This window comes from Peromyscus leucopus, chromosome X, assembly GCF_004664715.2.
Source record: "Peromyscus leucopus breed LL Stock chromosome X, UCI_PerLeu_2.1, whole genome shotgun sequence".
NCBI classification, from domain to species: domain Eukaryota; kingdom Metazoa; phylum Chordata; class Mammalia; order Rodentia; family Cricetidae; genus Peromyscus; species Peromyscus leucopus.
Genome location: NC_051083.1, coordinates 87,916,094 through 87,988,182, shown reverse-complemented (window position 1 = coordinate 87,988,182; position 72,089 = coordinate 87,916,094). Strand labels below are relative to the sequence as shown.

Below are 72,089 nucleotides of genomic sequence, written 5' to 3'. Positions count from 1 at the left end.
TCTTGTGGTCCTTATAGAACCCTTCATAATGGACCCATAATGTGGTAGAAGGAGGGGCCCCTAGAGGGCTGCGAGAAAGAAAAACAAGAAACAGCCATGTGGTCTGGTCAATGTCCAGCACGGGCATATGTGCAAGCTGTCACGTACTCGACTAACCATGTATCTCCCCTGCAGCCCCCTGCCTTTTCCCACCCTTCTCATTCTAGCAATCACTGCCTCCCAGTCTGAAATACCCAAATCACAGTGTATTTAACTAGAAGACAAAGAAACAAAAAATGTATAAAAGTCACAGTCTTTGGATACTGAAGGGTTCGGTCTTTTGGAACTGATATCCCTGGGCCTTGTTTATATACATACAATAAAACTGTTAGCCAGAACACAGCTTGGATGTCTTTTCCCTTGGTTTCCCACAGCAATAGCATTATTGTGAGCATAATGGCATCTCCTACCTACTTCAATTTATGTGCCATCCTAGACCCATTTGACTCTACATCTAATCTAGAGCGTGATTAACTGCTTTATATTCTGACTAGAAGAAAGAAAACAAAGGTTTATCCTGCTTGTACATTCCTAGGGTGCAAGGCATTGCCACCCTGCTTCCAGCTACAACCTGAGTAGTCACGTGACGTAGTGTCACCTAACTGATAACGGAGGCACAAAACTAGCACGAACGCACCCATGGACATACGAGAGAAAATGTCCTGTAAGGCAGATTTTGACCAAGAGAGCAGCTGCTTGTGGAAGCTGACAGAGGGTTAGGAACGTGACTCAATGGCAGAGTGCTTGTCTGCCATATCAAAAGCCCTGGGTTTGGTCTCTAGGACCACATATAATAAACACACAGCAGTTTCACATTCCTTCTACTGACACTGTTCTTGGAAACCACAATCGAATCAACTGTTTCCAAAGATTATGTCTAGATGGTGACTAACTCTTGGGTTTGCTTTTCATCTACCTTAGTGCCCCTTTTTCTTACTCATGTTTCCTCATATTACATATCCCACCAAAGTGTCATCAGGTAAGGGTTTGTTCCTGGCTCTGTTTTCTAGTCCTGAGCTAAGAAACCACCAGACTTTTCATTTTTAATGAAATGAGCTCTGTGGTATAAGGTAGAACTTCACTGTCCCTCCAAGGTAGCAAACATAAAAATAATGTTTCTATTATAGAATAGAGTAACATGTCATAAATAGCCAAAGCCTGATGAAATATAAAAAATATAAAATATAAAAAACCCTTCCATAAAGTAAGCCCTTTGTCTGAGAAATTGTATTGAAAACAGATGTTTATTTTGTAATATACATGTTTGGATATTACCAAGATTTTATTTTTTTACATTTATTTATTTTATGTGTATGAATAGTTTACCTACATGCATGTCTGTGCATCATGGGTGTGCCTGGTGTCCCTGGAGGCCAGAAGAGGGTATTGGGTCCCCTGAGACTGAAGTTACAGATGGTTGTAAGCCACCATATGGATATTGGGAATCAAACCTGTGTCCTCTGGAAGAAAAGCCAGTGTTTCTAATCACTGAGCTTTCTCTCCAGCCTCATAACAAGTATTTTAACTAAAAATATTAAATTTATGAAAATTATATATAAAATTATATATTTTTATTAAAAGTATAAATAATTTATTTATAGATTATAAATAATATTTCAATAATTTATTTATAAATTATAAAATAACATTTTAATAATTTATGAAATATTTTATCAGATGATAAAATTTATAATAATAATAATATATTTTATGGGAATCTATAGTACGACCAAAACCCAGAAGCCATAAAGAGAAAGTAAGGAAACGTCAATCACTAAACACTTTTTCAGAAAAAAAAAAAAGACAACACTAAATGAAGCAGATCTCCACCAAGCCTCTTGCTTTGATGGGAGCAATATCTATCCAAATTGCCCAAATTCCAGATAGTTAAATAAACAACCCTCTATGAAGACCTTGATTGCAATCTACATTGATATTAGGGAGAAAATGTTCTAAGCAGGAAACATTAAGAATCTGTTGTGTTTATTAATTCTATTTCTCACAGTAATAAATTATCATTCTGGATTTTGTTTTCAAAAGGAAGTCCCACTTTATTTGATAACATGTTATATGGTCTGCAAGCTCAGCAAGGCTCAGTAAATGAGGAGCTGCAAGCTCAGACAAAGCTACCTTTATTAGAGCTCCTCTTTGACCTTTCAGGATGTCACTGGTCAGCCCACTCTCCATAGGGGATCAACTTACATTTGCATGAACCTATGCAGACAAAGTTCCCCCTCCAGCAGGGCTTCCATCCCTTGCCTTCCCTCCCAGTCCTCCCACAGCCCTCTTCAAGTACACACATGGCCCAGGCTCTCAACACAGCCTGACAAGGCCCCAATGGAGAGGGTGAAACACTCTCAGTTGTAAATACCCCTTCCCTGCCCCCACCTTGCCCTCAGCCTGAGCACACAGGAGACCTAACAACAGAGCTGACACTGCTCTGGGTTAAAGGCAAGGAAGAGCCATAACTTAGAAAGACAAAGCAGGGACAAACTTCAGCCTGGGATGTGGTGTAAACATAATGTAAATAGCCAGCATGGAAAAATAGTCTTATGTTAGCGCTATGTTCAAAGCCACTCTCAAGAGAACCTAGCAAAACCAGAGTCAAGAACATGAAATGTATGTTACCTACATCAGCTGCCTACCCCACGCTGGAGTTTCTTTTGAAACAAGGCAGAAGAAATATGAATTGAAGAAAGAAAGCCTGTTTCCTGAGCCTTGAAAAGTTATGCTTTGTGGGGGGTGGAGACGATTTAACCAACTGAGACCCATTATTAGAAAATTATCTTTGAGCACATTGAGATTGACACAGATCCTAAAACTGTTTGATGGGAAAAATCAAAATAGCAGGATATCCTCTGCGTCTCTAACATCCTCCCTAAAAGAGAAGAAGCTAACTTCTCCCTGACCTGACCCCTGAGCTCTGCAAACTGTCACAGGCCAGGATGCTGCTCTTCTGAAAATGATTGAGAGCTGCATCCTTCCAGGGAAACACTGGGACCCCAGGAGGTGGCCTGGCCATGCCCCACACTAGTCTCACCGAGCACTTGTTGGATCCAGCTTATCCTATCATCAACCTAAATAAAAAAAAAATCAAAACAAACGGAAGAATACTGATATATATATATATATATGTCTCTCCAAATAGATCATGAACCCAAGGACAAAATCAGTGTCTTTTTCTACTGCTTAAACATAACTTTATTGATAAAGCACAACTCTTAGATGAACAAATTTAAATCAATACAAAAGTATAGCTTATTTATGACATATAGTTACTTCACTGTCAGTTTAGGTAAACAAAAATATCTCCACCTAGGTAGAAAGTTGAATGAATAAATGTTTTCTATATGCAAGCTCTAATATGTATTTGGCATATTTAAAAAGGCTCAGTCTAAAGCCAGCATCAATGGCCATTGATAATCTGTGATTCATTTTTCCTAAATAGCAGCCCAAAAGATCTCTTTGCCACACAAGCGCAATGAAAACCAAAGAAGTTATGAAACACATTGTTCCCACATGCAAACTTAAGAAACATTACTTAAGCATTGTTTGGAACAGATCTCAAGTTACAGTTTTGTTAATACTTTCAGAACTTTCACTTTGACCACCAGATCCTTATGATTCGCTAATGCTCTGATCTTCTTAACACATACTCCAGATTCTTTGAATAAAAAAAACAGTGAGCTCCTGCTGAATTCTCTCCTGGATGAGGCAAGCCCTTCACTTTTTATGTTGTCATTTATATTTTCAAAAAGAGTAAGGATGTTAAGAAGAATCTCTCTATCCCATTCTTTATTAAAGAGGGAAATCAGTTCTGATGGTACTTTACAACTGACCAGCTCTCTTGTCATGGCTGGATTTTCAGTAAAGTTTATAATTAGTTTCATAGTCTGTATCTTGGTGAAGTGATTTCCCAGGAATAACAAAGCAAAAAAGTCTGGAAAAGAATAAGAAAGCAAATGTTGGTAATGATTAGTCACGGTCATGTTGGTTAAGAGCCTTAATCCAGCCATCTGCACGGCTGAGTCCAAGCGACAAATCATGGTATCGTCACACACTTGACTAATGTAAGTCTTAATCTTGCCCTGATTTTCAGAATTAACACTCAAGTTATTAAGGGCATTGTAAGTCTTTTCCCTAATAATGGGGTCTCTCGTTTTTATCAGTTTTGCAATAATTGGGACACCACCCAATTCACGTATGGCATTTTGATTAAATGAATATGCTGCATTGTTACCCAGTGTGACCAAGGCTACCTCCTGAGTAAAAGGGTCATTTGTTCTCTCCAAGATGTTAAGGACCTTTTGAAGGTCAGGGGCACTCAGAATATCATCAATTTTATAGGGAAAGCTGAACTTGCCCCTGCGTACAGGCCATGCTGTGGCTGGAGCCTTGGTGCTCTTACTTCGATTCTTTCTCTTGACCTTGCCGCTTGCCCTGCTCCTAGTCCTAGAGCCACGCCTGCCGCCGGGGTGGCAGCCTCCCCCCCTGCCTCCTGGGCAGGGCAAACTCGATGTCAGGGTCCTGCTCCCAGATATGTTAGCAAACCTGATCCCTCTGCCTGCCTTTGCGCTTGCCTGTTCCTTTAGGATCTTGAAAAGGGCCTTAGCCTTAGCTTCTAGGCCACCTCCACCCTGGGACTCTGGCTGCCCTTCCGTCTTTACACCTGGACCATTCTCAGGTCCCACCTTTACATCAGCCTTGGCCTTTGAATCGTCTTGAGGTTTGGCTCCTGCCCCCACCCCAACATTAGTCTTCACTCCTTTCTCAGTTTTCCCCCCAATTTCTGGTTTGTCACTACAAGACTCTTCCCCCACTTCCTCCTCCTCCTCTTCCTCCTCTTCTTCATCATCCCAGAGTTTCTCATCTTTTCCCCAGGTCAGTCTGTATACACAGTAGCAGGCACCAGCCCCGATGACCATGCCTGCGCCACACATCCAGCTTCCCGGGTGCGGCCCATGATGCAGCTGGGGTGAATCCCGTAACCAGGACACAAAGCTGGCTTGCTCTGGTCCAGAACACTCCCAGGTCAGGGGTAAATTCTTCAGACTTTGCAGATAGGAGCAGCTACAACAGCAGATGCAGTGAGACCTAGAGGGAAAAAAAAAGATTTTAAACTTTTGACTTCTCCAATTGTGTCTTCGTACATAAGTAGACTGAATCACTTGCCTACAAGCATACAAACATACAGAGACATTGGCTAGCACTTGGGACTTGGTATCCTTATCGTTATTCCTTTCCTTTATCTGGAAGCAACTTCAGAAGTTTTCCAAACACCCAGATTCTCCAACCTTATGTTCTGCCCCCCATCCCTAGAATGTTAAATTGAATGAATTTATATGTTGCCTATGATCTTTACCCTTCCAGACGTCCTGAGTCAGGGTCACCCTCACATACACCCTCAGAGAGGCAAGTAGTCCTTCCTCCTTTCCAGCCTCTTGCAGATCTGCAAACAAAAGAATACAGAGGTTTGATCTGAGAGTTCAAGAACCAGATAAATCACACCCAACACAGGCTATATACCCATCTTCTGAATTTCCAGGCCCTTGTCCTTCACTCCAGTGTTTCTGACCTTCTGTTAGCTTCCTCACTGCACAAGGATGAGGCATTATCTCCCTTCCCCTCTGCCTTGGATGATCAGTCTCCTGGCGCCCCCACAACTCTATCTGTCACTTCTTCCAAAGATGACACTACACACCCTTTCTTGTAAAGAAATGGACAGAGGTCCCTAGAAATCAGGTAGAATTTAAGTGCATCTGCACTTGCTTCTGCCACCCGAGTGTCTTAAAGACAGCCTCTCAACTCTATTGAACAGTTAGATAGATTTCCACGGCTCTGTGAGATTTCTTTCCTCCCTCCTCTCAGTTCCTAACTTCACCAAACTTCAGGACTACCAAACTGGGTGCCTATTAGACTAACACCAAGGACACTACACCATACAGTATTTTAAAATAATGTCATCCCATCTCCAACCCAGCACTCTCTACAGCTACCTCCACCTAACTATCTCCTTCTTGGTTTCTCATCTGCAAAATGCTTCCTTTTGTAAGCTCAGGATCAAAGAAAGAGACAGGAAAGGGAGATGGAGAGAGAAAGTCTATGAGTCCACTCGAGTTCATTGTCACCATTACCGTCTACTCCAGTGACACCCCCATCCCCACCCCAAACAGTGTCATCACACTTTTTCTGACCTACTTGATTCTGGATTCTTGTTTCTCCCTCTCCTGCTCTTCGGTTTGGACTCGTCTTCAGGAGCAAGATTCACAGATGCAGCACCTAAGCAGAGACAGAACACAAAACATAGATCGTCTAAATGCCAGTTTCCCAAATCTGGGGAGCTAGTTGGTCATACGGATTTCATGTTTTTATTTCTCACCCTATCCCCAGTTCTCTGGGCTCCATTGACACCTCCCTGGTGCTATATTACTACATCCTGGCACTCCTTTCTGCAGTGGTCGGCCATTTTCCCAGCAAAAACCACACCCCTTTGGAAGTGCAGGGTTGGAGGCTGGCCTAGCGAGTACGGAAAACTGGAGCTGTGGAAGATAACAGATCTCTTCTGTTCTCCCCAGCCCAGCCCACCCCCAAAGATAGCCATTTTTTTTTTCTGTAGAACTATGTGAATTGTCCTTTTTTCCTGAGACGGGGACAGGGGAGAACAGACACATAGATTGCTAAAGAGTCAATAATGGTCCCGAGTTATGATAAAGCCCTAAACCATCACCACCTATTTGCGGTCCTCTGGCAGTCTCAGCTTTGGACTGACATGCAGAAATTCGATGTCGATTACTCCTTTGCTTGAAAAGGTACTGCGCCCTCCTGAATGACAGAGGATAACAGTCTCACTACTTCAAAATTCTGCCTTCGAAGATGCATCCATGCACCAATCCATAATACTTGCCCCTCTGGATTCAGGACATGCCAAAGACTCCCCGCCCCCAAACCCTAATCTGGGGTCTCCCCTGGAATCTCTCTCTGCAATGTCCATCGGTTTTTTTTTTGGTTTTTTTTGTTTGGTTGGTTTGGTTTTTGTTCTAAGAGGGTCCGAAGACATTGCGAGTGCGGGAAGAGAGCAGACTGTATGGCTGGCATCTCCGCTAACCGCTACTCATAAGACAACAATCCCCAGGCATGCCCCACCCACAACACAGACCTGCGGGGGTCCAAGCAATTACCTTCTCCTCCTCCTTCCGCAGCAGGCCTGCCGCTCTCAGCAATAACACAGAGAGAGCAAACACCAAATGTAGACCCGAATCGAACGACGCCTGCACACGTCGGCTTCAGCTCACGTGAGGGTCACGTCACTAGTGAGATCAGGACTCCGACTACACGCTGCGACAGGAGGCAGCCTTTCCCTGTCCTTCCCCGCTACACCAGGTCCTGCCGCTATCCATTTCCTCTTTGTTAGTCCCCAAACCAGAAGGAGCTTCTTTTGTGGTTGGAATTTGCCTTTCTATGCTTATCACAGAGCCTGCATGGACCTTTTCTTCCTCTTCTAGGACTAATCCTGGCGTTTCTTTATTCCCTCCCCAGATGGTTTTCCCTTCTTCCCTTCCCCTTTCAGCTGGGGAAATCCAGCACTTCCCCTGCACTCCTCCACCAAACAGCATTTCAGAAAAGGAGACACGGAGTGGAATTACGTTTCTTAAAATGTTCTGCCCACTTGTTAAAAAATCAGCTTTACTTTTACACTGAGGACATAAAATTATGTTTTCATTTGTGTGGAGAAAATTTTAAGTAGAAGAGGAAAACCCAGTGGACCTTTATCATTTTTGCATTTATCACACAAAAATATTTCTACTGGTTGCAGACAAACAGTTGCTTTCAAAATACGCTAACTTGTTTTTAAAATTGAAAACTGGAATTTGTGCATGAATACGCTAAGAAAAGATGGTCCGTTGTCTGATTTGGACCATTTTATACAAACTGCTCGTTTATTTTTTTTTTTTCTACTTTTGCCTCAACTTGCAATTTGGTAAAATAAAAGCAACACAATCAGTCCTAACTTATTTAATTAAAGTAAGACATGTAGTTAAGTACCCAGAGTCTTTACTGATTGCTACAGGAAAGATTTGATGGCTGCTCTAAACACCTGTTGCTGGATTAGATTCCAGCCTACTAAAGCTGAGACAGCTGAGAGCGAGAAGATGGAATGGTCCCATTCTCCTTGCCCTACCAAGAAGTGAGGAATGTGCTGCCCTCCTACATTCCAGAGCCCTCCTTTCATTCCCTGTAGTCAGGCACCTGTTTGTTGCTCAGTCCAAACACACACGCACGCACGCACGCACGCACGCACGCACGCATATGGGTAACCACAATAATATATGCCCACTTTATTCAGATAACAAACCTAAGTAAATATCTTTGGTTCCTTTATGCCTTTCCCCAAATTCCCAAGAAGTATCTACGCATTGCTTAGAAGAGCTTACTAGTTCCACCTCCCTCTCTGCCCTTGTTCATGGCACTCTTGATCCTGTTGCTATCAGTACCCCGAGAAGAGCTTGCCAGGCCTCTCTGGCCTCCTGAACTCCAGGACATCCAGGAAGAACCTAAGCTTATTTCAGGGTCACTGCCAACAAGTTCACACTCACATTGATGACCCCTCAGTCAAGAGTGCTCTCAGGCCTACTGACAACCCTGACCACACTTAACCTAGGGCAGGCATTTTCACCTGGCCAAGTGTTGCCTGAAACTGTGTTCAGACTGTGTGCATACACATGTTCATTTTAACAGAGAAAAGAATCAGAACTCTTACCAGACACTTACAGAATTATAGACAACTGAAAAAGCCCTAAACCCAATCACTCAGAAAAATATAGATCTATACCCCTCATAGACTTGTTCATTCTATGTACAAAAAATATAGAGAAGTGCCTGTGATGCCTTTGCGATCATCATCCACTTCTAACAATTTCGTTCCTTGTGCAAATACAAAAAAAATTGAACGGCCTGCAGATAAAAAGCTTTAACGCTCTACAACCTTTCGATGACGAAATACTTCCAATAAACCTGCATTTTAATTCGAGAACTGATATCTTTCCGTAAGAGATTAATATCAAGGAAACATAAGGAACTCAAACAATTCAGCAATAGGGCGGAATAAAACAAATAATGCAATTGTTTAAATGGACAAAGGATCTGAACAGACATTTTTATTAAAAAAAAAAAAAGATTGAACTACCAACAGATTATATGAAAAATGCTCAATATCAAGCTGAGACATCACCTCATTTTAAGTATGAATGGCTATCATCAAAAAGACAAAAACAACTGTTGGCGAGGATGTTGAGAAACTGAAACCCCGGTACAACGCTCTACTGAGAGAACATAAAACAGGGCAACAGTTATGGAGACACTCAAATGCAATTAGACATTGTCCTAGTTATGTTTCTACTGCTGTGATAAGACACTGACTAAAGCCCACTTGAGGAAGAAAGGGGTTATTTTGTTTTACAGTTTTCAGGGAATCGAGGAAAGCTAAGACAGGAGCTCAAGACAGGAACCTGGAGGCAAGAACCGACGGAAGCGGAGAACACGGAGGAGTGCTGCTTTCTGGCTTGCTCTCCATGGTGGTGTGGATCCTTCCACATCAACCAGTAATCAAGAAAATATCCTCACAGAGACTTGTCTATAACACAGGCTGATGGACACAGTTCTCAGTTGAGGTCCCCTCTTTCCAAATATGTCTAATTTGTGTCAAGTTGACAAAAATGACTAGCCAGCACACATATGCTCTAGTGGTTTCATACATCATGCATGTATATGCACACACACACACACACACACACACACACACACACACACACACGGGGAGAGAGATAAATTCCAAAGAGATACCTGCACTCTGGTGTTCACTTGGAGCGTCATTCACATTAGCCAAAATACAGAAACAACTAACAGATGAATGAGAAAAGAAAATGTCGAATATACATGATAGAATGGTATTCAGCCTTAGAGAAAGAAGGACCCCTTGCCATATGTGATGCTATGAAGCTCTTTCAAAGATCATGTTAGGTGAAACAAGCTCCCTACAGGACAGACCAATAATGTGAAATTCCACTCCTAGGCAGTATCTACAATCGTCAAACTCACAGGCTCCAACATAAGGAGTTGTTCTTGAATAGGTAAAAAGTTTCAGTTACACAATGTGAACAAGTTTTAGAGATCTACTGAACAACATTGTGCCTAAAAAGAACAAAACTAAAAATCATGGACAGTACATCATGGATAATGACTTATTCAAGAAACTGTGAGAAGCTGACCAGAAGACTTACAATCAAAGGAAATACATTCATCTTATATCACATTTGGCAAAATAAATGTGAATTTTATACATCACAAGTTAAACTAAAATGACCAACATGGATTTTGTAATTTTCTCCCAAGCTTTGTTTATTTTTACATTAGCTGATTAGCTACTAGTCTAAATGGCTGTAATCTGCTGCATTCCCAAGGACTATTATATGTACACTTCAATGTTATGCTACTTAGCAAAGTTTCCTGTTATATATTCTTATTGAGTCATAATATTTTAAAATATAAAATATTTGTACTATTTAATGCATTTTGCTTAATTTATCTAAAATTAATCATAACAATCCTAACTATTTAAATTCTCATGTTTTTTATCTTTTCCCATTTCTTCATTTTCAGTCTTTCTACGTCTATTTGTTATATGTGTTTTATAAAGCATAGTTTAGTTTTTTATAAAGTCAAGCTGAAAGTCCTTGTATTTTAATTCAGCCATCCATATTAATTATAATTGCATATTTGAGGCCTTGTCCCTGACATCCTATGTTGTGTTTCTATATGTTTCCTACTTTGTGTAATTTTTTTGTTGTTGCATCTTTTGGGGGTCTTCCTGACATGTTTTTCTCTTTTGCCACTGGAAAATTCTACAGTACAGTGCAATTTTACTGGTAGCTACAATTATATACATGTGTGTGTATGTGAGATGTATATATCTATATTTATATGTGTATATATATACTTTGGGAGTTCTTTTTTAAATATTTATTTATTTATTTATTATACAGTGTTCTGCCTGCATGTATGCTTGGACACCAGAAGAGGGCACCAGATCTCATTATAGATGATTGTGAGCTGCCACATGACTGGGAATTGAACTCAGGACTTCTGGAAGAACAGTCAAGTGTTCTTAACCTCTGAGTCATCTCTCCAGACTGTTTTTGGGGAGTTTTCAAGCCAGGATTTCTCTGTATAGCCTTGGCTGTTCTGGAAATCGATCTGTTGACCAGGCTGGCCTCAAACTCACAAAGATCCTTCTTCCTCTACCTCCTGAGTGCTGGGATTAAAGGCATGTGCCACTGCCACCCAGCAACAATTATATTTTCATCAAGCATCTAAACATATTTTCTTCCAATATCACAATTTAATCACTCTCAATAACCACCCCAACCTCCACCAATATATGATTTTTCAAAGATTTGTTTTTATTATTTTTAAGTGTGTGAGTGTGTGTGTGTGTGTGTGTGTGTGTGTGTGTGTGTGTGTGTGTGACTGCAGGTGCCCTCAGAGGTCAGAGGTCTCTGATATCCCTGGAGCTAGAGTTACAAATGATCGTGACTGCCAGGCAGTGGTGGTGCACACCTTTCATCCCAGTGCTCGGGAGGCAGAGGCAGGCAGATCTCTATGAGTTTGAGGCCAGCCTTAGCTACAGAGTGAGTTTCAGGAAAGGCACAAAGCTACAGAGAATCCCTGTCTCAAAAAAAACAAACAAACAAATTACAAATGATTGTGAGTGGCCAGATACGGTTCTGGGAACTGAACTCAGGTATCTGCAAGAGCAGTAGGTATTCTTGATTGCTGAGCCATCTCTCCAGTACAGATATCTTTTATTATGCTTTCATTTGCATCCTAATTCCAATTCCAAATGTGTTTCTATCATCTTGGTTATAGAGGTATAATAATATTACTATATTATTGCAGTATATCACTATAATTTTAGAAGTTCTTTCTCAGCAATTGCATCAAGCTTCATAGAATATTGCTGTACTGGCTGGTTTTGTGGGCCAACTTGACACAAGTTAGAATCATCAGAGAGGAAGGAGCTTCAGTTGAGGTAATGCCTCCATGAGATTCAGCTCTAAGGCATTTTCTCCAATACTGATCAACTGGGGAAGGCCCAGCCTATTATGGGTAGTTTCACCCCTGGGCTGGTGGTCCTGGCTTCTATAAGAAAGCAGGCTGAGCAAGCTATGATGAGCAAACCAGTAAGCAGCACTCTTCCATGGCCTCTGCATCAGCTCCTGCCTCCAGGTTCCTGCCCTACTTGAGTTCCTGCCCTCACTGCTTTTGGTGATGGAGCTCTTGTTGTTGTTGGATTTTACTCTTTTGAGGGGCCTGCCACCCAGCTCCCAAATAAATCACACACAGAGGCTTATTCTTAATTATAAATGTCTGGTTGTTTCTAGCCAATTTTTCTTAAATTGTCCTGTCTCCTTTTTGCCTCTGGGCTTTTTCCTTTTCTGACTTCTGTAATCTTACTTTCACTCCTACTCCATGGCTGGCTGACTGGCTGGGTGACTGGCCCCTTCTTTTCTCGATCCTTGATCTCTCTTGCTCCTTCTTCTTCTCCTCCCAGATTTCTCCTTCTATTTATTCTCTTTGTCTGCCATCCCTGCCTATCCTTTCTCCTGCCTCACTATTGGCTGTTCAGCTCTTTATTAGACCATCAGGTGTTTTAGACAGGCGCAGTAACACAGCTTCACAGAGCTAAACAAATGCAGCATTAAGGAATGCAACCCATTTTTGCATATTGAACAAAGGTTCCACAGCATAAACAAATGTAACACACCTTAAAATAATATTCTACAACAAACTGTGAGTGAAATAAACCCTTTCTTCCCCAACTTGCTTTTGGTCATATGTTTCATCAAGGCAATAGAAACCCTAAGACAATTGCTACTAAACATAATTGATTGACTGTTTACAATATTGGTAGTTCACTATCATTTTTTTCTTTAGAACTGTAAGAGAAATTGCTCTGTTGCATTTCAACATAAATTTTTTTGTGTAAGAAACCCAGTTACAATCTACTTGCTATTTTTTGTTTTTGTTTTTGTTTTTTGAGACAGGGTTTCTCTGTGTAGTTTTGGTGCCTGTCCTGCTGGATCTCGCTCTGTAGACCAGGCTGGCCTTGAACTCACAGATATCTGCCTGGCTCTGCCTCCCAAGTGCTGGGATTAAAGGCATGCGCCACCACCAACCGGCCTACTTGCTATTTTTTTTTTTAAGTTGCACTTTTTCTCTCTTTGGAATCTTACGGGTGTTTTATATTTTGGGGAACCTAAGGAATTTCAATAGGATGTGTCTAATCAACCTTTTTATTTGTGCTTTTGAAATTTCCTTATTTGGCATTTGGTAGTTGGTTTAGATCTAGGGGTACAATTCTTAAGAAGAATTCTTTAGGACTGTCTCTTCAAAGTCTTACAAGCTTTGGACAGATATTGAATTGCCTGGAACTAAGACCCGTGTCATTCAACTTTTCTAACTTTTATCCTTACAATTTAGGAAGAATTCTGTGATTAAATGTCCCAAGTAACTAAGTTTATTTTCAGTCATGTACAGGGGATGGAGGTTAGCCTTTTTAGTGAAGTTTTTATCAGATCATATTTTAAATAGATGAAACAATTTTAAATGTCCAGTTTCTTATTTTAGAACAGTCTGTTGTTGCTCTGTTTCCTCTTAAGCCTCTCAGAAAACAGAAATTAGAAGCTTCTGGATTAATGAGTTGGCTTAGAAGGTACAGGCCTTGCTTCACAAGCCCGGTGACCTGAGTTCAATCCCAGAACAAATTAATGTAAAGGTGGAAGGGGAGACCTGACTCTATAGAGTTGTCCTCTGACCTCTACATGTGTGCCGTGGCATGTGCACACCTGAGTCACACATAATACACACACAATGATAACAATAATTGTAATAAGCATTATTATTTTAAAAGAAATTACCAGTTTCTTAAAATTCTCTTACATTTTCTGAAAGAGGACAACTATGCCATCTAGTACCTTCAAACACAATCAATGACATCAAGACTCTGTACAGTTTCACCTACAGCTGAGATGAATATGTATTCACAAATGGAATAAAGCTTTAATCTCCAACAACCTTCAATGGTAACTCTTTTCTAAAAACTTAAGTATGAAAGGCATTCTAATATAGTATTTGTATTAATCCTCTGGGTGTTTATGCATGCATAAATATACATTCACAACCCCCACGCCTTCATCACTCCTTCTAGAACTTCCCCCTCCCAACCTCATGTCCTCTTTTATTTTCTATAAATAACCCATTCAGTCCAAATTTTGCTGCCCATATTCCCTTGGGTATGGCTACATCCTCTAGAGCATGGTCACCTGAGAAGAGGCCACACCCTTAAAGGAAAAGGACTCTACTTCCTAACAGTTGTCAACTGTTAGGTCGGTCCTCTGCTAGTAGTGGGGATGTATGAGCGCCTCCCCCCTCCACGCTAGAATGTTGAGTGGCTGGAGCTTGCACACTTTTTATGTAGTCAACCACAGCTGCTGTGAATTCATGAACGCAGTACTCCTGTCATGTCCAGAAGACATTGCTTCACTCCAGTCCTACCCAATCTCTAGGTCGTACAATCTTTTCATCCCTCTTCTATGATAGTCCCTGAATCTCAGAGGAAGGAGGTGTAATATAGATATCCCAAGTGTGGCTGACCATTCCACGGATACATATTCTTTGCACTTAGGCCAGTAGTGAGTTTCTGTGATAATCACTATCCACCACACAAAGAAACTTCTCTGATGGGATCTGAGAGATTCTATAGCCTATGGGCATAGAGATACAAATTGAGAAGACAGTTTGATAGTATGTCCATTTAGCAAAATAACGGTAGTAGGTTCACTCTGGGGGTTGGTGACCATGGGTTCCTGGCCAGGCTTACCCTGCCAGACATGAGTTTTCTCCTATAGAGCAGGCCTTAAATCCAATCAGAAAGCAGTTGGTTATCCTCATAACATTCATGCCACGATTGAACCCATGGGCATATCTTGTCATACTGGTTATTACTGTAGCGGAAGTGATTTACAGCTGGTAAAACTAATGATGATGGTTTTCTCCCAGCAGCTTGTTCAGCACCTTCACGTACTATGAAAACTAACCAACAGGGAAGAAGCTTCCTAGTCAGTACCAACTTGATTTTTCCAGGTCCCTTGATCAAAGTATGTGCTGTCTTTGTAATAGGGCTTTACCATCAAGTTCTTGTTGGCATTCAGGAACAATTTAAATAGCCTGTGTTGTTTGGGGGCTCTCTGAGACACTCTTAACTAAAACTGGAGGGGTAACAACCCACACTTAGGCACTGAGCTTTTTATTTGGCATCCTGTAACTTCTGGGAGAAGCATTATCCCCTCCGTGTAGGGTGATTCCAATCAAACTCATATCTATGAAAGAATATATGGGGAGCTGGAGAGATGACTCAGAGGTTAAGAGCACTGGCTGTTCTTCCAGAGGTCCTGAGTTGAATTCCCAGCAACCACATGGTGGCTCACAACCATCTGTAATGAGATCTGGTGCCCTCTTCTGGTGTGCAGGTATACATGCAGGCAGAACACTGTATACATAATAAATAGATAGATAGATAGAAAGATAGATAGATAGATAGATAGATAGATAGATAAATCTATCTTTAAAAAAAGAATATATGAAACTTATAAAATAGTAGGATTTCATCGTGTGGAAGAGAAAGTAGGGAGACGGATAGATAACTCTATGGATGTTTAAAGAAGCAACAAATATTTTAAAAATACTGAAGCCAGGCTGGGCGGCAGTGGCACATGCCTTTAATCCCAGCACTTGGGAGGCAGAGGCAGGTGGATCTCTGTGAGTTCGAGGCCAGCCTGGTCTACAGAGCGAGATCCAGGAAAGGTGACACAACTACACAGAGAAACCCTGTCTTGAAAAAACCAAAAAACAAACAACAACAACATAATAAATAAATATTAGAAGGAGGAGGATAAGAAGAAGAAGTGGCATTTGCATGTGAGGGACTGAATAACAAATTCAAGAGCTTTCCATCTTGGCAAAATTTCTAGTGATCCAGTGATACATACCATATTAAAGTAGCTCTTTTACAGCAAATAATAGGCTGTTGAACATGGCCACTCCTACAACCAAAAAAAAAAGAGGCATAGCATCCAATGTTTTAATATTTTTTATTCTTGAGGTAGCATATTCCTTATATGGATGTGTTACTTTATCACATCAGTTGAGTAACTGAAAAGGCTGTTAATGTTGAGTGGGACCCACAAAAGAAAAATGGACAACAGGTCCACACTGCCATGCAAGCTACTCTGATACCTGAATTTTACAATCCAGCAGGTCGAGTGGTGCTCCAAATTTCAGTGACAGATACAGGGTTTGAGTTTTGGTTTGGTCTGTTTTTTGTTTGTTGTTGTTGTTATCTCATCGATGCACAACAGTTCAAACACATGCAGCTTTGGGGCAGAACCCTGTCACCTTCTGCAGATGGAACTTTCCTTTAAAGAAATGGATTCTGGGGACTGGAGAGATGGCTCAGAGGTTAAGAGCACTGGCTGCTCTTCCAGAGGTCCTGAGTTCAATTCCCAGCAACCACATGGTGGCTCACAACCATCTGTAATGAGATCTGGCGCCCTCTTCTGGCCTGCAGGCATGCAGGCAGGCAGAACACTCTGTGTACATAATAAATAAATAAATTTTAAAAAAAAAAGAGAGAGAGAGAGAAATGGATTCTGACCTGTCACTGGGCCTTAATGGAAACTGAATACCAAATCACGGTCCACCAAGTTATAGTACAACCTGAATTGCCCATTGTGAACTGAATGTTGTCTGACCTACAATACTGAGGTGATATCTTTCAAGATTTGGCTCCAAGAGGCCCTGAAAGTAAAAGTTATATGAGAAGGTTATTCGAATATTCACAGTTCTCACTTCTAGTGCATTCATTGTCCTGTCTCTCCTAGCCTGTACCTGGCCTCGTGGAAATTCCCCTACAGTTCATTGGCTGAGGAAGAATAAAGTCTTGTCTAGTTTACAGATGGGTCTGCATCATATTCAAGAGCCACCCACAGCTATAAGACCTGCACATTATGGTCCTGTGACTGTTAGTGTTAATTGTCAGCTTGACAGACTCTAGACTCTCCTGGAAAGGCGGCATCTCAGTGAAGGATTGTCTGGATCCAGTTGTCCTGTGGGCATGTCTGGGGGGGTGGATATCTTGATTATGCTAATCAAAGTGAGAAGACCTGCCTACTGTAGGTGGTAACATTCCCTAATCAAGGGCTTCCTGAACTGAATAAAAAAGAGAAAGCTAGGTCAACACTGATGTGCATTAATTCATTGTTCTGAAGTCTTGACTGTAATGTGATGTAACCAGTTCTCTCAAGTTCCTGCTGTTGTCATTTCCCTGATATGACAAACTGCAACCTGGAACTGTGATCCAAATAAAGCCTTTCTCCCATAGGTTGAGTATGTCAGAGTATTTTTTTATGACTGCAATAGGAAAGGAAAATAAGACAGGTCCATTTTTTTAAGTTTTTATTTATTTATTATGTACACAATGTTCTGCCTGCATGTATGTGTGGTTGCTGGGAATTGAACTCAGGACCTCTGGAGAGCAGCCAGTGCTCTTAACCCCTGAGCCATCTCTCCAGCCCCAAAAGGTCCATTCTTAAACAATCTCTGAAGGGCAGTTGTGAAGTTAAATTGTGGGTAGAACTTAAGCAGTTCTTGTGGTTGTTTATTTTTCTCAGAAAGAAAAATGGCAGTCAATACAAGCTATTACCAACGCTGTTGTGGAATATTAGTTAAAGATGTGTTACATTCACTTATGCTGTGGGATATTTGTTTAATGACACTAAGATGTGTTGCATTCTTTTATGTTGCATTTGTTTAACTCTGTGAAGCTGTGTTACTGTGCCTGCCTAAAACACCTGATTGGTCTAATAAAGGCAAGGCAGGAGAAAGGATAGGTGGGGCTGGCACGAAAAAAAATAAATAGGAAGAGAAGATGAGTAGAAGGAGAGGTGGATGCTGGGGGCTAGCCACACAGCCATTCAGTCAGACATGGAATAAAAAGGACAGAAAAGATACACAGAAATAGAGAAAGGTAAAAGCCCAGAAGTAAAAGGTAGGTGGGTTAATTTAAGTTAAGAAAAGCTAGCTTGGGCGGGTGCGCACGCTAATCCAGCATCGGAGGCAGAGGCAGGCGGATCTGTGAGTTCGAGGCAGCTGGCTACAATGAGCTCAGAAAGCGCAAAGCTACAAGAAAATGTTGAAAAAAAAAAAAAAAAAAAAAAAAAAAAAGAAAAAAAGAAAAGCTAGCTAGAAATAAGCCAAGCTAAGGCCTGGCATTCATAAGAAAGAATAAGTCTCTGTGTGATTATTTGGGAGATGGGTGGCAGGCTCCCCCAAAGAGCAAAGAGTAAAAAACAACCAACTACACAATAATCTCTGTTACCCTCCAGAATTTGAGAATAAGTCTTTATTGCTGAAGATACTTGAGTCATGAACAGAAATCATCTGATACTCAACTGAAGGCTTCATCACTACTTACTACCTTGCATAGTGCTGGTAGATGCTGTGCACACTACCAGAGGAGAAAAAAGCAATTATCAGATGTGAATCCTGTGACCTACAATAATGACTGGCCCTACACACAATATCCCCATTATTGAGCTTGAATGTTATGGAAGTTAACCAACCACTTTCTGATGAATCCAAGATTTGCTCCACGAAATGAAACCCATTCTTGGCATTAATGGGGCAAGAACTTGTGGCTACACCTAGGAGAGAACTGAATATTGTTATTCTGCTAAATGGATATAGTATTAAAACAACTCCTAATAACGTATTGCTATACCCATAAATTAGAGCATCTCTCAATCCTCATCAGAGAAAGTTCTTCTTGCAGTAGATGGCAACTAACATAAAAACCCTCAACTGGTCAACATGCCAAGAATAAGAGACTGTGGCATGCTCATCCCTAAATGGAACAACTATATAACACTCCTCACCCTAAGGCTCATGGATCATTGCAGAAGATAGATTATAAAAGCCAGAGGTGTTGAATAACTTCGAGGAAAGAGTTCTTTCATCATATAAGACAGTGCACTTGTGAACTCATAATGGCTGTGATAACATGTATAATACCTATGCAAGCTCAAGGAAGACCAATCCCAGCATGAGGGTAGCATGACCGTGAAATCCCACCACTAAGTGGGGAGCTATTGACATTTGATAGCTCCTGGGAGAAGGAGAGTCACTTTTCTTCAGTGTGACCAAAACAAAAAGGTCAATAAAATCCAGGGCAAGCCCCAATTCCCAAAAATAATTTGGCAATACAAACTGTACTTCCTAGGTTTAAAAAAGAAGAAAACCTCAAGTTGTGTAGATATGGAGGTAAGGATAAAGAGAGTGGATCTGGAAGGAGATGGACAAGAGGGGGTGACTATTATCAAGATATGATGTCTGACATTCTCAAAGAATTAAATAAAAATATTTTAAATATGTAATAAAATGTTTTTTTTAAATAGAAAAGAAAAATGTCCTTGTTATTTATTGTGTTACAGTTTATGGGCTTCCGATGATTTTGCTGAGTGGTAGGAACTTCAAAGAAACACAATTGGGAAATCAGTAGCTAACAATTTCAGGGACATGAGCTGGGCAGTGGTGGCACACACCTTTAATCTCAGCACTCAGGAGGCAGAGGCAGGCAGATCTTTGTGAGTTCGAGGCCACCCTGGTCTGCAAAGTGAGTTCCAGGACAGCCAGGACTATTTCACAGAGAAACTCTGTCTCAAAAAAAAAATAAAAGAATTGGGGATATGTATGCATATAGTCCTTTCTCAGTGGTCTAGAGATATGAAGATATTTGTGACCCATCTGAACATTCACAAAAGGGTGACCTTAGTAGAGAAAGGCCATTCTAACCTGTTCAGTTGGTACCAATCAGCCTCTTTCTGCGGCTACTCTATGTGTTTTGCAATAGGCTTATTCACAAAGCTGCCACTTAGGAAAAGATGGGCTCATAGGATTCTGTTCACAAAGACTGACCTGGCTATAGCCAATACTGATTGCCCAATCCTTATGTACCAACAATGAGTCCAATGTATGGCTCCTTCCCTCAGAATAATCAATCAGATACCAGGTGATAGGTTTATTACATTGGACTATATCCATCACTATGAAAGAATATGTAATTTTATTCTTACTGAAGCAGATGCTCACTCTGCATATGAATGTGTCCTCCCTGGTTTCAATGCTTCTGCAAAGCAATCATCTACAGATTTACAAAATACCTCATGCACCATTATAGTATCCAACATAATATTACTTCTAATCAGGAAATTCAGTTTACAGCAGATGAGTAATGGCAATAGGCTCATGCTCATGGAATTCACTAGTCTTATGCCAAGGTGGAATGGCTTTTTTAGGATTCAGTTACAGTACGAACTGGGTGGCATTACCTTACAGGTAATTCCATGTGAGAGTAATATTATCCAAGAGCTCAATGTGCTGTGAATCAGTATCAAATTTATGGTGCTGCTTTTCTAATAACTGGAATTCATGGGTCCTGGAATTAAGGAATGCCAACTCTATCATAGCTATTGATCTTCTAGTAAATTTTTGCTTTTTTGTTTGTTTGTTTGAGACAGAGTTTCTCTATGTCGTTTTGGTGCCTGTGCTGGATCTCACTGTGTAGACCAGGCTGGCCTCAAACTCACAGAGGTCTGCCTGCCTTTGCCTCCAAAGTGATGGGATTAAAGGCGCGTGCTATCACCGCCCGGCTAAATTTTTGCTCTTTAAATGTTATATTCTGCTGATCTAGAAGTCTTGATCACAGATGGAAGAATGCTTCCAGCAGCAAACTTAACAGTAATTCCAGTGAACTGGAATTACACCTGCCACCTACAACTTTGACATCCTGATGATTCTGAATCAACAGGACTTGTGATATTAGCTTGTGTTGTTGATCCTTATTCACAAGGAAATTGATGGAAAACTATAGGCCATCTAATTCACGTAGGACTAATAAAGGCCCTTACCTATCAGGAATGAATAGCCGGGCGGTGGTGGCGCACGCCTTTAATCCCAAAACTCAGAGGCGGAGCCAGGCGGATCTCTGTGAGTTCAAGGCCAGCCTGGGCTACAAAGTGAGCTCCAGGAAAGGCGCAAAGCTACGCAGAGAAACCCTGTCTCGAAAAACCAAAAAAAAAAAAAAAAAAAAAAAAAAAAGAAAAAAAGAAAATTTTAGGTCACCTGACCACACCAAGAACCATAGCCAGCTGAGGTAGTTATCAAGGGCATGGCCGGCCCTTCGGCCCCTCGGCCGCTCATGATCTCACAACAGTTGTGGTTACCTGCAGATCACTGGGCCAATCAGCATCCCATCTTGGATAGGGAAGGAGCTCATGAATCCTTCCCACCTTGAGAAGCTGTTGGTAATTAATGCTGCTGGGAAAAAAGAAATTATTTTTTTCAGTAATTATTTTTCTCAGTCATGTAGCCACTGGTAGGTTGCTCGCCCTCCAGTAAATAATACAGCCACAACAAGATATATTTATTTATGAATAGATATTTTTTCTGTCTAAATCTAAAATAGATTTACTGCTCACCAGATTCTGGCAAAGGCACTATGATGGAGTATGTACTGTACTGAGTCATTTATGAGAGTCTTAGAAATATAATACCTCAATGTTAAAACGTATACTTTTGAGGGCCAGAGAAATGACTCCTCAGGTATAGGTGCTTGACACCAAGCTGGTGACCTGAGTTAGATCCCTTAGACCCACATGGTGGAGAAAACCAATTCCCACGTTGTCTTCTTACCTCCACATGCATGCCATCATACACACACACACACACACACACACACACACACACACACACTTTTTAAACTTGTATTTTTGAATGCCTGGTAATAAATAAATAATTCTTTCATAGAAATGCTAACATTTTAAAGCTAAAAGCCACTTAGCATAAAAGGTAATGGGTTTTGTTGTGGACTTGTCATAGATAAGTTTCCTATTCCCTTCCTCCACCAGCCTCCGTACACTTTCCCAAAACTAGTATTCTTGTTTTCACTTTACATTATGTATTTGTTTCCTTATTTCCTTAGCTGTGAGTTGGCGTGAGATGGCTTGTGCACACCACAGCACTTGTGTGGAAATCACAGGACCAGTTTTGTGGAGTCACTTTTCTCCTTCCACCTTTACATGGCTCCCAGGGACTGACCCCAGATAGTGTTCATCCCAAAGAAGGGAGGAAAAAGACCAACAACTCAAATCACCATAGCCAAATTAACAAGAGCAAGTTTTTTTTATTTGTGTACACGGGCTGCCACCCCCTAAGGTGGAGTTTGAAAGGTCAGCACTGGGCGTGAGGAAGACCAGGCTTTTCTAGCTCAGGGATAGGAGGTTTCCAAATGGGAGGTTGGCAAGCAAAACAGGTGAGGTTAGAGGAGCAGAACATTAGGTCTAAGGACCTCTTGAAACAAAGACATGATTGCAAGCACGAATAGCAAGGTAGTCGAAACAAGATAGTCATAAACCTTTTGAAACAAAGGTAGAGTTACAACTTCTATAAACAACTTTTTATAAAATCAAACAAACAAAAACAACTTTTATAAACAACTTTTGAAACAAAGACACCAATGCCATTCCTAGAACAGGTAGTACAGAACCATTTGTAGTTAAGGTTACAGTGGGCATAACCAATCTTGAAAACAGAGGTTTACTATAAAATGGCTTTTAAGCTCAAGATGGAGGCAGGCTGGTTTCGTCAATGGCCCTTGTGTTCTTCTAAGAGAAGACACCTAAGAGCGAGCAATCTCTCTCTCTCTCTCTCTCTCTCTCTCTCTCTCTCTCTCTCTCTCTCTCTCTCTCTCTCCTCTCTCCTTCTCTCCCTCTCTCCCTCCCTCCCCCTTCCTCTCTCTCTCTCTCTCTCTCTCTCTCTCTCTCTCTCTCTCTCTCTCTCTCTCTCCTTTCTCTCTCTCTCTCCCCTCCCTCCTCTTTAGTCTCCTGCCTTTCCCAAGTGCATCCAGGAACGGTCATGTAAGAGTACAGTGAGAAGACAGCCTTGAAGAAAGCCCTTACTAGAAACTGCTGACAACTTGATTTCAGACTTCCCAGCCTCCAGAAAATTAATTTCTGTTGCTTAAACCACCAGTTCATTATATTTTGTTTTAATAACCTGAGCAGATAAATGCAAAAAACATTATACTAGGTGAAATAAGCTGATCACAGGACACATGTATGACTCCACTTATATGAAGTTCCCGGAGTAGTCAAATTCATAGAAATAGAAAAGAGAACTGTTCATATCCTTCCCTGTCATCTACAACTCCAGATTATCCAGCCCTTCCCAATGCACTAGACTTCCTCTGAGGGAAAAATCAGTTCCTGTGATTCCCTTAAAGGGACCTTTTTGTCCGGAAAGGAGGATTGCATTTTCATCTTCATAAGTGATAGTAAATGTTTCCCCACATGTGCATAGTCCAGCAAGCGCCAATAAATGAAACTTTGCGCTAACCCCTGAACCTGAGACTGTTACTGAAACATTGAAGTAAAACCTAGGGATCTAAGACCATTATTGAATACAGAATAGTCTATGAGACCACTTAACTCTCATGGACTGTTGTGCTGTGGATATCACTCTATATAAATAAAACACTGATGGCCAGTGACCAGGCAGGAAGTATAGGTGGGACAAAGAGAGAGGAGAATTGGGGAAACAGGAAGAAGGAGGAGGGACACTGCAGTCACCGCGAGGACAAGCAACATGTGAAGACGCTGGGAAGCCACCAGCCATGTGGCAAGGTATAGATTTATAAAAATGGGTTAATTTAAGATAAAAGAACAATTAGCAAGAAGCCTGCCACGGCCATACAGTTTATAAGTGATATAAGCGTCTGAGTGATTATTTTATACGTGGATTGTGGGACTGTGGGGCTTGGGGGACCTGGAGAGAAGCCCTCCAGCTACAAATGGCGCCCAACGGCTCGAGTTTCCACCTTAAACCTGAGAATATTTAATAACCAATTCTAAACAGAGCCAAAACCAGGTTCCTGCTTCTTGTCTCATACGGGCAGCTAGACGCCGCAAAACACAGGTTTGAACACTGGCAGGTTCCTGGCGTGTGTGTTTGACCGGCAGTATGGCGGAAATGAGGCGTCTGCCAGCGGCACATTACGCTGTGTGGTAGATTTAGTCTTTACTAGTATTTAAAAAAAAAAAAAGGTTTCTGGGCTACACGCTGCTTTGATAAAAGCTTAGACCCACTATTTCTGAGACTTGATGACTCCCAGAGCTGGCGGAAAACGTACCACTGCCATGTTGGGAAGCTGAAGTGGGCGGAGCCAGCAGCCACAGCGCCGTTTCCGGGCTTACAATGGTACAGTTTAAAGCAATAGGCTCAAGGCTCAAGGTAATATAAAACATAAGCCACATAAAGATGGCTACCACACAGAGAATCTGGATTATGTTCTCTTTGATATTCGTAACTAAAGAAAAACATTTGATTACAAAAGCTGTTGAGTTATGCCAAAATGTATATTTTAAAGGTACCTTGACTTCAAAATTTGGATATAAGGATATGTTACTTTGGAAAAGAGGTTCTGCTTTTGTTTCCACAGAAAGCCAGAGGCTGTGGATTTGTTCCAGATTAAGATACATCAGGTTTCACCAGCCAAGACCCCCTGAAAGGTCTCCGATGACACCATGGCCCAGATGATCCAACATCCAGAACGGCTTCAAGGCAACTGGCTCCCACAATACAGCCTCACGGACTACCCCATAGGTCTAAAATTTTCTTTGCGTCCCCATAAGATACAGCGCCCCCCCTCCAGCAGGAAGTAGTAAGAGATACTACGCCCAAATTCCCAAATATACCAAGCTGGCTTTGGAGGTGGAATTGGCTCACTCCCCCTCTAAACCCAGACATATTGCTTTAAAAAACAATGGTTAAGAGATTCTTGTGTCCCAAATCAGAAGAGCCCTCTGGTGTGGGACAGAAAAAAACCAATATTTTTATTTAAAACAGGTTGATTATAAATGTGATCTCTTTCTAAAAAAGAAAAGGGGATATGATATGGATATATAGTATATAGAGATGATAAGATAAAAGGGTAGATTAATGAACCTACTTTTAAAGAACAACTTGTTTAAAATGTTTTACATTGGTATAGATTTTAGTTTATGTTTAAAATGTTTTACATTGGTATAAATTTTAGTTTATTGAAACAAACTTGAAGTTAATTTTATTATACTGTATATATATATATATATATATATATATATATATATTCTTGTTTGAGGTATTATGTTTATGTAACTCATTTAAAATTGTAATGGATAATTAAAAATAGATTAATAATTAGTCATCTATGATAATCATATTTGTAGCCATGTTAGTTAAGTCTTCTAGGTATACATAGATATATTTCAGATAGATAGGTAATCTTCAAACACTTCATAGACCTAGAGAATATGGCATTTTAAATAACTTAAAATTCTGTTGACGTGAGACACAATTGCTCCTGGCTGCACCAACTGATCCCGAGAAAATGTTGGGCTTCTAAGACATTTCCATTTGGAAGTTTGTCTTTTTGGCACAAAATGGCCTACTGGGCAAAGAACTGCCCTTGCCTTGATGGCTAACAGTATGAATGCAATGCTGTCCTTTCTGGACAAGCGGGACACAAGGAAAGCGACCACTGTACTCTGCCAAGACAGGGTAAGATGGTCTTTAAGAATTCCTGCTTCTAAAAATGGTCTGTCATATACTCTAGGCCTGTAGCCAATTTGAATGCACCAACAATGCTGAGAAACATTATTAGGTGACTGTCCAGGCTGCCAGCTGTCTTGGTCTACTCTTACAAGATTCCCGAAAGTTGCTTGCATCCGTCTACCATTTCTCAGGTACCATTATGTTCCTTCTCAGGTCTTTGATGTGGTTGAAGACTAGATAGTTGTAATTTCCTCAGTTATGATAAAAGATAAGTTAGCTATAAAACCTTAAACTCACAAATATAAGATAGATAGGACATCTTCTTTAATATTGTAACTATAATTCTTGCTCGGTAATTGTTTTGTTATATGTAATTTTACCATGTTAAAGTTAAAACCTTCCTTTTTAAAAAAAGAAGAAAGGGGAAGTGCTGTGGATATCACTCTATATAAATAAAACACTGATGGCCAGTGACCAGGCAGGAAGTATAGGCGGGACAAAGAGAGAGGAGAATTGGGGAAACAGGAAGAAGGAGGAGGGACACTGCAGTCACCGCGAGGACAAGCAACATGTGAAGACGCTGGGAAGCCACCAGCCATGTGGCAAGGTATAGATTTATAAAAATGGGTTAATTTAAGATAAAAGAACAATTAGCAAGAAGCCTGCCACGGCCATACAGTTTATAAGTGATATAAGCGTCTGAGTGATTATTTTATACGTGGATTGTGGGACTGTGGGGCTTGGGGGACCTGGAGAGAAGCCCTCCAGCTACACTGTTGTCCACTAATGCCCAAGCCCCTCACTATTACACTTAAAACCCTTAGGATTGGTCATGGAAGCCTTAATAAGTCCCATGCTTTGTACAACTATTAAGGAACACATGGATGCCTGTGCCATGTGGATTCTGATGCTCATTGCTGGCACAGTGCAATTGGTAACTTTAAACATTTACACTTTGACACACTGTTCAGGCTCTAGGGAAATGCCTCTTCTTATCTAAACAAAAGACAACTATGTCCAAATGGCATGAAGATTTGTGAATTTCGTCAGTCCTCATATAAAAGACAAGCATTATTTCATAGTGCAGGAAAGGAAAATTCAAAGGGTAAAAAGATTTAAGTAAAAGAAAATACTAGCTAAGTTGCCAAAGCCTCAAATATATGAGCATGATGTATTTTTGCTTAACAAACTATCATTCCCTAGTAGGTAACATTCAGTGTCCATTTTATTGCTTCTCTGCATTTTCTGGCTTTTGTTGCACAAATTAGTGCAATATTTGCAACAGATGCATATGGAGGGAGGCTGAAGAACATTTTGCAATATTAAACAACCCATGTAACTCCTGAATTTAGGAGAGAGACATAAATGAACAGACAGATAGATAACATCTGTAAAATGTTGTCAAATTGTACTCCCCAGGAAGCAGATTGTGAGATGATATTTTGAGGGAATACTCCTGAAACCAACCATTATGAGAGGAAGGAAATGGGAACAAACTATCAGAGAAATCAAATTTCAGTGCAGAGGTAGTGGAATTTCTTAGCATACCCTGTTAAGAATTCTGAAGAATGGGGGCTGGAGAGATGGCTCAAAGGTTAAGAGTACTGACTACTCTTCCAGAGGACCCAGGTTTAATTCCCAGCATCCACACGGCAGCTCACAACTGTCTGTAACTCCAGTTCAAGGGGACCTGACACCCACAGCAAAACACCAATGCACATAAAATATAAATAAATAAATAAATAAATAAATAAATAAATAAATAAATAAATAAATAAATAAATTTGAAGAATGGAATGAAACTTCAGAGATGCTTCAAGAGTCCTGGGGCCTTTATGACAACATCAGTGGGTCACTGGACATGTGCCACCCAGGAAATGGGATCTAATCGTAAATAAGGAAACACTCTTCAACTGAGACAACCCCAGAAGAGTGCTGACAGCTAAGTTCTCTTTGGTGGCAACATTCCCAACAAATGAAGCAATAAGTCATTTATTGCTAAAGGGAATTTCAAGTGGTTCCACACTTTTCTTGTCCATTCTAGATCCACTTCATGTCAGTTCTGGAATCAGTTCCTCAAGGACCAGGTGAAACTAAGGATGAAGTACACCCTCTATCTCTCCATTATCTCAAAGCTACCGAGAGCTTTCCTGCTATCAATTGCAGATCAACATCATTCTTAGACTCTTGGTTGTGTGACCAGATTCTCACTTCTGAACACATAGCCGTGTCAAGCTAAAGTTCTTACATTGTCTGCTGCCTATATAATAAGCTTACCAATCTGTGAACAGCACTTGTTTTTGTTTTTTTGTTTTGTTTTGTTTTGTTTTTCCTTTCTTGGAAAGTTGTCTTAAGGGATGTCAATGAGGCCGTAGGTAATGAGGTGAAAGAAGAGTATTAGAATAACAGTAATAGATGTTGGGGAAGACCTGAGCCTATTCAACCTTCTACATTCATGGGTCTGACATGGCACAGCTCATAATGGGATATGGTTACATGGCCATTTAGTTTCTTATAATCAGTCACGTGTTCCATCTCTACCAGCATGCAGTAGCATGTCAGGCACTGTTTGTAAAAGGTCCACACTCCTCCCCTGTATGTGAGAGGGCTCTGCTCCGGAAACTCAGCTAGATTGTAACTGCCCCACTGAGGCTTACTTTTATCAACACAAATCAACAAATACCACAGGGTCTATCTTTTGTATGGGCCAAGTGTCTGGACGGCTTGAAACTTTATTTGGGATCATAGAACCTTCTTCTACTATAGACTCCACTTAAGGTTGGAAGTTTCTTTTGTTCCTCAATGTGCAGACTGAAACAGGGTGAAATGTGCTACTTCTAGAACCTAAGAGGCCAATCAAAAGTTGAGCTCCTTTCTTTGTGAAGAACTCTGAAAATGCCCTAATTTGTTCCTTATGTAGAAGGATCTCACATTCCCCAGATCATTCAACCACTAAAAGTTACACTTAATGAGGCCAGCCTCTGGTCCTTTCTAGAGTTTGGCTCTTTTCTTCTATAGTGCATGGGTCTTACCAAGGCAACCAATGTGCTACCCCTTCTGAAGCATTGTCCAGACTCCTTTAGACGATATTAAAACAGAAGACATGAGAGCAGTAGAGCCTTGAGGAAAGATGAGAAATGGAGTGTTGTCCACTCTGTAGAGTGAGTACAAACGCTTTTTTGATGTTCAGTCTAATAAGGAGAGGAGGACAAGCACATTTTTCTCAAGAGATGAATACTACATGCAAAGGCCATGATAATCTCCTCTAACGAAAATACTACATATATCTGCCATGGGCTTGGGATCCCCTTACTACTCGGTTGAGTTGACAGTAATTTCCTGTCATCTTCCAGACACTGTCCACATTTGCAGGCCACAAAACTGGTAATTAAAAGAAAGCATAATGGAGACCACATCTATAATTTCTAGGTCTTTAAAAGAGGCACTAATCTGTGCCACACCCTCCCTCCGGTATGCTATAAATACTCAGTTTCCTAGGGAAAGCACATACAATTTCAGAAGTAGTCACTTGGCCTTTTCCTCTACTAATAGCACTGCTTCCACAGGCCAAAGAACAATGGGGCTGGGACCAATGAAATCTTCAGAGATCATGAAAGTAACCACTGGGTCAAGCTCAGAACTCAGTGGACCTACTGTGGGCTGGACCTGGGACTTGACCTCATTTAATACCTAGCTTCCATATTCTCACGGGACCCTGGGGGCTATAATGACATTTTGGGTCCTCTGGGTATCCATGGCAGGCAATTGAAAACCAATGTTTGTCCTCAAGATATTTGGTCATTCATCTTTCCTTAGCATATAGTTACCTGAGACGGTGGAAAGACTGAGGAAGCATTCCTATGAATTCCTATGAAGGACATCAAGAGATAGTCCTTCAAATAGTGTAATCTAGAGCAAAAGCTCTCAATGACTTTAGGACCTCATGCTGGACAGGGACTAACTTCCTTCAGACTCACAACCACCTTTGATTTCTTTGGAGTGGTGTATTAGCTGCTTTTTGACTGTCTATGTCTCGTTAACCATGCCTTAACCCGCCATCCATCTGTAGCACTGCTAATCATCCCCATGGGTCTCTGCAAGTTACGGCACTGGCCCCCCTACTCTGCTCTTACATCCACTTGACCTCTCATAGTTAAGGATATCCCTGAATGATCTATTGTCTCGGAGTCATCAGCACTTCTACTGTTACTCTTCCACCCACAGCACACTCTTGTGCTCTGAGCCCAGGCCTCCAGAGAGGAACACCACTGAAATTAGTGGTGATGGTACCCCTCTCACCAGCAGAATCCTCATAGCTTTACTAACTAGCATGCATGCACTTGGAACTTTCCAGTGCCATATAGTTCTTGGGAAATTTCCCCTACATTATATAATACAGTTCTATCATTCTCACTTATTTCATGGTTTTAAATTTTTTTATTTTATGTATATGGGTGATTTGTCTGCGTGTATGTCTGTATACCATGTGCATGTAGTGCTGGGGAGGCCAGAAAATGGTGTCAGATCCCCTGGAACTGGAGCTACAGATGGTTGTGAGCCACCAAGTAGGTGCTGTTAATTGGACTTGGGACCTCTGGAAGAGCAGCCAATGCTCCTAACCACTGAGCCATCTGTGCAGCCTCTTATCTGAGTCTTTAATCCCTTCTTCCAGCATTCTTGATGGCATTTATGTCTCAATATGGGCTTTTGTTTTCCCATACTTTAAGGAACCATTTTAATTAATTCACATCATTTCCTGGATGTTTGCTAGGGTTTCAAATCTTGGAAAGACTCTCAAATTGATTTATTCTCCTCTATTCCATTTTGTGCTCTAGACCCACTAATCATGCTCCTGAGATTTCACTCCTATGCATACTCTCTCAGTACCTACTGGTACTGATAGCCAGTCAGATCTTGCAGATACTTACTTGTATATTCCCTTTCCTTTCTTATTACATTCAGTACAGCCCAGAGAGGTTAGTACTGTGGTCTAGACTCAGTTATAGGTTTAGTAGCCAAGATGAGAAGAGCAGATTCCAGGGTCAATCCATGTCATCGTAAAGAGGAAAGTCATGCTTAAATCTTCAGGAAAGGTGGAGTTCCACCCTTAATAGTCAAAAGTGAGACAGTTTTGAATAATTAAAGGATGCAGAGAGATGTAGGAGATACAAATACTTATGGACAACCATCAAGAGGTTCCATCCTACTGGTCACAAGGTCACGTATCTTTCTAACCAAGGCTTGGGTCTAACAGAAGATTTGGTTATGATTTTAACTTTCTTTGAAGCTTACTTTTTTCAATAATTCCTGTACCTACTCTTCATATTTCTCTTCCTGTACATTAAAGCTGTACATAATCTGTGAGGGAAGCTCTCTTACTTTTGAATATAGCTCTTAGGATTTAATTTATTTAAGTTACTTTTTCAGTTTTTAAAATGTCAATTAAATTTAATAACCTTCCCTATATATAAATTTATACCATGTGTGTCAAAGTATTTAAGATTTTTTTAGATTTATATATTTTATTTATTGAGTGTTGAGTGTTTTGAATGTATGTATGTGCACCATGTACACGCTGGTGCCCACAGAGGTCAGAAGAGGGCACTGAATCCCCAGGAATGGGACTTGCGGGTGGTTGTACACTACCACGTGGGTGCTGGAAATCAAATTTGGATCCTCTGCAAGAACAGCAAGTGCTCTCAATGCACCTTGTCTCCAGCCCCATTTTTCAAGTTTTGCCATATGGTGCCAGACAATGCTTTCCCTTTCGTTAGCAAATACTCTCCAGCCATCCTTGTGCCACCTCATCCCATATTTGGATCAATGCAATCTTCCACCCATGATGGAAGAGTGTTCCACTAGTTCCAACACTGACAACTTGTTGGCAAGAAATCTGCCTAGAATCTGTCATCCCAGGGTTGGCTTTCTTGAGCAGCTTCTTGTGTTGATTCCTGAGGTTTGTTCTCCAGGGAGCAAAGACAGAGTATAGCATGGAGGGCTTTATTAGGGAATTCCATGGGATCAACACCCACTGAAGGGAAGAGAGGGGAGCTGGAATGGAGAGAGGGAGCCAATAAACTGTCTCAAGCCATGTCCATCAGTCACTGGACACAAAATGCCCCCAAGAAGGTGGTATGATCTTGGGGAGATGGCTGTCTTCAGTTGATGCATTTCTGGAAGTGTGATGACAGCTGACAGCTATCCACTAACATCACTCCTAACAAATGAAATAAGCACTTTATTCCTGTAGGGGGACCAGGCAGCAGATGGTAGAATTCATTACAATGTGATACTATTTTTTTTGTTTTGTTTTGTTTTGTTTTGTTTTTAAGACAGGGTCTCTCTACATAGACCTGGCTGTCCTGGCACTTACTATGTAAACCAGGCTGGCCTCAAACCTACAGAAGCCCTCCTGCTTCTACTTCTGAGTGCTAGAGTTAAAGGTGTGGACCACCATGCCGAGTATGGGATACCATTTCTTTACAGTGAAATGTTGGCGGTTCTCAAACAGTAGACTTGAGAGCTCTTCTGTTTTGCATCTCTTTTTTTGATGCCTCACTATTTTGTCCACCCTTTCAAATTCAGTCCTCTGACTAGCTTGGACAATAAGTGTGTGCCATTGAATATGGATCAATAATACTTACATTTTACAGAATAGTTTAAGAGAATAAAAATTTTAAACACTTACAGTTTTATTTAAATACTCATTTGAGCCTTTAAGTTATACCTTCCAAATATTTAGATATAACATGTGAACCTTTATTTAGATTTTTTGCTCTAAGGTTTTCAAATGTGACTGGGAGTCCTGCCCATCCAAAATGCATTCTTTGATCTTGGGCTAAACTATACAAGAAAAGTTTATTTATTATATAAAAATCATAAAATACAGATGTGTTTTACAAAACAAGTGGGGCTGATGAGATGGTTCATCAGTTAAGAATACTTGCTGCTCTTTCAGAGGACTTTGGTTTGGTTCCCAGCACCTGCATCATGGCTCACAACCATCTGTAACTCAAGTTCCAGGGGATCCAACACCGTTTTCTGGCTTCTACGAGCACTAGGCACACACATAGTGCACATACATGCATGCAGGTAAACACTCATACATAAAAATATAAAGGAAGCTATGATAGCAAATGTCTTTAATACCAGCACTCAAGAGGCAGAGGTAGGTGGATCTCTGTGAGTTCAAGGCCAGCCTAGTCTACAGAGTGAGTTTCAGGACAGGCAGGTCTACACAGTGAGACCTTGTCTCAAAAAAATAAATAAAAAAGAATATATTTTTTTAATCTTTAAAAAAATGATAAAATCTCCATCAATCTAACTAACACCCATAAAATTATTAATGTTCTCATAGTACATAAGAGTTCATTTTAGAGGCTATTTTTATTGTGCGTGCATGTGTTTATGTGTGTGTGCACATGTGTGGTATGCATGGGCATGAGAAACCAGAGGTCAACTTGGGTGTCTTCCCAGTAGACTGATTCTCCTCCTTTTTAGAGGTTTATTTTTTTAAAGATTAATTTACTTTATTAAAATTCATGTGTATATGGATATCTGAATGTGCACTATAGGTGTTTGGGTTCCCATGGGTGCCAGAAGAGGGTGTCAGATCCCTTGAAGCTGGAGTTTCAGATGGTTGTGAGCTGCCCTACATGGACACTGAGAAATGCTCTCAGGTTCTTAGCAAGAGCAGCAAGTGCTCTTAAGGCTAAGCCCTGTCACCAGCCCTCCACTTTGGTTGTTTTGCTGTTTCTGTTGCTGTTGTTATTTTCAGACACTGTCACTCACTGAACCTGGAGCTCACCGATTGTCTAGACTGGCTGAGCAGCAAGTCCCAGTGATCATCTTGTTCCTGAGTCCACAGTACAGGGATTACAGGCAAACTCTGCCAGTTTAGTGTTTTGGTTTTTTTTTTTTGTTGTTGTTGTTTTTGTTTTTTTTTTTTTTTTTTTGATTTCTCAAGACAGGGTATCTCTGTGTAGTTTTGGTGGTGCCTGTCCTCTGTAGACCAGGCTGGCCTCAAACTCACAGAGATCTGCCTGGATGTGCTGGAATTGAAGGCGTGCACCGCCAGGTCAGTTTAGCTTTTTCTGTGAATACTGGAGAGCCAAACTCAGGTAGGTCCCCAGGACTGCAAGCACATCACCGAGTCAACCTCCCCAGTCTCTTAGGGATCATGAAATGCACCTTTTTTTCTTCACAGAAAGCATATATGCTTTTACAATCTGTTTTCCTACTGAGGATTACATGCTGAATTCTCTGCCGTAAACGCAGATGTCTATTTTAAATAACCTTATACTTTTTCACCCTTCAAAACAGCTTGAAGATGCACAACTTACTGCAAGCTGGTTATTTTATTTGCTCCTAAAGATAGATTTCTACAAATAGAATCATTGGGTGAAAGGGCATACACAGGGCTAGTAAGAGGGCTCAATGGGGAAAGGCGCTTGCTGCCAAGCCTGACAACCTGAGTTCGATCCCCAGAGCCACCTGGTGGAAGGGAAAGAACAGACTCCTACAAGTGGTCCTCTGCCCTCTGCATGTGTGCTATGGCAAGCCCCCTCCCTCAACAGACAGACAGACAGACACAGACACAGACAGACAGACAGACACACATACACACACGCCACAAAATAAAATATAAAAGAGGGGAAAAGGAAGAAAAGACATGCATATCTTCAAGCCTTTGAAATGTGCCAATGGACCTTGTACCTGAAGCCAAGGTTCAAGTGAAGAGAAAATGGCCTGGGTCTCTGATAGGACAGACATATTACAAATTCTAAAGGAGAGATGTGTATGGCCCTCTCTGCTACTTGCTAAGAACAGTGATAACAGAGGCAAACTCACACCCAGTCACCTTAGGAAAGGACCAATTAAACGTGTGTGTGTGTGTGTGTGTGTGTGTGTGTGTGTGTTTCTGGGCTTAAAGGTATTGCGGTTTTCTATAAACTTTAAGAATCCCACATACATCCTTTACCCTCAAACTAGGCAAAACTTTAAAAAAAATATTTTCCCCTACTAATTTCCTTTTCCTAGTTTCTTTTTGAATACAAGGAAACAAAGTGAATAGACAGGGACTGAAACGCTCAGGAACATACCTGACAGGCTGCCAGCCTCACAGTCTGAATGCTCACACACACATGTACAGGTACTCTTGTCAATACTGTGTGGTGGAAGAAAATTGGAACTTCTCCCCTGTGGATCCCAACATCACTCTTGATGGTACTGTGAAAACCCACTCCAATCAATCTTACTAAAAAAAAAAATCCTGATGCAAGTACTAAAATTTATTTTTCTTTCAACTGTATTTTCTCATTAATTCAAAACAATTTTCTTATGCACTTATATAGACACCAGAGTTGGCTATGAAAGGACATGTTCCCATGGACTCCACAACCCTAAAAGAAAACTGATCCTCTTTATACATCCTCAGAATAAGCTGGAGCACTTACTCACCACAAAAGACCCCAGGCACAGTGAGTGACTCAGGCTTATACTGCCAACGCTTGGAAAACTGAGGCTAGGGGATTGCTAGGAGTTCAAGGCCAGACTTGATTACATAGTAAGTCACAAAGGAGAGCATTCTCACTTCAGTCCTGTCCTTAGGATCCCCACAGGAGCTGATGACATTTCAGATGTCTGTCATCTCGTGCCTCTGCTACGATGGTAGCTTCCTAGCTTGTTTTCCTACCTTTAGTCACCATTCCTATCCTCGCTCCAACTTGAACTCATCCTGACGTAAATCAATCCCATTCTTTTCCTTTCATCCTCTGGTCGTGGAAGTCCTTGCTGTTTCTAGGGATACATACAATATTCAGACACTCTGGCAGTTGGAAGTGCTCCATAGACAGAATTCATGCTGACTTCCTCAGTCCTTTTTATCTCCTCTCATGGCCCTCCTGAGTCATTCTACCCAGGTTCTCCAGAACTGGATTTCCCACTTCCTTGCCTTTCTTCTACCAATTCTCCGTCCTCGAATGGCCTTTTTGACCTTTTGTATCTTATTCAAGCACAGCTCGCTTAAAAAGACTCCCTATTCCATGAAGCATTCCCTGGGCACTGATAAATCGGGCAGCATTTTCTGCTTCCTCTAAGCACTGACAGGAAGCAGCTGTCTGTGACCGGAAGACTCCTGATTTTATTTCTAAACAGATCATAAACCTAAGGATGAAGACAATATCTCGTTTTTGCTTCTTAAAACACACAACTTTATTGATGACATAAAAATAAAGTCTCAAATGTATAAACATAAGTCCACACAAAGGACCAAAGATTACCTTACTTATGAAGAATCAGTTTGGTTTCTGCTCATGAAGCATACTAAAAATATCTCAATCCAGACAAGATAAAAATTGACACATGTATTTCCAGAACAAGCTTGAATTCGTTTGGTGTTCATAAAATTGTCCAGCTATAGGTCCTTATAGGCAACATTAGTTTCAAAATTCTAATGCAATTTACAATGTATAGCATGTCCAGGATGTAAAACCAAAATGTTACTCAAACTCTGGGGGGAACAGAGAGCCAATCAGAGTTTATTTATTAATACCTCAACTTTTTCTTTCACCTCTGGATCACTACAATCTGCTGCTAAGGCTCTAAGTTTCTTGGCACAGGCTTTAGGTCGTTGAAACAGAAAATAAAGGGAACTTTTACTGAACCTGTCTTGGGGATATGTTTTTGCTCTTTTTTTAAAATGACGATTTATATTTTCAAAAAGTAAAAGTGCATTAAGGATGTTCTCTTTTGTCTCCTTCTTGCTAAAGATGTTAATCAGTGCTGTTGGTGCATTGGCAATGAGCAAGTCTTTTGTCATGGATGGATTTTTAGAGAAATTCACAAGCATTCCCAAAACATGGTCTTTAGTTTCTCCACTTCCCATAGCCAACAAACGGAGAAATTCTGAAATGTAATTGGTAACCATGTGCTGATATTCACTAGTGATAGTCAGGTGTTTTATCAGTCTTAGTCCAGCCACTTGCACATTTGAGTTTAAGGGACAGGTGACAGTATCTTCACATACCTGACTTAAGTATGTCTTAACCTTTCTATGGTTTTCAGCAGCAACTGAGAGGTTATTCAATGCATTTAAAGCCTTCTGGCGGACAGTAGGGTAGGGATTACCCAATAAGCTTTGGATAACTGAAATTCCACCTATATTCCGGTCAATTTCCTGCGGAAAAGGATAGTCAGAACTGTTATATAGAGCATTCGTGGCTATCTCGTGAACAGAAGCATCTTCAGTCATTTCAATCATGCAAATGAGTTTCTCAAGATCTTCTGGATCCAGATTAACATCCCGTTTGCAGCGGCAGTTGCAGGAATGCACCTTGTCTCCAGTATTGACTTGCTTTCTGAAGCCTTCTTCCCCTGGAAAGCTGCTTTTCTGCAGTAGCTTGCTTTCAGAACAAATTATGGTCCCATCCCATACACCCATTCCTGCTCCAGGGACCATGGATGGATATATGCCTCTTGGTTCAGTTGTCTTTTTGGCTTTCACCTGAGATGTAGATTCATCCTCACATCTGTTTTCATTACCAGTACAGAACCAAGATCGGATGTCAACTCCATCAGCAGCATCAAACTTATCTTTAGTGCTGACCTTATCACCAGTCCCAGATTCAGAATCGGCATCTTTTTCATTTGTAGATCTGAGGTCATTATTGTCCTCACTGTCAGCCCCAAACAAGTTTCTTAGACTGATCTCTTCAATACCAGGGCTGGATTCTCTACTTAGCTCCTCCTCATCATCATCATCATCATTTACATCTGCAGCGAAAGTCCAAGATCCTAAGCCAGCCTCAGCCTCAGCCCCAAGCCTAGACCCTTTAGAGGCTGCATCTCCCTCCCAAGACCAAAACTCCATTCTGGCTTCAGCCCCACCCTCTGCAACAACTCCAACCCCGGCCTCAGCCCCGAGCCTAGCCCCTTTAGTGGTTGAGTCTTCATTCCAAAACCAAAACCCCATTCTGGTCTCAGCCCCAACCTCAGCCACAACTCCAGCCCCGGCCTCAGCCACAACTCCAGCCCCGGCCTCAGCCACAACTCCAGCCCCGGCCTCAGCCTCATGCCTAGACCCTTTAGTGGCTGCATCTCCATCCCAGGACCAAATTTCCATGCTGGTCTCCGCCACAGCTTCAGCCACAGCCTCTGCCCCTGCGCCAGCTCCAGCCTCAGCCTCAGCCCCAAGCCTAGACTCTTTAGCGGCTGCATCTCCGTCCCAAAACCAAAATCCCATGCTGGTCTCAGCCACAGCTTCAGTCTCTGCCTCTGACCCTGCTCCTGTCCCAATTCCAGGCTCAGCCTCAGCCTCAGTCTCAGCCTCAGCCTCAGCGCCAAGCTTAGATCCTTTAGTAGCTGCATCTCCATCCCAGAACCAAAATCCCATGCTGGTCTCAGTCTCAGCTTCAGCCTCAGCCCCTCCCCCAACTCCAGCCTCAGCCTCAGCCCCAAGCCTAGACCCTTTAGAGGCTGCATCTCCCTCCCAGGTCCAAATTTCCATTCCGGCTTCAGCCCCAACCACTGCCTCAACTCTAGGACCAGCCTCAGTTCCAGTCTCAGAATCAGCTGCAGCTGCAGCTGCAGCCTCGGCCTCAACCTCTGTCTCTGCTCCCGCCTCGGCCTCAACCTCAACCTCTGTCTCTGCTCCCGCCTCGGCCTCAACCTCAACCTCTGTCTCTGCTCCCGCCTCGGCCTCAACCTCAACCTCTGTCTCTGCTCCCGCCTCGGCCTCAACCTCAACCTCTGTCTCTGCTCCTGCCTCGGCCTCAACCTCAACCTCTGTCTCTGCTCCCGCCTCGGCCTCAACCTCAACCTCTGTCTCTGCTCCCGTCTCGGCCTCAACCTCTGTCTCTGCTCCCGCCTCGGCCTCAACCTCAACCTCTGTCTCTGCTCCAGCCTCGGCCTCAACCTCTGTCTCTGCTCCTGCCTCGGCCTCGGCCTTGGCCTCAACCTCTGTCTCTGCTCCAGCCTCGGCCTCGGCCTTGGCCTCAACCTCTGTCTCTGCTCCAGCCTCGGCCTCGGCCTTGGCCTCAACCTCTGTCTCTGCTCCAGCCTCGGCCTCGGCCTTGGCCTCAACCTCTGTCTCTGCTCCTGCCTCGGCCTCCGCCTTGGCCTCAACCTCTGTCTCTGCTCCAGCCTCGGCCTCGGCCTTGGCCTCAACCTCTGTCTCTGCTCCAGCTTCGGCCTCGGCCTTGGCCTCAACCTCTGTCTCTGCTCCCGCCTTGACCTCAACCTCTGTCTCTGCTCCTGCCTTGGCCTCAACCTCTGTCTCTGCTCCTGCCTTGGCCTCAACCTCTGTCTCTGCTCCAGCCTCAGGCCCAGCTCCAGCCTCAGCCTCAGCTCCAGCCTTAGCCTCTGTCTCAACTTCAGCCTCGGCTCCAGCCACAGTCTCAGCCTCACCTCCAACACAGGTGCCCGTTAAAGCTGTCTCCTCAGTACTGGTCTTCTTCTCATCCCCCAATCCAGAACTAGTGGTGGCTTCTTCCTTAGTACCTGACGTGGATTCAACACTGGCCTCATCTTTAAGATCAGCTATAGGCAAAATAGTAGCTTCTTCTGTCCAGCACCAAGACCCTATAAAAGCCTCACTCCCAGGCCCAAACCAAAATCCTTCATTGGCCTCCACCTCAGCACTTACAAGGAATCTTCCACTGGCCTGGTCTTGTGTATCTAGCCTAGATCCTCCACTGGCTTCATTACTAGACCTAGACCCAGGCCAGGATTCTCCACCTGCCTGATCTTCAAATCCAGATTTAGAAGAGCCACTAGTCTGATCCACAGGCCCAACCCAGGACCCTCCACTGGCCTGACTCCCAGCTCCACCCCAGGAAACTCCTCCACTAGACTGATCCTCAGACACAGCTGGCCTGGACCCTCCAGTGGCCTGGTCCCCAGCACCAGCCCAGAATCCTCCTCCAACGGCCTGATCCTCAAATCCAGGTTTGGAACAGCCACCAACCTGATCACCAGTCCAGGACACACCACTGATCTGAGTTCCAGTGACAAGCCAGGATCCACTAGTAGTCTGGTTCACCTGCACTGGCTTCGACCCTCCAACGTCCTGACCACTAGCCCCAGCCCAAGAGCCTCCTCCAATGGTCTGATTCCCAGTGTAAGTACAATACCATCCACTGGTCTGATCTGCAGTGCCAGGCCAAGACTCTCCATTAGACTGGTCCCTGGGCCCCATCCTAGATTCTCCACCAGACTGGTCCCCAGAACCAGCCCAGCATCCTCCTGCACTGGACTGATCTACTCCACCAGCAGCCAGTTCTCCAGACCCAGGCTGAGACTCTCCATTGGCCTGGTCCAAAGGCCCAACCAAGAACCCTCCACTGAGTTGGTTTCCAGAATCTGCCCAGGATCTTCCAGCAGACTGATCCTCAGGCACCGACTTGGACCCTCCACTAGCCTGGCCAACAGTCCCAGTCCAAGACCCTTCACCACTGGTCTGATTCTCAAAACCAGGTTTGGATCCACCAACAGACTGGTCTGCAGACCCTGCTGTAGATACTGCACCAGTCTGGTCCCCAGTGCCAGCCCAGGATGCACCACCAGATGGATCTACAGTCCCAAGCCTGGATGCCGCACTAGCTTGGTCCGTGGTCTCAGTCCAAGACCTTCCACTGGCCTGATCCTCAGGTCCCAACCTGGACTCTCCACTGCTCTGGACACCGGCTCCAGCCCAGGTCCCCTTTTCACTGGCCTGATCTTCAAACCTTGGCTTGACCTCACCACCAGCCTGATCACCAGTCCCTGTCCAGGACACAGCATTGGTCTGGTCTACAGCCCCAGTCCAGTATCCAATACTAACTATATTGCCAGCTCCAGTCCAAGACACTGCACCAGCCTGATTGTCGGCCACAGTCCAGGTCCCAGTAGCCTGGTCCACTACCCAGGACACTCCACTGGCCTGGACTGCAGGCCATGACCCGTCACTGACCTGACTGACAGCCCAGGGCCCTGCAATGGCCTGGTTTCCAGAGACAACCCAAGAACCTGCACTGATCTGGTTCTCAGCCCCAGTCCAGGAGCCGCCAGTGGCGTCAGTAGCCTGAGCTCCTGCCCAGAGTGCCCCACTGGCCTGGTCACCAGCACCTACCCAGGACCCAAGAGCAACCTCGTTCTCAGTCCTAGCCCCAGTCCAGGACTTAATGCTGTTTTCATCACAAGCCACAGCCCAGGAACTAACAATGCCAGTCTTCTCATTAGCCCCACTCCAGGGCCCGACATTGGCTGCATTCTCATCCTCAGTCCAGGATACAGTATTCTCCCAGTCTCCATCCATGGTCTGAAACCTAAATTTGATCCACCGCTCGGCAGCAATCCAGTCCTCAACACCAATTCCATTCCAGTAATAATCGTGCATGTTAGGCTGAGCACCTACCCCACTCGCAGTTTCAGAAGTGGGCACAGCACCTGCCACGGGCCTTGCATACATCTTATTGTCTACAGTGGCTCCTACCTGTGAACCGGACAGACCTTTATCCCTTGCCCCAAGCAAGGCTTCGTTCTGGGAACTGACCACAGCCTGAGGCTGAGCAGAGCTCCTTGTACCTGTTTTGGCTCCTGCTTTAGTACTAGCATTGGATCTGACCTTATTCCTGGCACCAAGCAAAGTCTCATTCTGGGAACTGACCACAGCCTGGGACTGGGCAGAGCCCCTTGCACCTGACCCAGCCTCTGCCTTAGGCACAGTGTTGGAATTGCCCCTGACCTTATTTCTGGCACCAAGCAAGGCCTCCGCCTGGGAAGAAGCCAAAGCCAGTATTGTACTTGCCCCAGCCTCTGCCTTAGGCACAGCATTGGGATTACCTTTAACCTTACTCTTGGAACCAGGTCCGGCCTCGCCCTGGGAACTGACCACAGCCTTGACAGAGCCCATCGTACCTGCCCCAGCATCCGGTTTAGACCCAGCACTAGAATTGCCCTTGGCCTTAGTCTTGGTACCAGTCAAGGCAACACCCTGGGAAATGGCCGCAGACTGGGGACAGGCACCCACCCCAGCCTCTGCCTTAGGCACAACATTGGGATTGCTCTTAACCTTATTCTTGGCACCGGGTAAGTTCTCACTGTGGGAAGTGGCTACAGTCTGGGACTGGGCAGAATCCGTAGGGTCTGGTCCAGCCCCTGCTTTAGGCACAGAATTGCGTTACCCTTGACCTTATTCTTGGCACCGGATGCACTCTCACCCTGGGAACCGGTCACAACATTGGTCTGGGCAGAGCCCACTGCAGCTGTCCCAGTCTCTGCCTTAGGCACAGGATTTGGATTGCCCTTGACCTTATTCTTAGTTCCAGGCAGGGCCTCATTCTGGCAACTGTCTGCCTTTGCCCCTGCTTTAGAAGCAGCATTGGAGTCACTTTTGCTATCAACCTTGGAATCAGACAAGGCTTCAGCTTGGGTTTTCGTCCCAGCTTGAGGCTGTGCACATGTTTTCACATCTGTCGCAGCTCCTGCCTTACACTTGGCTTTGGCTTTGCCTCTAGCCTTACCTTTAGTACTAGGTAAGGCTTCACCTTGGCTCTGGGCCGTAGCCTGAACCCCTTCCTTAGATGTGGTATTGGCATTGTCCTTAGCCTTGATTTTGCCATCAGGCAAGTCATCACCCTGGACATTGGCCACAGGCTCAGTCTGGGTACAGAAAACCACATCTCCGCTAGCCTCTGCCTTAGCCACATCGTTGGGATCACTTATGTTTTTATCCTCGGTATCAGGCAAGGCATCAGTCTGCAAACTGGTTTTTGTGTTTGCCTTGGTCCCTGCTTTAGCCATGGCAGTGGCATTACCTTTACCCTTAACCTTGGCATCAGGCATGGCTTCAGTCTGGTCACTGGTTACAGCTTGAGGATCGGTATCAGTTATGTCAGCACCAGTCACTGCCTTAAATTCAACATTGGCATCTTCCCCGTCATCAGTCGTGGTGGCACCAGACGTTGTCTCAGCCTGTGTCGTGGCCACAGTCTCGGGTTGTATTATACAAGTTGTCATATCTGCCTCTGCTTCACAAATGTCATTTGTATTATCACAAGCATCATCCCTTGCCCCTGGCATGGCTTCAGCCGGAATGTTGGCAACAGTAGGAGGCTGATCAGAAGCCTTTGTATCTACCCCAGACCCTGCCTCAGACGTGCTTTTGAGATTCCCCTTGTCGTCAACCTCATCACCGATCATGTCATCATTTTGAATTATGTCCACAGCCTGAGACTGTGCATAGGACTTCACGTCCACTCCAGCCACTACAAGGGGCATATCAATGGGATTTTCATTAGTATCAACTGTGACACCAAGCCTAGTCTCAGATTGAGTTCTAGTCACACTCACAGTCTCTTCCAGTGTTCTTATTGTGGCTTCTGCCACAATTCCAGTCTCATTCATGGTCCCAATCTTGACTACTTCCTTGGTCACTGCCAAGACCTCACTCTGAGTCACTGTTACTCTGTTAATCTCTGTCTCTTTTTCAGCCAATGGAGGAGCTTCTGCTTTGGTCTGGGTCATTGCTTCTTTCTTGACCTCTGCCCTGCCAGCCATTTCCCAAGTTTTAGCTTTGGTCTGCGTCACTGCCTCTTTCTTGCCTACTTCCTCAGTCTCAACTTCAGTTTGTGTGACTGCCTCTTTCATGGTTACTTCTTTGGCTTTGGCTGTGGCTTCAGTAAAAGTCACTGCGTCTGTCATGACCACAGTTTCCACCAATGAACTGGTCTCAGAATGAGTCTCTACCTCCTCCTCAAGCATTGTCTCGGTCTGACAGTTGATACTGGCTCTAGCTAGAACAGGGACCTTGGGATCTGCTTCGGCCACAGGCTCACCTCCTTCTCCAGTTTCTGGTTCAGTCTTGACTCGAGTCTCTGCTCCAGCCATGGCTTCACCTGTGGCCACGGTCTGGTTCTGTACCCCAACCTCAGTCTCCGTCTCGATCCTGGACCCATTTCTGGCAAATCTGCTCCCACTCTGAGATCTTCCCTTGGTTAATCTGTAAATGCAGTAGCATGTGCCAGCCCAGATCACCAGTCCTGCAGTTGCCCAGCCCACATCCTGAACTCGGCCCATGTAATCACCCCTGCTGAAGGCAGGAACAATGTACTTGGCTCACTCAGGCTACGAAGGAGGATGGTGTGTCTGAGCAACGGTGTTTAACCACTTACAGGCCAGGAGAGCTGCCACTCAAAGGAGACCTAGAAGTGGAAGAAGGAAACGAATGTAACCATCTCTTCTAACTCTATGGCATTATACAGAGAGATACAACCAGGAATAGGAAAGGATAGAAATGATGTACTTGTTGGGAGGAGAGAAAGATCAACAAACTTTTCATCATTTCTTCCTACCCTCCCCAATTTCCAGCCATTTTTGTATGCAAAATGAATTGTGTCAAGGATGGCAGGAGGGCTGATGATGGATGGATGAGGAACAGAAACTCCCAGAACTAGATTTTTAAGGGACCTTCTCTGGTTGCCATTATTACAGGTCCCCACTGACACAAACCTGGGATGAATGAATGAAGTCTCCTCTTCTATCCTTCTTTTGCTCAGTGAAACACCCTAATGTACATACAGGCAGAAGACCTTTAGACCTAGAGAACGGCAGACAAAGAGGAGTGGGTTCTTGATGGAGGAGTCATTTTATCAGCAATTTACTCCCTCTGGTTACCCAATGTCCTTAGCTGCTGTCAGACTCTTTTCCATGGACCGGAATTAAGGTAAAGATTTAGGGGAAATACCAGGAATGGTGAGAAGGATAGCTGTGAAAAAAGAATAAAAACCTCCTCCAGACTGTCCCTTGTGGAATGCACACTGGTCTCCACTAACCCACATTCAAGGCATGCCTAGACAGTCCCCACCCTCTTACCAGTTATAGGGATCAGAGATAATTTCTTCTTTGCTTCCTCGCTTCCAGTGATCTCAGACTCTGAAGCAGACATGCAGGAGGAGCTATAGGCAAGTAGATAAACAGGAGATAATGGAGACTGTGTCCTTGGTAGAACAGATAAGCACCCTAATTCTCATCACCAGGGTCCTGGTCCATTTTAACAATGTATCTTATCTTGTGATTCCATCTCTAGCCTTCTTTGTCACAGCCCAGTCCACCCTCCCTCAAATATTCCCACCGTTTCCTGCACTGAAATTAACAGGTTGTATTGCAGCATTGTGGAAAGCAGCCATGTGGAGACAAGGCAGAAGTGCCATTCACTGAAGCCCTTTCAAGCTCAGCCCACCCTCTTTTGTCATCCCCAGCCACTACCCACCTTCGTATCAACCTCCATAGTTCCAAAACAGTCTCCCCCTCTTTCCCTTGCTTCCAGGACTAAAAAGCCCTACTTCAAACATGAAAAGCCCTGGGAACAGACAAAGAAAAGAGAGAGGGTGAGTGCTGAGTGCTTTTGATAGCCTAGCATGAAACATCTGTGTCCCCCGACCCTGCCTTTCGGGATTTAGAGACTCAGGCATAACCTAGGGCTTCATCTACACTGAAATGAAACACAGAGAAGGGGAGAGAAAAAAGAAAAGGGGGGGAAAGGAGAAATTTTATTTTTTAAACCACCTGTAGGATTCTAGATCTTTCCTCAAAAGTCCACCATTTCCTTTATCAAGATGGTCAGGTAGACATGACTATCTGAAAATTGGAGGATGGCGGAAGAGATGGAGGCCCCACATCCCATGATTCTTCAATCACAGTCTGCCATCTGCTTCCCTGAAAGCCATTTCTAGGAGTCTCAGCACAAGATACAAGGTGTGGAGGAGGGCTTTTGCTTCTGCAAAATCATTATCCCATCCCCCAAAGCCTCTATCAAACAATAGTACCATTCTTTTACACAAGAATTTGCATTTTTCAATATCACCTGACATAAATCAAAATAATCTGTAATATATTGGTATTCACCATAGAATTTAAGGAAAAGTCCGACGCCTGATAAGGAAACAAAGCTTAGGTAAAGTTCCCAGGCTAGCCCCACCCCACATCCTAATCACATATAAATACAATATATTCAAATACACACACACACACACACACACACACACACACACACACACACACACAAATATAACAGTGCCTACGTGGCTGCATAGAATCCATACAGAACTTCAATGGTTCAGTGTTGGTGCTCACACTAACCTCCATGGAGTCTGTGCGGTTCTCTTGTCTCGGTCTCTGTTTTTCCCTCGCCTCACCACAGACACATCGAACTATTGTCCAAAAGGAGAGAGTAAAGGCACTGAGTGCTTAGGCCAGCACCAACGCCACACATCCCAACACTCTCCTTTTTGGAATCCGGTTGTCAAAGGTCCCTCCCCTCGTTCTGAGACACCACCCCTACCGAGCCCGCCGTCCAGGCACTAAGGCCCACCATTTTCTCAGCAAATGCCACGGTGGCGCGCGTCCCTCCTCTGAAAGGAGCAGGAAGCCCGCGGACATGTGCGGGCGCCCATTGATGGAGTTAATTAGAGAGGATGGACATCTCCCTTTGCATTTCCCTCTAGAGACTCTCCCCACCAGCGGCCCTGTCAAAGCACAGGGTTCCCTTGCGCAGATTCAGCCAGGGGCTGGGGGACGCGGGAGAATAGGAGGGGAAGGGCTCCTTGAACTTGATCCAGCATGGACACCCCACCTCCTCAATCTACCTCCGTAGCCCTGCCGAATCCGGAGACTGCGGCTAGCCGGGCCGTGGCGCGGCCGCTCCGGGGCCCTTACCTGATCAGCTCACCCCGGGCCCGATGCCAGCCCGCCGCGCGCGGGGCAGCGGGGAGCTGGAGACCAGACGCGAGTGACGACTGCACCCAAGGCTGCGTCGCTCTGCAGCTCCAGGTCACGTGAGGGCCGCGCGTCATCGCTCTCCCTCCCCCTCACAACCCCCCACTGGTCGGAAGGCAGTCAACAGGACCCCCTTCAGCCTGCACTGGCGCCCCCCTCCTCGCATCTTTGCGCGGAGCCCCAGCGCGCCCCGCCCTGTCACTCATCTCCGCGCTCTCCAATCTGAGCGCCCACAAGTGTCATCACCATGTAGCGGTTGGAGTTTACCGGTCCCTGGTTACTAGGAAGGGTCTGTACCCCCACCCACTCCCAGGCCTTGGCTGGAGCCTTTTCTGCATCTTTGAGGAAGCCTTTCTTTTCCTCTCAGGATACAATACCAATGCTCCCCCACCGGCTCTCTATACAACCTGCCTTCCCTTAGTAACAACCCCCCACCAAATCGCCTAGAGAAAGAGGAAAACCGTGCAACCAGAGCCTTCTCTTTCTTTGTCTGTATTCCTTTTTCTATCAACATCCTTCCTCCCTCCCCCCCCCCCGCGATGGGAAACTGCAGTAAAGACATTTTCATTCGCCATGAAAATATTCAGGTTGTAAAAAATTTAAAGACTCATCCGTTTACACAATTTTATGACACTTTAAAAAAATGTTTTCTAGTTGCTATAAACTACTTCTGAGCTTTGAAAACAGATGCAATTACTGACATTTTAAATACAATTTTTTCCTAAACAAAGCCAGCCCGTTTTTCAATGCAATCGGCAAATTCATCTTTGGAAAGACGTTCGGATTTCAAAACTTGATAGTTTCACAGAAATAATGGAAAGCTTTTGAGGTTTCAGCTGTATTTACCTTTGCCTATCAGGTGTCTGAGTACTTCTTGCACAGAGGACCCTGGGTACTTTAACAAAGACCAAACCCAGATGAACCCGGTGCCTTACAAACTAGTGAGTGATTTCAAAGGTGAACCTGTTTTGTATCCTATAACGGGGTTTTAAAAAAAATTTACATCAGTCTCACCACCCCCACAAAAGGAGCAAGTGCTACCACATAGATAGAAAGGAGGCTTAACAGGTGGAATTTTCATCCTATCATGGCACTGGTGAGAGCTCCCCAGGTTCTGCCATTTCTGTTCTGTCTGCCACCGTGTTGGTGGCTATTGTTCAGCAATTTCCAGCGGCAATGGGCATGAAGGTCTGTGGATGACTGTATATTGTTAGAACACCATGGCCATGACTGTTTCCCCTCACAAATGGGAGAACAAAGTCCAGGATTCCTGCCTTCCTAAATAACTTCAGTGCACCGCCCTTACAAAACCCAGCGCTCAGGAACAAAATATGCAGGAGAGTCCCCAGGCGCCCACCTGTTTCCACTGGGGAAATCATACTCCAAATATAACCATCCAGGCAGCCTCTTTCTTAGAATGTTGAAATATGACACCCCAGCCCCAGGCCCTCCCTGATGAGGGGCCCCTGCTCGGAGGAGGCCCTTTCAGGAGGTGAGCCAGGGAGCTCATAATGCCTTAAAACATTACTAATGGGTTTTCAGAATTCAAAATTTACTTTCTCTATCATAGAAAAGAATTCATCAATCGACTAACATAAAAATTTAAATCTGTGTTCATTTTCAAAAAGAAGCAGAAGCATTGTATGCCAAAAGACGAATTATAACTTAAATATCCTTACAAATCATAATAAAATAACCCAAATAGAAAAGAAGTGCCAAAGACTTAAACAGATTTGTTCACTGAGGAGAAATACAGAAGATCCAAATGTCCAATAAACATAAATAAAGATGCTCAATTTTAAAAACATGCAAATCAAAACAACTGTGACTTACTATGTTTTAGCTATGACGTCAAAGTTTAAAAACTCAATAATATTATTGACTATGTTGTGTGAATATGGAGATTCCTATACTCTGTTGGAGGTGGATATTCCAATTCAATCTTTTTATGGAGGGCAATTTGGCAAAAATCTATTAAACAATAAATTTAACAGCCTACAATTCTTTCCTGTGTTAATTCTATTCTGTGACATTTAGTTATACATACCCTTACAGAATGACGTGTGTGTGTGTGTGTGTGTGTGTGTGTGTAGTTGCCACACCCAACTATGATATTTCTTCCAGTACTATTATTATTAAAGGAATAAAAAATGCTATAACAGGCTAGAGAGATGGCTCAGCAGTTAAAAGCAATTACTGCTCTCTCAGAGGACCTCAGTTTGGTTTCCAACACCCATATCATGTGGCTCACAATTCCAGAAGACTCATTTCCCTCTTCTGGCCTCTGAAGACATGGGCACACACATGGCATGCACACACACACACACACACACACACACACACACACAGTTCAAAAGTGTCATGGGCTAGAGAGATGGCTCAATAATTAAAAGAGTACTGGCTGTGCTGGGCACGGTGGCACACACCTTTAATCCCAGCACTTGGGAGGCAGAGGCAGGCGGATCTCTGTGAGTTTGAGATCATCCTGGTCTACAAAGAGAGTTCCAGGACAGCCAGGGTGGTTACACAGAGAAACCCTGTCTTGAAAAACAAGAAAAAAAAAAAGGCACTGGCTGCTCTTCCAGAGGACCAGGATTCAATTCCCAGCACCCACATGGCAGCTCACAACTGTGTGTGAATCCATTTCCAGGAGATCTGACACCCTCACACAGACATATATGCAGGCAAAACCATTAATTCTCATAAAAATAAAAATAAATAAATCATTTTAAAAGTACCAATAGGGGAGAGATTAAGTGACTTATGATAGATTTTTACAAGTATGCAGAGAGTACATTTAGACTAATTCCATTATTTACTGTTTATTTCCTATAAGTACAAGTAAATCATTTCCCCTTATTTGTTTTCATTATTCCTTTTGAGACAGGATCTCACTCTGTAGGCCAGGCTGGCCACAAACTCATATCAATCCTCCTGCCTCAACTCTCCAAATGTTGTAATCGCAGGTTGTACCACTATGCCTCGCTCTGTTTTCTGCTTTTTGAGAGAGGCTCTTACAATAGGTCAAGCTAGCCTCAAATTTATGACTCTTTGTTCTCCACTTCCTGATCTGGAATTACAGGCATTTGTTACCACAGCCAGCTCAAGTCACATTTATTATCTTTTGTCCTGACCATCACTTCATATGCTAACTGATCATTGACACTTCCTGTCTGAAAACGTTACCCATATCTTTCTCTGTTCACCTACATCTCCTCATCTAATAGTTATTTTACTGTAATATAGGATGCACATATATTCTCTCATTCTCTCACTATCATCTTAATTTTACAGCACGTTCGACATTTAATGACCAAATACTTTAACTGTTTCCTGTGTGGCTCCTGGCACTATATATACACACCCAAATCTCAGCACCATTCACAAAAAACAGTTCATTAGTGCCACAACTAACTTAAAAAGATGATGCATCATATGTGAAATCCTCATTTGTGGTCAGATCCGTTTCACTGGATTTTGATATCTCTTACTACCTTGGAATTACTATATATTCCTAGCAAGTATTGGTGTCTGGAGAAATCCTCAAATGTTATGCTTTTTTTTTTTTTTTTTTTTGAAATAGAGTCTTACCATATACCTTTGGCTGCTCTTAAACTCACAGAGCTCTGCCTTCCTCTGCCTCCCAAGTGCACCTGCACCACTATGGCCTGCATAGATAGTTAGTATAGTCACCTCCTCAAACATTTAGCAAAGTGAGCTGAAGTCTTCTCTTTCGGCTATTTGAAATGCACAATGCATTATTGTTACCTACAGTCCCTGTACTGTGCAAGCATGCATACCAGGGTTCATTTCTCCTCTCTATGTAACATTGTACCGTTGACCAACCTCTGTCTATCTTGACCAACCCTGTCCTATCTATTTGTTCCTCAGCCTCTGGTAAACACTGTTTTACTCTCAACTTCTATGAATTTAGCTTTACAGACGAAAAGATGTAGTATTTTTCTTTTTATGTCTGGCTTATTTTACTTACAACACTGTTTTTCAGGCTCATCCATACAATTCAACACTTTCTTGTGACCTCCATGTGCCCATCCATGCATGTGGTACACATACATACCTTCAGGCAGAACGTTACTAAACACAAAATAATACATCTCAAATTTTAAAGAAACTAGAAAATAACCTGCGAAATTACAGTGTGTTAAGTAAGCTGGTGGTGATTGTGACGGCTGTTCTTGGTTGTCAACTTGACTACATCTGGAATTAACTAAGACCCTAATGACTTGGTGTGGGTCCCGAACTGGGTCAGCAGTTGTGCACTGGAAGTCTCTGGATGCAGAGGAGCTCAGGAGCTGGGGAGCAGGAGACTGTTTCAGAGGACAGTTTGTTTACTGGAATGGCAGGGCTAGCTTGTGGGGGCAGGGAGGTCAAGGGAGGAGGGGCTGCAGGTAAGGGGGAGGGGCTGCAGGTAAGGGGAGGGGCTGCCGGTAAGGGGGGGCCGTAAGGGGAGGGCTGCCGCTAAGGGGGAGGGGCTGCCGCTAAGGGGGAGGGGCTGCAGCTAAGGGGGAGGGGCTGCGCTAAGGGGGTGGGGCTGCCGCTAAGGGGGTGGGGCTGCCGCTAAGGGGGGGGGGCTGCCGCTAAGGGAGGAGGGGCTGTAGCTAAGGGAGGAGGGGCTGTAGCTAAGGGAGGAGGGCTGTAGCTAAGGGAGGAGGGGCTACCGCTACAGGGGAGGGGCTGCAGGTAAGGGGGAGGGGCTGCCGCTAAGGGGGGAGGGGCTGCCGCTAAGGGGAGGGGGCTGCCGCTAAGGGGGAGGGGCTGCAGGTAAGGGGGAGGGGCTGCCGCTAAGGGGGAGGGGCTTCATCTAAGGGGGGAGGGGCTGCTGCTAAGGGGGAGGGGCTGCTGCTAAGGGGGAGGGGCTGCCGCTAAGGGGGAAGGGCTTCATCTAAGGGGGGAGGGGCTGCAGCTAAGGGGGAGGGGCTTAAGCTAAGGGGGTGGGGCTGTAGCTAAGGGGGAGGGGCTGCCGCTAAGGGAGGAGGGGCTTCAGCTAAGGTGGGAGGGGCTGCGGCTTAGGCAGGAGCTCTCCAAGCTCCAGTCAGATTAGCTGGTCCCATGATTTCTAGGAAGCCAGCTCCCTGGGGAGGGGGACAGAAAGAAGCTTGACTGACTTTATCATGGCATGGCCTTTCTCTATGGAGTTGAGTAGGCCCAAGCCTGGTTTGGGTAGGGAGCAGCTCCACTCCTGGTCTCTGAGAGATGCCCAGTGTGTGGGCAATGCTCTACTGTCCCTCATCTGGCTTGGGAACCTACAGCTTGGCACACCTGCGATGGATTTTTTTTTCTTAATAAAATCATTTGTAGTGGCTCCATCACTGGAGCCTGTGTGGTAGAAGAGGAAAAACAACTCCTGCAAGCTGGCCTCTGGACTCCACAAATGTGCCCTGGGATCCTCACACCAACATACACATATACACAGTCACATAAAAAACAAACACAGGGCCAGGGAGATGGCTTAGTGACTAAGAGCACTTACTGCTCTTGCAGAAGGTCCAGGTTCAGTTCTCAGCACCCACAAGATAGCTCACAACCATCTGTAAACTGAGTTCTAGAGAATCATATGCCTACTTCCCACCTCCGCAGGTACTAGGCATGTACATGGTACACATACATACCTACAGACAAAATACTCATACACATGCATGAAACAAAAAAATCTAAAAAAATATAAAGCAGATAAATGTAACTTTTAAAATATTGGTAAGCAGATATTTTGGTTCTCCGTATTTCTTATATTTCAATGTTTTGGGCATAAGTTGTTATAGTACTGTTAAATTATACTTGCTATTTTTAACAGAAAGAGAAAAATATTCCCATAATACCTTGCCTTGTATAAGTGATTGATAAATATTATAGGTTTAGGTTTTTGAGGGACCATGCATACTGTTTTCTGAAATAATATACAAATTTACATGACTAATCCCCTAAAACTGTAAGCAAACCCCTAATTAAAGAGTTTCTTTTGTAGGAGTTGCTTTAGTCCTTTATTATCTTGGTGGAGAGCATGGCAGCAAGCGGGAAGACATGGTGCTGAGCAGTAGCTGAGAGCTTTCCATCCTGGTTCACAGGTAGCAGTCAAAGATAGAGTCGACCTGGAGTAGGCTTTTGAAACCTCAAAGCTCAACCCCAATGACACGCCTCCTTTAACAAGGCCACACCTCCTAATCCTTCCCAAACAGCTCACCAAAGTAGAGACTAAGCATGCAAGCACATGAGCCTATGGGGGCCACTCTCATTCAAACTACCATATCTCAGAAGTCCCAATCTGGTGCTAGAGTCCCAAAGAATTTCAAGAGAGCTGCTGGGGTGCAGTCTACATTAGAACTCTGAAAAAGGAGATTCTAACACAAGTGGAGGAATACCTCAGCAGCAGAACAGATAACTTGCCAGTGAGAATGAAATCAAGCAGGCAAAAAGGAAAAGTATCCCTCTTCCATGTCCTTTTATGTGGGCTGCCACAAGAAGGCCTGGCCAAATTTGGAGTGAGTCTTTCCACCTCAAATTATCTAATCAATATAATCCCTCATAGAATTGTCCAAATTGGGTTTACGTTGATCTCAGACATAGTCAAGTTGAAAGACAATATTAGCCATCAGACTATTCTACCTGACACTGTATGATACTTAATTGAGGTTTGGCCTTTAATTTGCATCCCTCTGGTGGCTAGCAAAATTCATTATTTTTTCATATACCTGTTGGCCACTAATGTATCTTCTCTAAAGAAATTCTACTCAGCTGGGCAATGGTGGTGCATGCCTTTAATCCCAGCATTTAGGAGGTGGATTTCTGTGAGTTCAAGGCCAGCTTGATCTACAGAGCTAGTTTCAGGACAGCCAGGGCTACACAGAGAAATCCTGTTTGAAAAATCAAAAAGAAAAAAAAGAATGAAAGAAAGGAAGGAAGGGAGGAAATAAAGAAAAGAAGGAAGGAAGAAATGAAGGAAGGAAAGCAAATTCTACTCAAGTAGGGAGGTAGTGTCACATGTCTTTAATCCCAGCACTTGGGAGGCAGAGGCAAATGGATCTCTGTGAGTTCGAGGCCAGTCTGGTCTACAAAGTGAGTTCCAGGACAACCAGAGCTGTTACATAGAGAAACCCTGTCTGGAACAACCAAAAAAAAAAAAATTCTACTCAGGTTCTTTGTTCATTAGAACCACAAAAGACTCTATAAAGGAACGGAATGTATAGAATGAATTTATAAGAATGACTTACAGGCTGTGGTCCAGCTAGTCCAACAGTGGGTATCTACCAACAGAAGGTTCAAGAAATCAGTTGCTCAGTCCACAAGGCTGGAGTAAACACTAGAATCCTGAAGAAGTGGGCCCTATGCCAATGAAGGAGTGGACTTGCTAGCAAGGTGAAAGCAAGCAGATAAAGAGAATAAGCTTCTTTCTTCCATGTCCTTGCTGTGGCCCAGATTAAAAGTGGATCTTCGTACCTCTAAATATCTGGATAAAAGTTATATCTTCCCACTTCAAAAGATCCAAATTAAAAGTGGGTCTCCCCCACTACAAATAATTTAATTAAGAAAAATTCCCTCACCAGTGTACCCAGCCACTTGGGCTTTAGTTAATTACAGATACAGTTACATTGACAACCAAGAATAGTCATCACCGACCCTTAATAGCTAAAATAATCCTGAACAAAAAGAACAAAGCTGGTAACATCACACTAAGTTCAAAATAGTGGTATACATAGCTATAGTAAGCAAAATAACACAAAAATCTCATTAATGGATCAGGCTGGAGAGTTGAAAAAATAGGCCTATATATTTACAGCCAATGAATTTCCGAACAAAAAAAACTGTGAAGGTCATAGGACAAGGAAAAACCTGTTTAATAAATGGAAAGCAGGACCCATACAAAGAAGAATGAAATGATCCTTATTTACCATTTAAAAAAACAACCCAAAATGGGTTAAATACTTGAGTGTAGAGCCTGGAATTATAAAATTGTTAAAAGAAAATAGGCCAGGAAGGATATTATATGACATCATTCTGGTCAAGGATTCTTTAGACAAAATCTCCAAAATCACAGGAAAGAAAAGCAAAAATAATCAAATGGTATTGTGTTGCCTAAAAGGCTTCTATATCACAAAGAAATATCAACACAGTGAAAAGATAATATATAGATAATGGCAGAAAATATCTTCAAATTATACATCAAACAAAGGGTTAATATTCAGAATTCATGAGGAATTCAAACTACTAATAGCCAAAGTGATTTCATTGAATTTGTTGATTAGCTTGGGGAATACTTGAAATCTTACTAACAAGCTATTTTGATCCATGGTCATGCCGTAGTTCTAAAATTTATTCATGAAACTGGAGACGTGTCTCAGCAATAGAGTGTTTGCCTAAAATTTATTCATAACCTCTTTTGTTTCCTTCAGGGAAATTGTGTGGTCTTCTTCATATTTATTTGACACATTTCTTTTTTGCTATAATCCCAGATATTTTACAGTTTTTGTTAAGATTGTGAAATGTGGCTTTTTGTGTGCTATCTTCTTCTGTTCTTCAGGAAAATAATGTTATTGTTTTTAGAAAAGTGATGCTTGCTTATGATGAAAAAGCAATGCAGTGCAATGTAATGCCAGGATGAAAGATAAAATATCCCTTGGAATCTAACAATTTGAAATAACTAAACTCTCAAGCATGAGTCAAGCTTCTCAGAAACATATGTGTTTTGTTATGTTTTGTTTTGTTTGAGACAGAGCCTCAGTATACAGGCCTGGCTGGCCTGAAACTCACTATGTAGACCAGGCTGGCTTCAAAATCAAAGAAACCCACCTGATTTGTATAGGTTATATGCAAATAACACATCATCTTAAAAATACACCATCTTATATAAGGTTCATACTGACTCACAGATTTGAATATCCACAGGAGCATCCTAGAGCTTTGATGTCCCTATGGACTATATATGCATGCATATGCGTTCATGAATGTGATTATAACATACATATAATTGTTTCTTTTCATTTCTTTTACATTTTCATGTCCAGTCAATGTGATTATCTCCAGCTTTTATCTGCCCACAATTCAATTTCTAGTCACGTATTTGTATTGTATGCTGTTTCTGATTTATTATTTCTGAAGCTTTTTTCTGTGTTTTGGCAGTGCTGGGACATTTGTTGAGTCTATAAAAGTGTTTTTCAGGTTAGGTTTTTAGCCTGCCATCATTCTGTTCACTTCATTCTGTGATTTCTCATCCATATTCATCTCTAATTGCTCTACAGCTCACAGTACTGGCTGGCCATTTTCATCTGCTCTTTGGGGTATTTTCTTCTTCCTTAGACTTGTTGTCTTTTACCTGTTGGATTGAATCCAGAGCTTCTGAGAGGTGAGAGCAAAGTTCAGGCCTTCCACTCTGGATTCTTCTGTTCCTAGGCTGGCCCTTTTGAAGATGCCGGTGGAATGTCCTGCTCTCTTTGTTTCCTTGTTGCTATTGACCTCCACTCCACTCCTGGAGGAGGTTTTTCTTAGGGCTTTATTGCTGTTGTTGTTCCCCTTACTTTTTTTTTTTTTTTTTTTTTTTTTTAATAACAAGAGAGGTTCTGAGAGATGGCCTTTCTCCTCTATTCTAACACAAAAACTTCTTTTAGTGTATTTTCTAGTTGTTTATCTCTGGTGTGTGCTATGCTTTCTAAATTATGATGGAGTATGGAGCCATACAAACAAATCTTTACTATTAGTTTACGAGTTTTTCAGGCATGAGGGTGCATACATTTAATCCCAGTTCTTGAGGGTGGAGGCAGAAGGATCAAATGTTCAAAGTCTTCCTCAGCTACATACTGAGTTGCAGCCTTGGATACAAGAGACCCTGTCTCAAAACATCAAAATTAAAAGACATTATATTGTGCATCAGTGACGTTCTAGTACACTTCCTTTTTGGTCTTTTGTTTTACTCATAGTCCTAGGGACAGACATAGCCTTTTACATACTTCATACTGTTCACTTATTACTTTTGTCTTATTGCATGTAACAAAGCCTCTAGAAAAATGTTGAATAGTAAAGTGATTATAGACATCCTTATCATCAATCTAAATCCTGATTATAATGGGAGCACTTTGAATGGTTCATCCTCAAGTATGTTTCTCTACATGTTTTATGCAAATCATTTGCCAAGTTAAGGAAATTTTCTTTGTTCCAGGAATGCTAAGAGAGTGTTATCAGTAGTGGCTGTTTAGGACTGGTGAGATAAATGGCCTGGGATCTCTAAGGTGGAAAAAGAGAAATGACCTGCCCCATGTACTCTCTGACTTCCAAATGCACAGACACACACATGCACACACACATACAAAAATAAATAAATGTAACATTTTTAAAGAATGGATGCCTAATTTTAGCAAATAATTTTGTGGTACATATTGTGGTGGTTATATTTTTAAATGACTTTATTATTGTGCATTATAATTTTACCACACTTGAATTACCTCTATAAACCTCACGTGGTAATGAAAATTTTCAACACTCTATTAGATTTCAATTTGCTAATACTTGACTTCATATTTTGTCAGATATTCACTGACAAAAACAGTTTATACTTTTCTTTTTGGTGTACTATATGTTTCCAATGTGGGTATCATCTACAATAAACTAGTTGGAATTTTGTTCTATGGTCTATAAATAGTTTCTATAACAATAAAAATTTTTTACTCCTTGCAAGTTGGAAAAGCTTTCCTAAAGAGAAGTTTGGAGTCATCCACAGCTCCCAGGCTGAGCTCAAGTGCCCCCTGGGTCTTTTGGAATTCAAGGAGAAGGAGACTGTCGTTGAGATGTCCTACTGTCACTTATGGTGATATTTTATTTGTGCTGAAATGTGATTTTATTTGTATGCTAATAAATAAAGTTGCCTGGGGATCAGAGATAAAAGTGAGCCATTTAGCAGAAGTCCAGCGGTGGTGGCACATGCCCTTAATCCGATCACATGGCAGGCAGAGTCTATGTGTGGTCAAGAACAGCCAAGCATGGTGACCCGAACCTTTAATCCCAGTACCAATCATAGAGACCTAGGCAGTCACGAGGAAGTCATGTGGTTGGGTTTAGAGTCAATGAGAAGGCAGAACAGAAAGGCAATAAAAAGACAGGACCCAGGAAGTGAATGAACCCCCAGAGGAGATCTTCCTTCAGGAGAGACCCCAAACCCAAGGAACACACCGAAACACGATCAGATGCAAAAGCAAGAGGTTTATTAGATACACGGGTACCCGGGGCGAAGTCTCTCGGAGGACTTGCGCCCTTCCTAGGGCAAAGGGACTTTTATGGATTCCAGGGCAGAGGCGGTTACAGAAGCAAGAAGCAAGTACAGGTCCCTATTGGTTGTTTCAAAGAAGGCCGGGTGAACTTGGGGTCGTATGTGTGTGGCTGATCTGTCCTTGCCCAGGCAGCTGCTTATTCTCAAGGCCAGGGCCGCCATAAAATATCCTAATTTAACTCAACTGTCTTCTCTCAAGCCGCTGACCACAATTATCTCTTCAAGGCGATGGCTGCATAGTTATCTCTCTCAAGGCCGGGTGGCTGGCTACGGCTGTGAACTCCTGTTTTTCTGATTCCTTCAGAATGGAGTTTCTTAGGCTAAGTTATTGGGGGGGGACATTTCATCGGCCCAACGCCTCATGTCCTCATAATGGAGCGGGGGTCTTTCAGAAGAAGGTCTCTCTCTCAGGGGAAGGACATCGGGGAGTGGTAAAATAAAGTGGTCTTAGCTCTTGGCTACTGCTCAACCTCTGGGCTTTTAACTCTTTATTTGGCTCTGTGTTTCTTATTTAATAAGACAGTTTAGAATTTCATCTACATTTGGTGCCCACGAGACAAGAATTCATTAAAAACCGTTGGTGGTTACAGGCTCTGGCTCAGCCAGGGGTTACAGGCCCCAGGCCTGGCCAGAGCTACTGGTCTGGCTACACACAGTCAGAGCTGCATTCTAATGTAGCTACTAGTAGCTACATGCAGCTGGAACTGCTTGCCGCCAAATCACCAATTCATGTGGTTGGAGCTGGAGCTCAGGCCCAAATAGGCTCAAGGGGGAGCAAAGGCTAGATTTCATCTTTTAGTCAGAATGCATGGCTATGCTTTCTCTCTCTCTCTCTCTCTCTCTCTCTCTCTCTCTCTCTCTCTCTCTCTCTCTCTCTTCCCATCTCGGACACTAGATAGCTGTTTTGAAATTCCCTCAAATTTCTACTGTTCTATGCAGACTTGGTAAGTCAATTAAGATATCAGATATTTTAAAGGGAGAAACTACTTAAAAGAGAAATTTTTTTCCACATTAAAAAAATGGGTATTATTTCTACATTAGAAGAAAATTGGTCTTTGTTTGATAAAACATTAGGCAGTCTGAAAACGAAACGATTACATGAGAGGGTTAATGTTGATGGGATGTATGTAACAACAATTATGCATATTATTAGTTTACTTATCCTTATTTAACAATTTAAAAATACAATCAATTTAAGTGCCAGGATAAAAGCTTTAGGAAAACTTGTTAAAATGAATTATAGAGAAATTCAGACTCAGACAGAAGAATTTAAGGGTGAAATTATTTCAGGATTGGATTATAAGGTTACAGAAAGAAAGCCTGTTTTCAAACAATCAAATGTAGATGTAACCAACCATCTTATTAAATAAGAAACACAGAAACAATGTAAAAGAGAAAGCCAAGAGGTCAGAGCTCAGAGCTAAAATCTCACCCTTCCTCCTGCTGTCCCAGATTCCCGAAAGAGACCTATTTCCTGTGTGTAAGTTGTTTTTCTAGTCATTCTGCCTTCTCATTGGTTGTAAACCCAAACATGTGAATGCCTCATCACTGTCTGAATGTACAGCCCCCTAGGTCTTAAAGGCATATGTCTCCAATGCTGGCTGTATCCCTGAACACACAGAGATCTATGGGGTTAAAGGTGTGTGCCACCACCGCCACACTCTTGCTATGGCTCTAATAGCTCTGACCCACGGGCAACTTTATTTATTAACATACAATCAAAATCACTGAGGGAGTTGAAGATTAGTTAGTTATGATTGAAGATTAGTTAGTTATAGTTGAAAATTAATTAGGATAGAAAGTGCATTAGACACATCTTGGATTTACCAAAATAGGATAGATAATGGAATTATTTTCTCTGATTTGTCAAATACCTGTTTAGGTATTTATTACTTGTATATATTGTATATAGTTATTGTACTTTTGTATATAGTTTTTCTTATGTTAGTTATAACCTTTTACTTTTTTATTTTTATTAAAATAGAAAAGGGGAAATGTGGTGGTATTCTAATTGTACTGAAATGTGATTTTGATTGTATGTTAATAAATAAAGTTGTCCGGGGGTCAGAGCTATTAGAGCCATAGACAGAGTGTGGCGGTGGTGGCGCACGCCTTTAACCCCATAGATCTCTGTGTGTTCAGGGATACAGCCAGCATTGGAGACATATGCCTTTAAGACCTAGGGGGCTGTACATACAGACAGTGACGAGACAGTCACGTGTTTGGGTTTACAACCAATGAGAAGGCAGAATGACTATGAAACGACTTACACACAGGGAAATAGCTCTCTTTCAGAAAGCTAGGACCACTGCAGGAGGAAGGGTGAGATTTTATCTCTGAGCTCTGATCTCTTGGCTTTCTCTTTTACATTGGTTCTGTGTTTCTTATTTAATAAGATGGTTGGTTACATCTACAAGTGGGCCCTGAACTTTGCCCAGGCAGCACAGTAGAGCTGACTCAGTGGGCAGGGGTGTGGGTGAGCCACTCCCAAGGCAAGAACATGAAAGTGTTGCCCCTCCTCCCCTTCATCTACTGTGTGGTGGCGTGGGCAAGGGAAAGACGCCCTCTACCTCACCACCTGTGGCAAGTGGAAGAACTGGCCTCCTCCTCCAGGACATGAGAGTGGTAGACTTGTCCTGCCCCTCACCAGCTGCAGCACTTGGAAGAGCACACCCTGCACCTTGCCTGGGCAACATAATAGAGCTGGCCCTGGTGGTGTGTATGTCGGTGAGCAGGACCCAAAGGTGTGAGAAAGGGAGAACTGACCCTTTCTCTTGCTGCCTGAGCATTGGGTGAGCTATCTGGGACAGTTCTGGAGAACTCACCCTGGTGGTGAGGATGCTGGAGAGCTGTTGGCGTGATCACTACAGCTACCACCCAGGTTCAGATCCAGGAATATGAGTTGGCCCACCCCAATATCCATCCCATCTGTGATCTGCTGGAGCACATGAAGGCTTCAGACCTGCAGATCCAAAGATGCAGGATCTCCACGACACAGAGCAGCAATAGGATATCCAAGAGCAGCACAAATGAGGATCAGTATTGAGAGTATATTGGAAGCCAGAGGCCTTGGACCAGACCAATGACTCGTGTGATGAATATTTGCAAGTAAAGACATATGGACTAAAGGGTATTCTGTGTGACTCACTGTGACACTCTCAGCTTCCATGATGAGATTTTTTTTCTTGTTTTTAAAGTTTTATTTTGTGGGGGAGATTGCAAAGGCAGAGGGCAGACATGAAGAGATGGGGAGATGAGTGGGATTGGGGTGAATGATGTGAAATCCACAAAGAATAATTTTAAAAAAAATTTAAAAAATTGATTAAGCCTTGAAGAGCAAACCAGTAACAGCACCCCTTCCTCTCCATGGCTTCTACATCAACTCCAGCCTCCAGATCCCTGCCTTTTATGAGTTCCTGCTCTGACTTCCATCAGTAATGGACTGTGTTGTGGAACTGTAGGCTGAAATAAACCATTTACTCTTCAGGTTGCTTTTGTTCATAGTGTTTTTATCATGACAGAAACCCTAAGACAGGTATCCTTGGGTCTCTGCATTCACTGTTGTTTATTATAAGTGTGGGAGCAGCTTTAGTCTACAGGTATAATCATAGATATTTAAAAGGAAGTTTTCCAGTGTCAATTTAGTTAAATATCAGTGATAACTTCCCTGCTTGAGCCTATGACCTCTCTAGACCTGATTATCTGAACTTACAGTATCAGGCATGGATCCCTGGACCTTGTCTAACAAGCCTTAAATCCAAACAGAGGGCACCTGATTACCTCATAAAATCAGCTGCTGTTGTACAGGTGGGCATATTTTGCCTGGAAGTTTGCATTTTTGGTTTATAAGGTCCATATATGGGGGAAAAAACGATGTTGCTTTTTCTCCCTCAGCAGTCTTTGTAAAGAATGATTAATTAGCAACATGAAGTTGGCAGATGACTCAGTAGATAAAAGCACTTGCAACCTGACAGGTTTGATGTCATGAGTCCAACCTCTGCCACCCTCATGGTAGGAGAAAACAAATTCCTCCACATTGTCCTTCTACCTCCACACATGCAATATGACACACACACACACACCTACCACATGCACGTAAAGTGTGTGTTAGCAACCTGGTGCTGCTATACTTCTCCCATAAGAGAGCCATGGATAAGAAAGTTCTAGAATAAAGACTTGTGCCCAAGCTACTGTAACATGGAAAAACAGATTTCTATCATATTGAGGCAACCAGGACAAATATACTATACAATCATAATGTTCCTCATATCCAACAGACAGATGGAAGAGATCAAATATCACAGAAGACCCAGATGGCCCTTCCAGGTGAAGCCTGGATGTCTAGTCCTATGCATAACACAGAAATAATGAAACAAGTGTGTGGTGGTATTGTGTTCCCCAAAATATTGTGCACCCTTATCTGGGGTCAGAGAAAAGGACAGCCACAATATTAAATATAGAAGATAGGCAGTGGTAGCACATGCCTTTAATCCTAGCATTCCAGAGGCAGAAATCCCTCTGGATCTCTGTGAGTTCAAGGCCATGTTGGAAACAGCCAGGCATGGTGACTCACGCCTTTAATCCCAGGGAATGAGGCAGAAAGAAGAAAGATATATAAGGTGTGAGGACCAGAAACTAGAAGCATTTGGCTGGTTAAGCTTTTAGGCTTTTGAGCTACAGTTCAACTGAGACCCATTCTGGATGAGGACTCAGAGGCTTCCAGTCTGAGGAAACAGGATCAGCTGAGGAATTGGCAAGGTGAGGTAGCTGTGGCTTGTTCTGCTTCTCTGTTCTTCCAGCATTCACCCCAATAACTGGCCTCATGTTTGATTGTATTAATAAGAACTTCTAAGATTCCTGCTACACAAAGGGGCTGGGGAAAATTCACTGAATTTCTAAAGATGAAGTATGGTCTACCATGGCAGTATAAAAAATAAAAAAGATCTCCAGAAACAGAGGAGGCCCTATTTATTTTCTGGATGTTTATCAATGAATCTCTACTAGATGTTCAAAACAGAGATGAGGAAATGAGTGGAAGTTCAGAAGGGGATTGGATGAGACAAGCCTGCAAAAAGAAATACACCACTAGTAGAGAAAGGTCAGTAAATTCTCATGTCCTGTCCTCAAATTTCCCTTTGAAAAATCAAATATATTTGTAAATTTTATCACCCCAAAGTCATGTTTCCATTCATTACATGGGGAAGTTAGTAAAAAATACTATGAATGGAGAACTATGAAAAGAGCCTTGGGCACATATCCTTTAGCAGTAGCATTAGGTGTTGCTTACCCTACTGAAGAGGTAGAGGCAGGCAATTCTCTCACACATAATCACAAATTCATGACAATATTTGGATAACTCATGGAAGTGAGGTAGGAAAGCTGATAGCACCCACTCTCTAGAATTCCTTACTTACACACACACACACACACACACACACACACACACACACACACACACACACTGGGTTACTTAAAATGGAGACTATTAGCAAATTAGAGAAAAGTCCTGCCCATCATCATCAGACCAACATGCACCCAGAAAAGATAGAAATTACAAATGGGAGAGGCATGAATGTCAAACAACTGACCCTGTATGTAGGCCAGACATACACACATGGCTCAAAGCAGGAGCACTCGACAGAGAAAACTTTTAGGGTGGGCATGGTTGCACATGTAAGTGAAGACTGACTAAGGATCCCTTGATATCTTATCTTATCTTTCAATGAGCAATTCTTATGAGTTCTGAAAAGGCTGACTCTGTGATTACACACCTATTAGAAGTTATGGCCATTATGGGGATATTTGCACAAATTAAGACTGACAATGCCCCAGCATATGTCTCAAATAAAGTGAAACAGTTTTTTGTGTATTACAATATAAAGCATATTACAGGTATACCACACAATCCCATGGGCCAAGCAGTCATAGAAAGGTCCAATTGAACTTTAAAAGATAAGCTAAATAAACAACAGGTAACAATGACCCCTAGAAATAGATTACATAATGCTTTATTAACCTTGAATTTTCTCAATGCTGATGAGAAAGGAACAACAGCTGCAGAGAGACAATGGACAACAGAGAAAACTCCTAAGCTAAACCAACCAGTTTACTTCAAAGATGTATTGATGACATCAAAATGGAAACCAGGATATGTCCTAAGATGGGTAACGGGTTTTGTTTTTGTTTCTGCAGGAGAGAAAAAGCTATGAATACCAACAAAATTAATAAAAATTTACTTCAACAGGAGAAACCCCTTGATGAGAAGTAATAGCTCATCCACCAATGTAACAAATCTACAAGTTGTAAGAAAAACCCAACAAACAAGGGTCAGGGCAAGGTTCTGATTTTTGTCTTTTCAGGATAATAGAAATACCCATCTTCAAAAACTCATGTCTTGGACTCCTAGATGTCTACCACATATAGGAAGGACATATTGGTACCAATATACTCTACAGGGTAATATCTCACTATCTAACATCAATATCTCTTTAACTTGAGAATAGTTGTGATCACAATTCAATTATAAATCAAGTCTGGCCTATCACAGCAATACCCCAGTCCCTGGTAACAACTTCTGTGTTAGGTTTTCTGTTGCTATGAAGAGACACCATGACCACAGAAACTCTATAAAGGAAAGCAATTAATTGGGACTGGCTTAAAGTTCAGATGTTTAGTCCATGTCATCATGGGGGGAAGACTGGCAGCATGCAGGCAGACATGGTGCTGGAGAGGTAGATGAGAGTTCTACATTAGGGTATGTAGACAGCAGGAAGAGAGTGCCACTTGGGGCCTGGCTTGAGCATCTGAGACCTCAAAGCCCACCCCCAGTGACACACTTCCTCCAACAATGCCACACCTACTTGAACGAGGCCACACCTCCTAATAGTGCCACTTCCTATGAGCCTATGGAAGCCATTTTCTTTCAAACCACACAGTCTTGATGCAAAAAAAAAATCACCTTAAAAGGGATATGGAGAGGGTCTGCTACCCAGCTATTCATGCTACCTCACAATTCAGTGTTCTGATTTTTTTTTTTTTTTTTTTTTTTTTGGAATACTCAGGAGCATGATGAGCCTTGCTTCTTATTTAGAAGCACAACATGCCAAGTAGCCTGGCTGTCAGGACTTGCCTGCATTTTCTCCTACATCTAAGACACCAAATATTCAAGTCTATGAGCTTATTCTAATTCAAACTACCACACCATTCTTCTCAGATATATCCTTTCTTCCCTAAACCCCCAAATTGGTAGGGTTTTTTTTTTCACCAAAAGTCCATTTTATGCTGCCCATATATTCTTGGATGTGTGGCCTTCCCTTGGGACATGAAAGTGGTGGACTTACCAGGGTCAACGGTCTTTTTTGTAAATACAATATATTTTGATCTTATTATTTCCCCTCCCCCAACTGCTCACAGATCCTCCCTGACTCCCTACCCACCCAGCTCCACGTTTTCTTTCTTTTTCTTTGTTTCTTGCCCAAGTGTTTATTGCTGGAGAGTTGGGAAAGAAAAGAGAAAGAGTTGAAGATACCCACAATATAGCTCTTTGATGGTTGTCAAATCACTATTAATTTAATATGCGCTTTGGAAAATTCCGTATTTTTCTTTTTCATTTGCTTTTTTCTCCTGTTTTTAATTAAGAGATTTTCTATTCATTTTACATATCAACTACAGATACGCCTGTCCTCCCTTCCTCCCACCCTCCAGCCTTCTCCCCTAACCAAACCTCCATTCCCATCTCCCCCAAGGCAAGGTCTCCCATGGGGAGTCAGCAGAGCCTGGTACATTCAGTTGAGGCAGGTCCAACCCCTCCTCCCTGCACTAACGCTGCACAAAGTGTCTCACCATAGGCACTAGGTTCCAAAAAGCTGGCTCATGCACTAGGGACAGGTTCCGGCCCCACTGCCTGGGGGCCCCCTAAACGGTTCAAGCTAAACAACTGTCTCGCTTATCCAGAGGGCCTAGTCCAGTACCGTGGGGGCTCCTCAGCTATTGGTCCACAATTCATGTGTATCCACTAGTTTGGCTCGTTGTCTCTGTACTTTTTCCAATCATGGTCTCGATATCTCTTGCTCATAGAATCCCTCCTCTCTCTCATCGATTGGACTCCTGGAGCTCTGCCTGGGACCCAGCTGTGGATCTTTGCATCTGCTTCCATCAGTCACTGGATGAGGGTTCCATGATGACAATTAGGGTATTCAACCATCCGATCACCAGAGTAGGTCAGTTCAGGCACCCTCTCGACCACTGCCAGTAGTCTATAGTGGAGTCATCTTTGTGGATTCCTGGGGACCTCCCTAGTACTCTGCTTCTCCCTAATCCCATGGTCCCTTCATTTATCATGGTATCTCTTTCCTTTTCTTTAAACAAAAATAAAACAGGTAAACAAAAAGAGAAAAACAAAACAGATTAACAATGAATGGAACTTCAAGCCTACCTCATCCTTTCCATGCTAGGATTTTGTCTGGATTGTGCTTGCATGGCACTTGTGCTTGCTATCACAGTAACTGCTCTGATGTGTCTGGAAGAAATTGTTTCCTTGTATTAATCAAAGGCCTCTCTTATAGTCTGTTTGTCCCCTCTTGTAGCATGAACCTTATAAGTTCTTATTAATAAAATCAAACCTGAAGCCAGGTATTGGGGTGAATACTGGAAGATCAGAGAAACAGAACAAGCCACAGCCACCTCACCTTGCCAATACCTCAGCTGATCCTGTTTCCTCAGACTGGAAGACTCTGTGTCCTCATCCAAATGAATCTCAGCTGAACTGTGCTGCTCAAAAGCCTGAATGCTTAACCAGCCAAAAGCTTCTAGTTTCTGGTCTTCATGCCTTATATACCTTTCTGCTATCTGCCATCACTCCCTGGGATTAAAGGCAGGCTTCTTGGGATTAAAGGCATGAGTCACCATGCTTGGCTGTATCCTTGAACAGATGGATTCTGCCTCTGGAATGCTAGGATTAAAGGCGTGTGCTACCACTGCCTATCCTAAGTATTTAGTGGCTTTTCTGTTCTCTGACCCCAGATAAGTTCATTAGGGTATACAATATTTTGGGAAACACAATACCACCACATTCTCTCCTGTAATTATCTCTGAGCTTTGAAAGGATGAAGTATGACATATATGTCCCACTTAGGGTAGAGCAGCTATAGTCTTTTATTTTCCACAACCGGGCCAGTTTTGGGTCTCAGTGCTAACCACCATCTACTGCAATTATAAGCTTAATTGATGAAGGCTGAGAGTTGCATTAATCTATGGGATAATAATAAGTCATTAGGAATTGGTATAATACTGTGTCCATTAGTAGAATGATAGTCATAGGTTCTTCTCTAAGGGCCTATGACCTGGATAGCTACAAGTTTTTGGCCCAACAATGGTTCCAGGTACAAGTTTCATTTTGTGGAGTGGGACTGAAATCCAATCAGAAAGTGGTTGGTTCCTTCCATGATGTTCATGGTACTGTTATACCAGTGGACACATCTTGCCAGGCCAACCATTATCATAAGCTCACAGCATTTCCAGTTGTGTAGAATTGAAAATTACTCCCTTTGATATTATATATAGCATTTTTCAGTACTATTAAAGCTAGCATGTAGGAATAAAACTTCCACATCAGTATCAGCTTGCTATTTCCATATTTTTCTATTTAAGTGTGTGGTGTCTTCAGCAATAGTGTAACACAGCTTTACTGAGTTAAACAAATCCAACATAAAAGAATGCAACTCATCCTTGCATCCTTAAACAAATATTCCCCAGCATAAATGAATGTGACACACCTTAAATTAATATTCCACAACATTGGGATGCATGCATCTGAACATTCATTGGCCAACTAGCCTAGCCAAAACAGCAAGATTCACATGCAGTGTGAGACTCTGCCTCAAAGCATATGATAGAGAGTGATATAGAATAATACCCAAAGTTGACCTCTGGACTCTACATGCACATGAATATGAGCACACCCATGCATATAAACACACCCCCTGCACACCAACACAAAAGGTAAATTAATTTTTTAAAAGGCCCAAGGAAATGAAGCTGGTTCTCATTAGGACCTTTCATAAACCTGACACCTCAGAGCTGCATCCCTACAGTCTGTGACCCAAGACTTTTAAATGAGCTGACATTTGACCAACCAGGACTATCTTTATTTGCATGACCCTGACATTCATGAACCCCTATTTACAAATCAAAGACCATGAAAAATGTAAATTCTATGCACTATGGCTCATGTTAACACCCCAGAACTGTACACCAGACAATCTGGAATATCCCCCTTTGTGTAGTATAAATTATATGCAAGACTGCACACAAATAAACTTACTGTAACTGTAAGCATGCTTCTGCCAGATGAATTACCACTCAGCTGATTACCTTACATTGTGGGTGGTACTACTAGTCCATGCCTAGCCTACTGCTCTTCCACAGGTACTCAATAGACTATCCTTGCCATGCTGCTTAAAGAAAAAAAATAAAATAATTACAGAATATTTAATCAGCGAATGTACCATAAGCTAGAATGTGTAATGGACTCCCCTAATCTCAACATAAATTTTCTGTTCTAGATCTCCACTGTTGCACATGGTGCTGTAATAAATGGGGAAGTACTTTTGAGAATATTCCCAGGAATGGATGTGTCACCAATTCATCAATTTATGTCTCTGTATCAAAGAAGCCTACATATCTTTTCTCATAATAGCTGGAGTAATTTTTACTCTCACTCAAAGTGTACCGGTAAATATAACACTTGTTATATTTACACTGTTTATATATATATATACACATATGTGTGTATATATATGTATATGTATATGTGTGTATTATGGTATTATGTATATGAGTATATATATACAGAGAGAGATGCAAATAGACATATTTGTATGTCTTCTTAATAGACATAATATAGACATACAAATAAGCCTATATTATATAAATGTATTAATCTTAAAATACATTTTAGAAAATAAAATATCAAAATCTAAAGACTAGGTGTTTTATGATACTGCTTGTATTAAAAATATTATCTATGAAAACCAAAGGAAACATATTAAGGAAGAGAAATTTAATAATTAACACTAACTGTCACACTTCTTAACATTAGCAATAATTTTAGGAATGTGATAGTTTGAATAAGAACAGCCCCAATAGGCTCATATATTTGAATGCTTAGTCACCAGGGAATGGAACTATTTGAAAGGATTAGAAGAATCAGGAGATGTGGTTTATTAGAGAAAAGGTGTCCCTAGGAGTGGTCTATGAGTTTTCAAAAAGCCCATGATAAGCCCAGTCTCTCTGACTCTCTGCCTGCAGATGAGGATGTAGCTCTCAGCTACTTTTCCAGCACCAGGCCTGTCATGCCTGCTACCACATTGTCTGCCATGATGACAATGGACTAAGCAGAGCTCTGAAACTGTAAGGAAGCCGCCATTGCTTTCCTTAATGAGAGTTGTCGTGGCCGTTGTTTCTTCCCAGCAATAGAACAGTGACTGAGACAGAAGGTGGTACTAAAGACTGTGATCTCGCTGTGAAAGGCCCAACTACGCTGTGGTTTGAGGACTATGGGAGACTTTGGGACTTTGGAAAGAAAAGCAGTTGAACACTTAAGTGGGGCTTAATGGGCTGTGCTGATAGGGTGGAAGACAGTAGCTCTGAGAGCAATGTGGGCCCAGCTCAAGAAGTTTCAGAGGGGAAGAATAGTACTAAGGCCTAGAGACCATTCTTGTGATATTTTGGCAAAGAATGTAGCTGATTTCTGCCCTTGCCCAAATTTCTGGAGGAACATTAGAAAGTATAATTGAGCTCAGTTCAGTACCCAAGGAGATAAAAAGTTTAAGTAAATGCCTGATGCTAAACAGAATAAATGGAGTGGTGACCTCAGAGCAAGACCCTGTCCAGATAAACTTCCAACTTGTGGAAAGCAATTAAAGAAAAGCTTAAGCAGTGAAGGAAACCAGAAACAACAGCAATCTGATGCAAATGTAGTTGGACAAGGGGGAAAACTACCAGCCCCATAAAGCATCAGAACTTGGCAGTTTTGGCCACGTGGTTCTGACTTCAGAGTCAAAGATTGAAGATAGAGGTTGTGGAATCTTCCTCTATGCTTACGGAGAGCAGCTGAGGCCAGGCACATGACCTTGCATTCCCTGAATGGAGGCTGTAAGAGGCCATTTTGTGAAGCTGTGAAGGTGGAGCCAGAGCTGTGGGATATCTGCCCAGGAGAGCTGCAGACTAGATGTAGCATCAGCCCACAAGAGAGACAAGTATGTTACAGTCAACAAAACTGGAAGGAGTTGGAGTTCTGCAGAGACCTTTGACATCAGTCATGGAGATACAGAATCTGAAATTTGTCCTACTGGTTTTGGAACTTACTTGGCCAGTATTTTCTCACTATGCTCCCTTTCTTCCCTTTTGGAATGGAGATGTATAGCCAGTGCCATTGTATATTGGAAGTATATGACCTGCTTAATGATTTTGTTTTTACAGAAACTACAGGAATAATAGTTAATAGATTACCAGGAGTCTCAGAAGATAATTTGAACTTTCAAGCAGTGTTGAGACAGTTATAGACTATAGGGACTTTTGAAGTTGGACTAAATGGATATTTGCATTATGATATGGCTATGAGCTTGTGGGGGCCAGGGATGGAATGTGATGATTTGAGTAAGAATGATTCTAATAGGCTCATAACTTTAATCCTTTGTCATCAGTGTTAGATATTCATGCCAACTTGGGTAGTGGGGGAAGATTTCCCCGCTGCACATAGAGATGGCCCTGGAGACCTCTGGTCACCAGTCTCCACCCCCAAACTACTCTAGTGGAGGGCCTGACTCCCCCAAGGCATGTGAGTGGCCATACCTCCACCCCCATACCCCACCTCACCCCCGCCTTGAGGAACTCCAACAGCCAGGCAATGCACCCCAACCCTAAAGGAGGTAATGACCCACTCAAGGTAAGAGAGTGACCAGGCCATGCCCTACAGAAAAAAAAAAAATCCCACCAATCCCTGAACTTGCCCCAAGAATAGGCCACATAATCCCTCCAACCCCAGGTGACCCTGGAAATCAAAATGTATATAAACCCTTTCTTCTGCTCAGTTCCCTGATGCTTCTTGCCTGAGCAGAGCTGAGGCAGCCATCCTCCTGGGTTTTTCCCTCCCAATGAATCTCTTGTGTGAGGTTTGTTGTGTGATATGACTTTGTGGTATTCTTTGGCCCCCAACTGCCAGAATACCTTTCACATCTGAGTTGTAACATGATCAAGGAGACCATTATTTAAGAAGGATTAGAAGGCATGTCCCTGTTGGAAGTAGATGTTACTAGGGGTAGGAGTTGAGATTTCAAAAAACCCAATGATAGGCCCAGGCTCTCTGCCTCTCTACCTGCAGATCAGGGTGTAGCTCTCAGCTACTTCTCCAGCACCATGGCTGCTTTGCTTGCTGCCATGCTCTCCATCATGACGGTAATGGACGAAACCTCTGAAACTGTGAGCAAGTCCCCAGGTAAATAATTTTCTTTTCAGTTGCCTTGGTCATGGTTTCACTTCAGAGCAATAGAACAGTGACTAAAACATACATATGCATATAAAACACCATATTATGAGGGCTGGAATGATAATTCAGTCAATAATTCACTTGCCACAAAAGCATGAAGACACCAGTTAGAGTCCTGGTACACACACACACACACACACACACACACACACACACACACACAACACACACAATGCCCACTGGGCATGGCAGCCCATCTGTAATCCCAGGGCTTGGGAGCAGAGATAGAGAACCTCCAGAGCTAACTGACTAGGTAATGTCTGGGTTGAAGTGGGAGAAGACCAATCTAGGAAGACACTTGATATCAATCTCTAGCACACACACACACACACACACACACACACACACACACACACACAAACACATACTCACACACACAAATTCAAACATGATACACAGCATATACATACACATACACATCAAAAGTCATCGTATTGTGGGACAAATACACATATTAATATTTCTTATAAATGAAAGTAAGATTTTATTACAGAACTAATAAACAATATATTATAGTAAGAAAACACTAAAAACAACATAAATAATTTGAAAATTAGACAAAACAGCAATTTTTGAAAGATACAATCATACTCAGGAAAGAACAGAAATTTTGATTAGCCTTCAAGCAATAAAAAATATTAAATTAATAGTTCAAAAAATTTTCAAATGCAATAATGATAATCTCCAGGTCCATAGTAATGAACTTGTAATTCCAACAAAATTTAA

The 72,089-nt window shown here is 42.7% G+C and overlaps 2 protein-coding genes across 2 annotated transcripts; both read right to left on the bottom strand.

Moving 5' to 3' along the window:
• Positions 1-3,212: 3,212 nt before the first annotated feature.
• Armcx1 (armadillo repeat containing X-linked 1) lies at positions 3,213-7,357 on the bottom strand. Its single transcript, XM_028860497.2, is given in 6 exon segments — positions 3,213-4,972; positions 4,975-5,133; positions 5,402-5,488; positions 6,238-6,318; positions 6,770-6,861; positions 7,218-7,357. Coding segments are annotated over 2 exon segments (1,392 nt in total). The 5' UTR covers positions 5,003-5,133; positions 5,402-5,488; positions 6,238-6,318; positions 6,770-6,861; positions 7,218-7,357; the 3' UTR covers positions 3,213-3,608.
• A 27,532-nt stretch (positions 7,358-34,889) lies between these two features.
• On the bottom strand, positions 34,890-46,606 carry Armcx4 (armadillo repeat containing X-linked 4). The gene is given in 7 exon segments (XM_037198852.1): positions 34,890-41,952; positions 41,955-43,976; positions 44,284-44,371; positions 44,647-44,729; positions 45,044-45,133; positions 45,913-45,983; positions 46,489-46,606. Coding segments are annotated over 2 exon segments (7,521 nt in total). The 5' UTR covers positions 43,852-43,976; positions 44,284-44,371; positions 44,647-44,729; positions 45,044-45,133; positions 45,913-45,983; positions 46,489-46,606; the 3' UTR covers positions 34,890-36,328.
• Positions 46,607-72,089: the final 25,483 nt, after the last annotated feature.